Source organism: Crocodylus porosus, unplaced genomic scaffold, assembly GCF_001723895.1.
Source record: "Crocodylus porosus isolate Cpor-Errol unplaced genomic scaffold, CroPor_comp1, whole genome shotgun sequence".
Classification (NCBI taxonomy): domain Eukaryota; kingdom Metazoa; phylum Chordata; order Crocodylia; family Crocodylidae; genus Crocodylus; species Crocodylus porosus.
Genome location: NW_017728939.1, coordinates 3741675 through 3812714, shown reverse-complemented (window position 1 = coordinate 3812714; position 71040 = coordinate 3741675). Strand labels below are relative to the sequence as shown.

Below are 71040 nucleotides of genomic sequence, written 5' to 3'. Positions count from 1 at the left end.
ATACAGCAGAGCACAACTGAGTAATGGCAGACTCTTGAGATGGGATAAGATGCCTCACAAAGCAGAAAGTTCAAGGACTTAGGAGTGGGAGGAAAACAGAGTCCATCCAGGTGGAAAGAGGAGGTAGGGAGGAAAAAGGCTGATCTATATGAAGAGGTCTGTGCGTGGTGTAAACTTATAGCACCAACTATTTCATGCTAACTCCCCATGTGGACACTTAGCGTGCACTAAATGCACGGTAACTTGCTGCACTTTAAAAGTGAAATAAACTACCATGCACGAGAATTTCAAATGCTCAGCTAGTATGCTCTAAATTCATATCCAGCTTCTGCGCATTAACTTTCCCCGCCATGTAGACAAGCCCCAAGTCAGAGCTTGGGCTTTTCTACACAAAAACTGAAGTTGTTAAACCCCCTGTGTGGACACACATTTCTGTTTAAAACTGGTCATACTGGTTTAGCTTGCTTCCTGCAAACATACAACGGCAAATTAAACAAGCATAAGCCAGGTTTAAAATCAATGAAAGTGTTCACGTGCAAAATGGCACGAATCAGTTTAAAAATCACACCTTTAGCAACACCACTGCAACTCTGTAGATCAGAGCCTCATGTGAGAAGATAGAGAGGTTTTACAGCTAGGGGAAAAAAATGAAGAGAAAGAATCTGACCACAGCACTCTTCTTGGCATAAAACCAGGACACTCACTTCCCCCAGATATGTTTTGCTTTTAAACAAGGAGACTGAGCAAAGGGCCCCTTTATGAAGAAGATATAACAGAAGAGAGAATACTATATTTTGGAAGCATGTTTACTTATGTCAAGAGAAAAGATTTCTGAAGTCTGGATTTGGCTGGGCCAGTTCCAGAGTCTGAAGATGGTGGTTGAGCTACAGAGGGTTTAGGCAATGTTTTGTTTGGTGCCTGACCTCTAGCCCAAACCATAAAACATTCAGAAAATATTCACAAACACCTAAAGAATTTAGGAGAACATTTCAAAAGGGACCAGTGCCCACACATCACCTATGTGCTTCTGAAAACCCACACAGACAATATACCATATTTTTAATATAACAGACGCACAGCCTAAAGCCAACAGAACAGCAAAAAAAAAAAAAAAAAAAAAGCACTGTGGATAGCAATGATCCCACATGCTGAGCATTTAAAATAGAAAATTCAGTCCTGAGTTCTGATTTTGCTAAGTCATAAGCAAAACTAGTTGGATTATTCCTTTTCCCTTGCTGCATTGGCCCTCTTCCCTTTAACAGAAAAAAAGTTTCAGAGTTGAGAGATAGCATATTTTCCCATTTTCATAGCATATAAAGTAGGAGAGAGGAAACATATAGGAAAACTTACTTGGAAACGCCTGATTGGTCCAAGACAACTTTACCACCTCTACATGATGGGTAAACTTTAACAAAAAACTCATATAGCATGCCATCATCCACATCAGGGGTCAAATCTCCCACAAAAAGCGAGTATTCTGGACTGAAGACAAAGAATACATTTTAGGAACGGTGGTAAAACCAACAGAATGTTATAAAGCCAGGTGTCTGGCAATATTCGAAATTATACCCAGAGGTACAAACAAAAACTTTAAAAGTTTTCAACTGGGATGTCTAAGAGAGTATTTTCAAATGTTTATTTTTACTGGTCTCTGCTGTTATTATTTTTCCACTCAGTTGGAGCAGCAAAACCAGACTGCTCAATTTCACTTTTTATTTGTGGATAATTCACTCTCTCTCCAATTCTAATAAATTGGTTCCTGTCATTGTGTTTGGGTTTCTAGTACGACAAGAGAACATTCCAAACATATCTATTTTCATTGCATTTATTTTTATTTATTTAACTTCTGTTCATGTTTGTTTTATAACTGAACTCTTCTACAAAACTAAGTGAATTAAAAATACTTTGATAACTATGCTCTGTACACAGTGTTTTAGATTCTCAGAGGATCCCTATCCACTTGTGGACAGCTTATTTCTAGATGTGTTAATTTCCAATTTATTAACTCTTAATTGTAAGGTATCAATTACAGGCCCTGGTGCTATGAATATTACACACATGTAATCCCATTGAAGTCAGGGGTACTATACATGCTTAAAGTTAAGAACCTGCTCTCAGGTGCAGTGTCATATTTTAAATCCTAGAATTCTTAAAGTGTTTGGCAGATCACATTTGCATGGAAATAGGATGCCCTGTCTTTCTTTCCCCTGCTACTGCATAGGTGGGTTGTCAGATTTAGAATAGGAATAGTTTAAAGGTTATGGAGACAGCCCACAAAAGGCACAGGACTGATCTTCAAAGTCTCCTCCTGTCTCCGCCATTAATTCACTGTATGGCACTGTGAAGAACTAGACACATTTATGACATTACATAAATTATATAGATTTATATATGTGAACTACTTTGTGATCCATGTATACTGTATCCTTAGCCTTTCCACTATATTTTATTACACACTACAGCAACCTCCTTTCTTAGTTATGGGTTTCAGTTGCTTAGCGTTACTAGCCAGAGAGCTGCCTATGCTATTTTGCTCAGTGTTGATCTGGTCCAGCAAAGCTTCATACTCAGATCTGCACTCTCTGAATCCTCTTTGCAAGGGAGATGGCAAACATACTTTAAACATGCAAATGTTATATTTCAGTAATGATCACTTACCTGTTATCAGGTTGTTTTCCATATGTTGCATAATTCAGTTTAAATCGTTTTGCCTGCAACAAGGAGAAGGATAAAACAACAATGTGAAAACCACACAGGTTCACATTAAAAAATGTTTAGAAACTCAATTAGAAAAAATGCCAGTAAGTAAGGCTCATTTTGTACCTTTTTCTAATAATGTAAAATGGTCAACACAAGCAGGTCAGCAGCTTAAAGCATCTGGGATCAAATCCTCAGCTGGTGTGAACTGACATCAATAGACCTATGACAATTTACATCAATTAAGGATCTTTCCCTTGGACAGGAAGTTTTGCTTGCTACATCGTAAGATTAGGACTACTTATTATTTTAATAAAGATACTAAAAAGCTAGCAAAGCCCTGGTGACACATCAGGGTCATCCATCTTCCCATCTCCAGAGAGATTAGGAAAATGGAAGTGGCAAAAACAAATATTAAATGACATTTTCAATTGTTGTGGGATCATTTTTTCAGTAGAATAATAGTACATAAACTTTGAGATTTGTAATTGATAGGAAAATTAACCACGCAGAGGGTGACACGTTGGAAATCAAAACAAGTCCTCAAACATAACAACACTGCCAGGTACTTTATACACTGAATCACTACATTCCATGTTTCAGATTCAGATGAAGCTTAGGCAGAATTTAGATGCCCAAAATTCTCAGTCCTCAAAATCCCCTCAGGAGGCACCTAAACTTAAGAGGTACTCTACTTTAAAGTTCTCCATGCACTGGGAGCTGGGCCTCTACGCATACCCAGAACTGCTCCAGTCTTGAGCAGCTTATTACCCAGCTCATACTGAAGCCCTATCAGGATTCAGAAACTAGGTGATATTCTGTACAACTCCCTGCGAACAACCTAGTTGTTTTCCTACCAAATGTAGTGGTGGCTGCCACTCTCTTTTGCACAAGACAGGAGAGGTGCTTCTCATATATCATTGGATAGAAGACAGTGGGAGATGCAGGTTGGAGTCTTTCCTCAGCCCAAAGGCATTCAAATCCATATTCTTATTTCCCAGGAAAGTGCCTAAACTTCTAGACTAGAGGTTATTCTGAGTGAGGGATGTGGCACACCCAACTCTCCTATTGATGCTGTGCTGTGCAGTGCAGAATTCAAGATTCAGCAGGTCAGAGAGAAAGCACAAAAGGGAACATGACTCTCTAGGCCCAGCGGTCCGGAAAAGGGAAGTCCTGGATTTTGGTCTGTGCCGCCAGGCCTGTTTCTATATTGAACATTAAAACAATCCTAGGAACACAAAGCAGAACCCAGGGCTTCCCCCATCCCAGCTGACTGCCCTAATTACTAGCCTGGAGATCCATGCTCCCTCTTGTGCTCTCTTGCTGGCCAAATTAACCTTGAATTTTTTGTTGCACAATGGCACCTACCCCTACCTGTGGCCATCTCAAGATTCCAGATTCCATTCCTGAACCTAACCCTTCATTGCAATGGTTTGAATTAAAAAAAAATATAATGAAAATATTTCCATTTACACAGAGGAAGAGAGGCAGGCAGAGTCCTTTTGATTTCTGTACAGATTCAGTCGCAGACATAACTAATCCTCAGAGAAGGGCAGAACTGGAGACAAGCCCCTGTCCTCAGTGTTTCCTATGGGCTAGTTTTAGGTGGCTGCAAAATGAGTCTAATGACTTTAGGCAGCATCTTGTTCAGCGTACTGGACATTTTGGAGCTAACTCCCCTTGTGTTCTGTATAGAAAGCAAATATACATAATACAGGTTTGGAATTCCAACTGGGAGCCAAGCATCTTACTCGGAGGTACCAAGGTTTTTACTTGGATCTAGCTTGTGTGCAGTTTTGGTAAGCACATCCAGTTCAGATGGATCCGGATACCTTCTGTTTACTAGGACTTAAGAATGAAGCCAAGTTTAAATCTTCTTTGGCAAACCAAAGTAACCCAAACCTATTGAATCCTTAGTTCCATTTCAATCACAGAGATACCAGGGCAGTGCTACGCACAGACTATGATTGACAGGTTACATGGGGAACCAAAGCAGGCATATGCAGACTGCTTTTTTCCTTGTTGCTGCCTTCACCTGCCACATGCTACACTGCAAAGGATCAGAAACAATGCAATAAAACTGTTGCATTAGTGTACGGTATGTAAATTGTACCCCTCTATTCACCTTGAAAGTGTCTTAAATAATTAATGCAATTCTTCTATAGAATTTTATCAGAAAATTGTTAGCAATATTATACCCAGTAGACCCCTAAGAAAACAAAAACTTCCACTTAGCTGATTATTCATCAATACCTTGGTTCCTAATCACTGTTCACTGCAGAACCCCCCTTTCTTCATCCTGTCCCAATCTCTCTCCCTTACTAGTTAGTTAGTTTACTTACTGGTGTGGCACCAGGAAGTGGCTTTCCATTGATTTTGTGTAAACACTTCTCTGCAGTAGCCAGATCTGCAAATTCCACAAAACAATAGCCCGCAGGAATTCTGACCATGGAGAAAAAGAAAGAGAAAGTTTTAAAAATTTGCCTAAGTGCAAGACTTATAATCAGGGGGTGAGTTATTTGCTGCAGTTGTCATTTTGACATCAAAACTAAGTTTTTTAGATGTAAATTTCAGCTTTCACAGAGGAGCTACTAAATAGCAAATGCTTTCCAGTGAAGGACCCTTTCATGCATCACACAAGCTCATATCAGCTGTGTTCTGGTACACAGCCAGTAGCAGGGGAAAAATCCTAGACTTTGCATCAATCCCATCAAAAAAGAAGTCTTTTTCTCCCCAAAATGACTATACTTTTTGGTTAAGTAAACACACATTTCTCCAGTGGAATCCAATCATTGTCGTGTTGAGCCCAGATTATTTGCAAGTTAACTGACACCTAATTTTATTTTCAATTTGTGGACTACATTCTGCTTATTCTAAGAAAGTTCAGAAGTGCCATGTAAGGCTCTGGTTTGAAGCAGAATTCTTTGCTTTAGATTTCCAATTCTTACTATCACTGGTATAACTTCACTGGTAGTATCATGAGAGTAGATTGCTGGCATTCCCCATTGGCATCCGATGTCTTCATCCTGCACTGGGCAACATACGGGTTGACCAAAACTCCCCTCGGGGTATAACCTTGTTAGCAGAGGCAACCCTAACAGGGTGCGGGGCTTGGGGCAAATTAGCCTGTGCAGGGCCTGGACATAAAGCAGCCGGTGGTGGGGAGGAGTGGGGGAGACGAGCAGCCAGATGCGAAGCTGGCAGTGGTGGCGGCACAGAGTCACCAGCACTAGGCGGGCCCTGCAGGAGGGGCCGTGGTCACTTTGCCTGGCTCTGCAGGACCCCCCCCCAAATGCAGGGCCCAGGGTGGGCCCAATTCGCCCCCCCCTCCCTGGACAGCACTGACAGTTAGGAAAGCACAGTAGATAAAACAACGGCAGCTGCCTCCTTGGCTATTAGGAATGTAGGTGCCCTGTTGTTTGGAAGTGGAGGAGAAGAGACAGGGCAAAAAGTCTAGCGCAGAAAGGGCCAAAAAGATTCCTGCAGGGTTTTTTTTAAACAAGCGGTGCAATTGAAAACTAGCAACATGTCCTCAAGCGACTGGGAAGCGCACACGAACGCTTACCCTGTCAATCGATTGCGAATGATTTTCACACTCAGCACAAGCTCTCCCATGGTGGCGAAGGCTCTCGAAACAAAGTTCTCGTCCATGTACGGCTCCAGCTGTGAGGAGGAGGCAAAAGTTAGGGCAGGGAAACGCAGAGCTCCAAAATCGCAGCGGAGTCGGGCTGGCGAGTTCAACACTGCATCGTCCCTACCCAAGCCGTCCCCAGGCAAAACGCGACTCGAGCCTGCCATCGCCCCTGCCCTGAGCCCGCACCTGCCATCCAACGTGCTGAAGGGATGCGGGGCAGACGGCAGGGAGAAGGCGACCCCCACAGCCGCGGGGCACAACCCCTTCCTGACCCCAATCCCTGCGTAGAGGGCGCAGACCCCCCGGCTTTAAGGGCCAGCAGGACTCCCCGTGCCTCTGCGCGAGGCTGACCCCAACCCCCGGCCAGCCCCAGCCCCCCTGCCGGAGCGGCCTCGCGCCGGGGCCCCGGGTGAAGACAGGGACCCCGGCAGGGCCCGGCCGCCCGCCCGCCGCGCACTCACGTCACCCATCCAGAGGCTGGCGGCCATGCTGCTCCCGCGGCCCGGCCGGACGCAGCAGAGCCCCCGCCGCTGCCCGCGCCGCCCACAGCGCCCCCTGCGGCGCGGAGGAGCAACAGCCGCCGCGGCCTGGCGAGGAGCCCGGGGGGCCGTGGGCACGGGGACAAGCGGGGTCTTTGTGCCCGAAAGCTTGCAGTGAAAGACTTTTTTTTTTGTGGCAAACATCTGGTTGGTCTCAGGAAAGATGTCGTCTCTACGAGAAGACATACAGAAAACTAGAAGTCTTGGTTCCAAAATGATACCTTTTATTAGACTAATCACAGGTGTCATTTTGGAACCAAGAGGTCTAGTTTTTTGTCTGCCTTTTTGTCTCAGACCAACACGGTCTGATTGTTTTTTGCAGAAACCTGGCTGGTCTCATAAAAGATGTCATCTCTGCTACGAGTCCTGATTGCCTTTTCCTCTAGACCAATGCGGCTACAACCTGGATACCTGACACATGGAAGATACCCGATTTTAGCTGATTTTTTAAAATGAAATCTTCATATTTTCCCAGGCAGGAAGCAACTGTGACCCCCTGAAACCTGAGATCCTTTGTTTCAAGGTAATTTGCATCATCACCGATCCTCACCAGGCTCCTGACCAGCCCTGACCTGCCTGCCCAGAGGAGTTTTCCATCTATTGACTCCTCTGTGAAATCCTATGAAATACAAACTTTCATTTCTACCCAGGAGGACTTTTACAAACTTTTCTCTGATGCCTGATGAAGGGTGTTTGTGCCCAAAAGCTTGCAACTAAAGGCATTTTTTTTTAAATCCGGTTGGTGTCATAAAAGATATCTCTACTACAAGTCCTAATTGCCGTCTTCTCTAAACCAATACGGCCAGAACCGGGACTCTAGGACACTTGGGCACTTCCCTTTCTCGGATCAGCCCAGTGCATCTAGAAGTGGAAGATGAAGACAAAAGGGAGGGACCCTTGGAGCTGAAGCAACCCTGATACAGAGGTATCACTGCCATCCCTGTGGCCTGGACCTGTTACACGTGTCTGTTCCCTCCACGTGTCTCCTCCAGTAAATTCAAAAACCTCCATTTTGGCACCCTTCCCCTCCGACCAGTTTGAGCAGCTGCCAGAAATCTGACCTGCTGTCTGGGTTCCTGAAACCCAACTCCTATTGTGACCCGCCCTGCGTGCAAATCGCATAATGTAAAGTTTTCATGTCTACCTTGATCAGGTCTCACAGGATCCTCAGTATGAAGTCTTCTCTTCCCATCCCATCTGGCATCTTTCCTGGGTGCAGGTATCCATGCTTCACCTGAAACCTCACTGGGTAGCTTCTTTTCGCCACCGTGTTGTTCTTTTGGCTCCTGGCCCCCTGGTCTGGGTCTCCTGGAATTGGGGTCCTCAACTCTCCCCGCCACGTAAATGCAGGGGCAGGTCAAGGCTTGTTCCCTGAACTGATAAGACCAGGAGTTATGCTTGATCTTAGCCTTAGAAAAAAAAGCCCAGAAGAATGTCGACTGTGGATGTGTCCCCTAGTGATGGCAGCAAGGCCATGTGGGAATGAGTCTTCCACAAGAACCTGCAGAAAGTATCCAGGGACCTGAACTGGCAGATCACCCACTGGGCACTCCTCATGTGGGCACTGAGAAACGAAGAGGGGTAGAATGGTCCCCTGAGCTGCCCCAGCAAACCTGCCAATGGAAGGTGGAAACAATCATCCACCTCCTCCAGCACTGCCCATATGCTAAGGAGGTGTGGAGTAGAGTCATCTTATTCTTCCTGATGGTGGTTAGGGTCAAGACCCTGACCAGGAAGGCGGCACTGTTTGGACACCTAACCAAGCAGCAAAGTACCATGACAGCTCTCTTTGACCAGTTCATCCTGCTTCACAAATGCCCTGTGCAAGACCAGGAACCTGCTCATGTACAAACACACGGACCTCGGTTGAGGACTTTGTCAAAATTGGGCTAAGATGCAGTTGTACTACAAAAAGTCAGTGGAAGACAATGGGGAGGAGATGGCAGAAATCATATGGGAGAGAAGAGACTGGCACAGACTGTTCAAGAACAGGCTTCCCAGAGAAGATGGTGGCAATGATGATGAGGAGGAAGACAAAGAAGATGAGGACAATGATGGTGAGAGGGTGAGTGACAAGGACGATGAAGAAGAAGAGGACAACGACAATGCAGACTAAGGATTGGGGAGGGAACAGAAGATCGGGGTGGGGTGGAAGGGGAAGGAGGAGGTAGAGGGCATGAGTGTAATGGGTAGAAGATACGGTGACGGACATGCAGGTGTGTAGGTGTGGCTATTGTAACGGGGCTTTGACGGTGTAACAGGCTAGTGTAATTGTTGAGGAAAGATGATGGTGCTGCGTAGGCGGGAGCATGGGTGCATGGTGTAGTTATTGTAATGGGAATGAGAATGGTACAACTTCAGAGGTGAGGTTTGGACTGTCAAGTGAACCGTTGACATGTTGGGAGAGGTGTGTGTGTAAATAAATATTTCTGAAAAAAAGAAAAAAGAAAATTAGATATATCGACATTGAAAACCAAAAGCACCAGGAAGAGCAGCTGGCATTTGGGTGACTGGCTGCCAGTAGCTGCAAGACTGCCAGAAGCAAGCGCTGCGACCTATGTGGAGAGATGGGACACGTCTTTAAAGAGTGGCTCCAAGCCTACTGAAACAGCCATGAAAACCAAAGGAGGAGGAGCAGCCACAGAAACCACCCCCCACACACCTCCCTGCCCCTTCCCCCCGGCAGTAACAGAAGAAAAGGAGGCAAAAAACAACCTTGAAAGGGAGGAACAGAAGGAGAAAACGCCTCATATTTTCAACTGCTGTTTCTAGCTGTGTGCACGTGTAACGTCTTGTGTGTCAGCTGGAGGTTCCCAGTGCTCCACTGCCTGCATTGTTTCTTCTGACTCCTTTCCTTTTCCTCTCACCTTCTTGGCTAACTTTGGAAAATGTTGCTTCAGCCATCAGAGAGCCATCCCTGTTGCCTGCAGCATTCGACAGTTGTGGGCTATTTTTCAAAGCTGCTACTTCTGTCAGAACTTGTGGAATCCCTGTCCAAGTTCCCACTCTCTTTTTTTAAGCTCATATGGACCACCTTCTCCATTACCCAGCTTGTCCATCATTCACTGAACTCCAGGGGAACTGTAAGGGAGGGAGAAAGGGATTCCCTAGCTTGTGATTCTCTGCCATCACAGCTAGGGACCCTAGGAGAGGGCAGTTTGCCACTTGGTTGGGGTCACTCGTGTTGTCTGGGGTTATCAGTGATGTCATTGCTGTTGTCCTTGTTGGGCGCTATTGATGTGCTGCTACTGTTAAAATCTCAGGAACCGCGGTGCCAGCAAAGCTGCAACCAGGAGATCCCAACACCGATCTTGTCTTAAAGAACAATCACAGGCTCAGTTCCAGCAGGAGATCTGGCCAGGTGTATTGTCTACAAGCTGTGGGAGCCTGGAACCTGGCTCCCCAAGAAACCTGGAATGGGAAACACTGGGCAACCATCCCTGTGCACTGGGGTCCTGGTCACTGGACACTGAGTGCTCCTCTGAGCCCTCAGACCTATGGGGCAGCCTCTCCAGCACCAGCGAGAGAAGCAATCTAGTAGGGCTATGTGAAATTTTGCCGGCAGTTTTGTTTTGATGCTGTTTCGACTCATTTCCAAGCTCCTCAACAGCTGACAGCCTTCATGGCCGCAGCAGGGGCTACCATCCCTGCAAGCTGTCACCCCGCTGCGCCTTAACACGTGCAGTGTCACCCATGTCACAAGTCTTGCTTGTCCGCAGTTTGAGGTGCAGTTTCCCCCAAGCCTCTGCACCGGTCTCCTTGAAACTTGGCAGGCTTCGTCGCCTCAGCAGGGGCTAGCACGCCTGCAGTTTTGACCACACTGTGGCTTAACATGTACATGTGACATGAGTTTTCTGCTTTCAAGACTTTGAGGTGCAGTTTCCCTGAAACCCCTTCACCTATCTCCTTGAAACGTGACAGGCTTTATGCCCTCAGAAGGGGCTACTATTCCTGCAAGTTTCATCCAAATCAGGCCAGAAATGACAGTTATAGGCTGTATTAAACTCCTCAATTATAGCCTGCGGGCGAAACATCGAAACAGCAAAACAGTTTTGACGAAACAAAATGGAGCAGCGGTTTAGAGTCGAAATGAAATGCCGTTCCGTCGAAACGCAAGTCGAAACGGAACGGCACCATTTCACACAGCCCTGCTATCCAGGTGCTCGGTACACGGGGCATGCCACACTCCCCCTCTACACTGTGCCTACTCCATGCCACTCTGTCCTCCCCAGCTGCCAGCACCGGATGTCCGGTTACACCAACTGCCCCAGCACACTCATCTTTGCGCAGCGAGTGTGCACTTCTAGCAGGGCTGCTGCTCCAGCCACTTTGCTGGCACCACTGTCATTCCTACAGAGGCGTAGGAAGCAATGCCACCCCTTACTAGGTCATGCCACTTTTCCTTGGTGCTTGGGGATGGTTTCCTGGTGTTTCCTATTCCTGGGTTTCTTGGGGAGCCGGATCCCGGGCTCCCACACAAGCACAGGCCTGGCACATTTTGGCCCAACAAGCATGGCATTTATACCTGTGACAAGGCAGTTGGCTCAACACCATGCAGGCTGCCCCCAGGCTGCTTTCCAATTATTTTATACACTGATCAAAACAAATTACATATCTTGAACATCTAAAACTGTCCTGTACCGTGGGCTTGAGTCAGTCAGCAACACAAGTACTGACCGTAAGTGCTTTAATAAAACCTCTGTGGGAGCAGCATATATTGATCAATGCCCCGGTGAGGCCTACATGTCATTCCCCTTCCTCACTGCTACCAACCCCCCAGTGAAAAACCTCTTCACAGAAGTCCTTGTGTGAAGCCCCTTTTTACAATGCTCATGCAACACCAATATCATTGGAGCAAAAGGTGCTAGGGAATATAAGCCATTCTCCTTTCCCTCTGCTACTAACCCTCTCCCTCTTTTGTGAAAAACCTTCCTGTTGCATGAACCCTTGTGCACAGTCCCTTTTGGATGATGCCAATCCCATCAGAGTAGGAGGACTGTGTGCCATTCCCCTCCCCCTCTGCTACCCCCACTCAGGGAGCTGAGCTGCAGCTGGCTGAGGGGTAGGCACAGGGGATTGGGTATAATCAGGATGGGATGTGGCTTGCTCTGCGGTGGAGCTGGTACTGGGTAAAACAGGGCTCACCCCCTTGAATGGAGGTGTCCAGGCTCCCAACGCCACCCTGCTCCAACCCACCAGTCCTCACTCCCCTCCCAGAGCTGGGGGAGCCAGGCATCCAGGCTCTCAGCTCGCCCACCATGGCTTACAAGAACTAGAGGAATATGCCAGGGGGTTGTTCATCCAAGGAGGAACTGTCACGGTCTGCTGCATGATGTTTGGGTGGTGTAGCAGGGCACTAGGTTGCCCGCTACTGAATAGTAGTAAATAGGTTTAGCAGCCACCCATTAGGGCAGCAGGTGCCAGTTGCTATGGCAACTAATTGGGTCAGCTGACTGCCAGGGGGCAGGGCCTGGCCTTTATAAACAGAGGAGGCCAAAGCTAGGGTTAGTTCCTCTCTGGTGGCCTGAGGAGTAAGAGCTCTGCTATGGGGCCTGGCTGACTGATGATGGGGGAGAGACCCCTGACAGGAGTGTATGTTATAGCCAGGAGGCTTATTTTCTGTTTCGGCAGGTAGGCTTATGGTCTTGAGTTTCTGTTTGGGGTGTTTGAGTAACACCGGAGGACCAGGTGAGGCTGTAGGGGTGGAGGCCTTGAGGGAGCTCCCCGGTAGAAGGGGGGGAGTGCTGAGTACCACAGAGGGTGCTGTGTTTTGGGGGTGTCCTGACCCCAGCCCAGTGTGGGCAGCTTTGGGAAATGCTCAGTGTTGTACGTAGGCAGAAGCCCTAGTGGGGCATAGGCCTGAAGAAGCGGGTCTGGGAGCCAGGTGAGGCTAAGGCTGCCTGAGCCCCAATTCTGAGAAGCCCGAGTCGGGTGCAGGATCTGAAAAGGGATCTGGGGGCCAGGTGAAGCTAAGGCTGCCTGAGCCCCAACCTTGGGAAGCTCGAGTCGGGCATAGAGGGCCCCTGGGGGTGGGGGGTGTGAGCACAGGCGCAGGCCCTGGGGGAGGGGGAATAGAGGGCATCCAGTAGAGTCCCAGCATCGTAAGGTGGGCACCGTGCCACAGTGGGCAGGAAGGCAGCCTCTCAATAATATAAGATCAAGATGTGGCGGGTGAGATACAGGGTGCATTCAAGACCCGAGTTGGCATGGGTAAGGGAGGCTGTCCTGCCACAGGTGGGACTGGTCCCCAAACATAATACTGTATCAGCACCACTGCACACAGCCCCACTGCCACCATTGCCACCCTGACAAAGCAGTTTTAAGAGCAGCAAGTGCAAAACACTGGGTTTCTTGTTTCAAATCCTAGAGCCGGGGGGCTGGAAGGGACCCCCAGAAGGCACATCTAGTCCAACCCCTGCCTGAGGCAAGATCAGCCCTGTCCAAACCAGCCCAGATACATCCATCCTCTAACCTCTTTCTAAAGCTAGCATCACCCCTGCCAACCCCAGGCAGCACCTGCCCTGGGGAAAGCAACAGAGCCAGGGCTACCGTGTCCTGCTGCCAGGAGGGGTCAGAAGCACTTCAGAGAGCCGAGGCTGTACCCCTGTTGCAGGCAGAAGACAAACCCCGCCAGGCTGGGCCAGGTTGAGCAAGGAGGAAATCCCTTCCTCCCCACAACTGATCTGACCCTGAGTGGAGAAGCAAGACCCTCTAGCCAGGACTCTCCAAGGAGCATTGGCACAACCCAGTCCTCATCCCAGCTCCAGCCAATACCCAGTGCCTTTGAGGGAGGGGAAAACCCCTTGACACATGGAGCAGTAAGTGGGGGGCACCCACCAGGGTCAACATCCAGCAGCCTGGAAGAGCCGCAAAGCAGAGCACAGGCATTCTTCTTTCACATGACATTTTACGAGTGCAACGTTCATAGATTAATATCTAAATCTGATAACCATTTGACTGCTTCAGGGGTAGCTGCATGCATTGATTCTAGATCGCCATTAAGTGATCTGATTGGGCACTCGTTCACAATGTATACGCTGTCTGAAAGGCACTGTGATATACCAACATATTCTGGAAGTGACCTCTGCATCAATGTCTCAGTAGCCCTGGTGGTATCTGGGAGAAAGATGCATGATTATTCCTTGCTCCTCCCCACATAAGCCTGGCCAGAGAATCCAGGCACTGCTCTCACCCCCGCCCCCCTAAGACACGTGCCCTTCTCCCCTCCCACAGCTGTGAGGGAACCAGGCATCTGGCCTCCCACCTGCTCCCCCATCCCCATTGCTTATGAGCTTGCAGGATGGCGCCAAGGCTGAGTCCCACTGGGCACAGTCCAGTCCCTACCCCCAGCCTGGGCAGCAGCCAGCATCTAGCACCTGCATGGGTCCATGCTCCCCACGGGCCCATGGAGCAGCAATGGAGGGGGCAGCCTGGCAGAGCACAGGCACCAGGATGCCCAGGTCCCCCCTGCCCAGGGACTGTCATGCTCTAGAAGGTGGGCAACCTGCATCCCCATCTGGAGCTGGACTGTGGTCTGGGATGGGGGAAGATGCAGGATGACTGTGCCCACAGGAACCGGGATTGAGGACCTAGGTGTCCGGGCTCCCAGCCCCCCTTCTCCACCCCGCCCCTCCCGGAGAACCCAAGCCCCGGGGACTGCAGGATCACCAGGGCAGCTGGTGCGGTTGGGGCACCAGACACCCCCAGCAGCTTCTCCATTATGTCCTGCCCGGGTCCCTGCTGCCGGCCCAGGGGCTCCCCGCTCTGGGGCTCTTCTCTCTCTTCCAGCATTTCACCGCTTTCTACAGCATCCCAGCGGCCCAGCATACAAAATGCGCATGTGCAGCTCACCCCTTGCTCCACCCGTGGAGCTGTGCCCCACCTTCCAGTTTGGAAAAGGTGGTGGGTAGGGGGTGAGGAGCACCAGCAGCCTAGCACCCCACATTCCTGACCTGCAGCCCCTGGCTCCGCAGCCCTGCCGGTGCCCCCACTCCTGACCCACAGCCCCTTGCCCCCACAAGCTCTTCACTCCTGACCTGCAGCCCCTTACCCCTCCCTGGCCTGCTGATGCCCCTCAGTCCTAACCCAGATTTCACTGATTTCATAGACATTAGGGCTGGAAGGGACCTCCTGCGATCATCCAGTCCAGCCCTCTGCCATAGGCAGGCAGTCTGCTAGGGTCAAATGATCCCAGCAAGATAAGCATCTGAATGCCTTTTGAAAGAGTCTAGAGTGAGTGCTTGCACCACCTCTGCGGGGAGTCTGTTCCAGACCTTGTACACTCTGACTGTAAAGAAGTTTTCCCTTATGTCCAGTCTAAATTGGCTTTCCAGAAGTTTGTGACCATTAGACCTTGTTACCCCTTGGGGAGCCCTGGTGAACAACTGTTCTCCCAGATCTTGGTGCACTCCCCTTATATACTTATAGGCTGCCACCAAGTCCCCCCGAGCCTTCTCTTCTCCAGACTGAAGAGTCCCATGCCCCTCGGCCTCTCCTCGTAAGGCTTGCTCTCCTGGCCTTTAGTCATGTGGGTGGGTCTCCTCTGAAATTTCTCAAGCTTATGCGTGTCCTTCCTGAATTGGGGGGTCCAAAACTGGATGCAGTACTCCAGCAGCGACCTCACTAAGGCTGAGTAAAGTGGGAGGATGACGTCCCTGGTTTTGCTTGAGATGCACTGGTGGATGCATGACAGAGTTTGGTTTGCCTTGCCAGCTACGGCATTGCATTGGTGACTCATGTTCATCTTGTGGTCAATCGAGCCCACCAAGTCTCTTTCAATCATGGTGCCAGCGGGTGTAGCAGTGCCGAGCCTATAAGTATAATGCTGGTTCTTCCCCCGAAGGTGGAGCACCAAGCATTTCTCTGCATTAAATGACGTCAGGTTTTGATCCACCCACCTTGTGAGCCTATCCAGATCAGCCTGTTTCCCCAGTCTATCTTTCAGTGTGACCACCTTTCCCTATAATTTAGTGTCATCTGTGAACTTTGCCAGTCTGCATCTTATGCTCAAATCCAGATAATTTATGAAGATGTTGAAGAGTATTGGCCCAAGCAGTGAGCCTTGAGGGATACAACCAGTTACCTTGCATCAAGTTGGTTTGCTCCCATCAACCAATACTCTTTGGGTCTGACCTCGGAGCCAGTTCCACAGTCATCAAACCATGAGATGGTTGAGGGCCACAGTCTGCGGCTGCCCCTTGTCAGGCAGGAATAGGAGTGTTTGGGGAGGGCACGTGAAGATGCACACAGGCTGTTCCCTGGTGGACAGAGCTCTCCAGCCCTGTGTTTACAGTAGGGCTCCTTGCAGTGAGCATCTGTATAACGAGATCTCCAGTGCCCAGAGAAGTTCATGGGCCTCAGGAAAGAGTGGTGCTGGCTGACTGGGTCACAGACTGGAATGTATAAAAGCCATTCCTGTGTTTCAAAGGGTGATGTAACACTAAACCTGTTAATTCACTGCTAATCATCATGCAAGCAGGGCTAGACTAGCCTTGAGAATTTAGATACATAAATGTCAGGACTGGGTTGTGCTGTCTCTCGCGGGCAGACTTAGGCTAGTTAATGAATCCAGGCTTGCAAAGAACATCGAGGCAGTCTCGACAGCACTTTCAGTCCATTTTGTCCTGCATCCTGACCCTGGAACGGCTGTGCGCTGGCCCCCATGGACACACTAAAGGGGAGCTCCATCAGTTCCAGCAGCACTTGCAGTTCTGGTCCCCTTGGGTTTGTTATGTGCCACCCAGCTGAGTCCACTATGGCTGCTCCAGGTGCTGTCCTGAGATTTGGGTACAGGCTTCCAGCCTCCCTGGGGAAAGAATGGGTCTTTTTGCATCAGTCAGCATCTCTAGTGCCTGCCTGCAGGCTGACCTGGCAGGGTCATGCCTGTCGCGCTGTGGGCATTCACTAGGTGGCAGGGTCAGCCCGAAAGAGGAAGGACAGGAGGAGCTTATGGGGAAGCTGTTCTTGGAAAGGGCAGGCCTGCAGGATCCAGGATGTGGCAGGCAGTCCTCTGCTAGATGCTCGGCTTCTCTACAAGCAGACTTCCACTCCCCTCGTCTCAAGGACCCCCTGACTCACCACCTTTCCCCAGGGCAGCTGGGATTTTCACTCCCTTGACCTCCTGCTGGAACAGATGGAGCTGAAGTGCAGCTTAGACCCACCAGCTGGTATGTCTGTAGGGCTTTTAGCCAGGCAGACAGTGACCAGTCAGATTCGCCAAATTTTCATGTGCCTAGGCTAATACTGGCATGTTTGGCTAGAATCTGAACCAGGTTGGACTCCCACAGCTGCTAAATTAATATATCTTGAAAGCTCTGGTTACCTGAGCTAGAAGGGGACAGGTGCTCAGCATAGGTTAGAGCCAAGCTATGGGCCCTCCTGATTGAGCTAACACCTGAGGCATCTCCAAATTGAAAAGGCGGCATCTCTGAAGGGTAATCTAGGTACAGAGAACAGTGCAGCGCCTGTGCACAGCAGAGCGGGGAGTGCCTTGGTACAGGGACTTTTTATAAGCAGGACTGAACTGTAGGCCCAGTACCCTAGGTACTACTGGTCATTAGAAATCTTTTATGCAGGCCAAATTCATCTTAGCCACTTATTTTCTGCCTCCATAGGGTTTCCTTGCAGATGCCACTACACATAGGATTCTTCACTTTCTGTCTTGAACTGTTGCATAAATATTACTGCACCCTGTTAAACAGCCGTCCTGTCTCCCCTCATGGGCAGCTTCCTTTTGTGGGAAGTGAAATGAGCCATTGGCCCACCGGATGGCATTGAAAGAACTTTCTCATAAGGAGGGTAGTAAAACACTGGAACAGGTTACCTAGAGAGGCTGCCAACAGGGCCAGATTAACCCTTTAGTGAGTATTCAGCAGACCAACTCAGGGGCCCCTACTTAATACTGTATACTTACATTACTTTTTTCACTCAATAATTATAATATGTAAAATAAGCACAACTGGGCCCCTTCTTCATTTAGGGCCCTAGGCATATGCTTAGTCTGCCTATGTGTCAATTCACCCCTGGTGGTGGACTTTTTATCCCCGGAAGTTTTTAAGACCTGGCAAGACAAAGCCTTGGCTGGGATGATCTAGTTGGGGATGTTCCTGCTTTTAGCAGGGCGTTTGGACTAAATGACCTCCTGAGGTCCCTGCCAACCCTAATTTTTTGTGAGCGCTGTGTGCTCCGTTGGAGAAAGGAGCAAGGAGGTGGAGCAGGGAGACTGATATAAATTCCCTTTGATGTTCCCTCCACTAGTATCTTTTTTTTTCTCTCCCACTCCTGTCCCTGCAGGTGATGCTATGGTTGATGCCTTTCTGCTGCTGCTCTGAATGTTTGTCCCCCTGGTCTTCCTCCAAGCTGTGGTGGGGCCCACATGGCACAGGGGCTCTGTCCCCACTACCCTTCCCACACACCACAGTACCTACAATGGCTGCTCCTGGCTGCAGCTGGAGGAACAGAGCCTCTGCCACACTGATTTCCCTTCCACCCCCCCAAGTTTTCAGGCATGGGTCTCACAGGCCAGGCTGGGTCCATGCGGCAGAGAGGCTCCATTTGCCTCCCACACCCACAGTTCCTGAGCAGACAAGCACTAGCTGAGGCTAGCAGGCTGCCCAGTGAGGGGCCCCTAGGATACAGGGGAAATGTGGCTTACCTTAACTCAGGATGGCATGTAGTACAGACATTCAATAAAGTGCTCTGATGTAAACAGCTTTAGTCTGATAACACATCCAGCCAGGGTTAATTTAGAATGGGATCTACCTTCTTAAAAATGCTCTATGTGCTGTGAATGCCTGTTCAGTTATGAATGCCTGTTTGATTATGGCTTTAGAGCACTTTCTGCGCGCTTAGCATGCATTAAGTATGTGGTGGACTTGCTGGCGGCAGCCTGGTACGCCAGTTTTGGAGAGGTTTAAAGTGATTGGTGGAGAATTTCCCCCTCCCCACCAGTCAGGTGATGGAAGGGGAGAGGCTTGCCCCGCCCCTACTCAGGGGTGAGGTGAAGAGATGGGCCAGAGAGGGGACTACCTCCGCCTCACTCCGATTGGTCCATTTTCAATCTGGGATAGAGCCTCCAAAGGGGGTACAAATACAGTGCCTGGCACACGGGCAGCTTCAGTGACGGACAGTGAAGAGGGCTAAGAAGAGCTGGCGGAGCTGATCAGCGGGGTGGAGCGGTTGCCCCAGAAGTGCCTGGAAAACGCCTTGCCGGATGGGGAGTGGCACGTGGCTGTGTCTCCAGCAGAGACAACACAAGCAGGTTGAGGGACCTGGGGCAAATCAGCCTGTGCAGGGCCCCGCCCTGGATGCAAGGAAGCTGGCGGTGGATTTGGTGAGGGGGGAGAGCTGAGCAGCCGGACACGCTGGATTCGCCGGGCGGTGGATTTGGTGGCGGGGTGGGGGAGGTGCCAAGCAACTGTATGTGAAGCTAGCGGCGGTTCAGTCACCCCGGCTGCTTTGCCCAGCTCCATGGGGCTCCCCGAACTGCCGGTGCCTGGGGTGGTCACCTCAATTCCTGCCCCCCATGGATGGCCCTGGTCTCCAGCCCGGCTGTGAGGGAGTACAGCCACGGTGCACAGAGGGTCCGGGAGCTTGCAGCAGCTTGGGTCTCCAACCCCTGCATGAGGCAGAGTACCCGGTGGGTGGATTGGTGCATGGAGGGTCTGGGCACAGCCCGAGACCATAGTGCTGCACATGGCAGCTCAGGTTTCCACCCCCTGAATGAGGCAGGGGCTGTCAGTGCATAGGACAGTGCACAGGGCCAAGAGTGGGCCAAAGGCTGCTGGCTCCCTATGAGCCTTTTCTGGATTTCAGGCTGGGTATTGAAAAATTATTAAACGGCAATAGTTAAATTATCAGGGTTTATCTCTGTTAAACGAGTTAGTTTTCCATGCTGAACTGGACAGGTCTTGTCAGACCTTCATGTTGGCTTTGTTTAAAGCACCAGCAGATTTAAACCAGGCCAGAAACAGCCCTAAGGAGGGTTCACGGGCTAAGGCCCCACCTGCCTTCAAAATGAACTAGAAGTCAAATGGGGATTTCAGCCTCTGGACGGCTCTCACGGTTGGAGTTGGACAGGCTCTGAGACCTCCTGTGACCTCTGTGAGATGTGCAGAGAGAAACTCCAGACTCAGTACTGGCCAGGGAAGCTCTCTTGTGGCCTGCCTGTGGGTCATGAGGATCCCAGACCGAAACTTGGCTCTGATAGAGAGCAGGATACACAGGCATGTATGCACACACAATGCAGCCTCTGGAGGAAAATTTGTTCTTTGTTTCCCCCCACTCCCCTCCAGGGGGTGATGAACTCTTTATTGAATTCAGAAGGCCATTGTTGGAAGTTTTCAGTGCTGTCTTCATGTCTGAGAGGGAGGAATGAGTTAAAAGAAAGTTTGAGTGTTTGAGTCTTGTGTCATACAAGTTTACCAGGAAGCATGCCAGCTGTATAGCAAGCAACTTTTTTCTGTGAAAGTATGTATATGGACCCAGTCCTTTTTGTTTTCTCTGCTGTTGAGTTTATGCCTAGCACATGATTGACTCTCCCCCTTGCCAAGTGTCAGAACTAAGAATGTACTTGTCTTGTAACTTCCCTAACCTTATGAGAGGTGGTGATTGTCATGTAGAGCAATACTCGTATCAGGGAGTGAGTCTCACATGGCCGAGCTGGATCTGAACAACTTGTATTTCCCAGGAAGAGCACCCTTGCCCCTAAGCAGAGCAGGTCCACCTGGTGCTCTGCACCTGACGAATTCACCAAAGCCCATTCTGGAGTGCGTGGGGCAGACGTTTCCTTACTCATCTTTTTGCCCCCTCATGCAGTGCGATACATCAGTGCTTTGTGGAGGTGGCTTGGGAGATCAGAGGTGTGGGTTCCTTTAGGAAATAACAAAAACCCCTTTCTAATTTCATAAAACATGGAAGAGCAAATGTGGCTTTCCCCTGAAACTGAGGTGAACTCATAGCCAGGCTTCCCTTCTGACATCTCAACTAGCCTTTATTGTGCTCTTGTGTGGTCACTTCAATCCAGCAATCCCTGAGCATGCCCTGCCCTTGCAGTGCCTTGTTGACTGGGAACTTTGCCAGTGTTTGAACCACCAGCACCACGGCCTGCAGCACCCCTGTGTTTCTCAAAGGAGTGGTTTTGAGAAACCACTCCGGTCAAAAAATGTTGCCTACCCCTGACCTAGAGTATGCTTTAGGATAGCCAGCTTGCTGTGGTAGTCACCGATATGAGTGTAGGACACAATACCTTCTCTCTTGGTATGAAGTGATATAGCTGCATCACCACTGCTTCATGCTTATGGGGGTGGCTAAATCCCCTACCAGAGAGTCAGGGTTTTATTGGTTCTTCTGGTGATATGGGACAAGCTTGTGACAACAAATTATCCCTAACAGCCCCCAGCTGACTGTGTCCACATATAACCAGCATTTCCAGCAGTCAGACCTTTCAGTGGAAATGGAGCAGGCCTTGTGACAGGAGCCCAGAGCCTGGACTAGCTGACGCTCAGCATGAAGGTGGCTGAGGCCCCACATCAGATTAATTGCCCCACCATAGAGAGGAAGCATCATCCAGCAGGGGGAGCATGGGCTAGGAGGCAGGCCCTTCTACGTGCCAAGTGTAGCGCTGTCGCTGAACCCTTGGACAATCTCTCAACTGCTCTGTGCCTCAATTTCTCCATCTGCAAAAAGAAGAGAACAATCTTCACGTGTTCCCAGGGGAAAGTGGAGCATTTATTATTTAGTTTGCAAAGAGCTTTGTAAATATGATGTCTGCTATCAATGCCAGCTGTGATTCAGATGGGTTAGACTATTCAGTACACATCATACAGTATCTCTAGTTCAGTATACAGCACCAGGCAATATCAGGTGTTACCCCAGTCCATCTGCCTAGTGGTCATCATCAGCCCATGGCTGGGTGCCACCTTTGCCCTGCATTCATTCGCACTGTTGGGGCAAATTCTGCTTTGGCTTGTTCTCCTCACTCTTCCACTGAAAGAAAAGAATGTGACCAAAAGAGGAGGCGCCGTGAATCTCCTAGATGTTTCTGTGTGTCCTTTTTTGTCCTCTTTGCAGAGAGCCTAGCATTGGCTTCCTCCCCCAGGGAAGAAGCTCCCAGCCAGCCTTGCATTTGTCTTCCTCTGAAAAGTGTCATACAGAGACCAAACTGTGCCAAGGGATGTCTCCAGCCCTGACGTGCCCACCATATGAGTAGTTAAAGATTTCCACCCTTACTTTTTCTGTTGTGGGATGTCTCTTACAAAGGCAATGGATCTTGTCTTGCAAAATAAACTCAATCTACCACACTTCAACCATCCCCCCCTTGCCACTCCATTACTTTTCAACAGAACAAGCCCATCTACCTCAGCCAGAAACTCCCCATCATTGTTCAAGGAGAATAATGGGATCCAGATTTCTGACTTCTGCTGTTAAATGCACTGGAAAAATAAGGCTTTTTATAGTGCATTTAATGATGGTTACCTCTTGGCATGGTCCATTCAGGAATGCAAAGCCAGCTGGCAACAATAAAGAGAAAGATTTTTTTAATCAGTATGAATTAATTTTGTTGGAAAGGAAGCATATTTTGTGACTGTATTTTGGCTTTCAGCTGAGGCTCTCCAGGCATCTAACAGGCTGGTGTTATCCTCCATTTTACATCTAGAGAAAATTGGGGCACAGAAAGATAATGTGGCTTGGCCAAGGCCAAATAGTATGTAATTGTCTGAGATGGGACTAATCCTGGCCTCCTGCTTTAGATGAAGACTGTCCAGCGTCTAGGTGGCTGGGGGCTGAATGCCCCATGGGCTGCGACCGTAGGGGCTGCATGCTTGTGCGCTGTACTGAAGAAGCCATGGGTCCCATGGATCTTATGGTGAGAGTCAAATTATCCTCACCCATTATTTGAAGTGATGAGTTTGAAGTGTAACATATTTGAATGTATCAGTTAAGGATCTGAGATGTTCTTTCATTTCTAGATGAGGCATCTCACAGGAAACTACAATGAACAGCCACAAGAGAAACATCTTGACATAAGAGGAAAAGTTGTACCACATAAATGGAACCTTTTGTGTGTTACACCAGTACAAATGTGGAGCAACTTAATTAAAATCAATGGAGAAACGTAGGTGTGAGAGTTAAAAAGAGCTTGCAAGTGCTCAGAAAACCCAGAAACAGGTCCCCTGAGTTTTCTTTCTCTGATGGGGGAAGCAGAAAACTAGTGCCTGCAGATGTGGAAAAATGATCTGCCCCCCTGAAGACACCCAATCTTCCCAGACAAGATGGGAAGCCCTGCTCCTTGCAGCTGTACTCCCAGCTTGTCCATAGAACAGAGAGGGCAAAAGGCAAAACTAAAGATCCACCAGCCCGAGCTTCCCACGTGCTCTCGGGATAAGTCAGTGCCCCCAAACAACAGGTGCTAGAAAACTGCTAGCTCTGACCTTTCCCTACGGTCCCTCCCAGGTTTGAACGATGCTAGACTGAGCTGTGTAGAACTGAACACAGGCTTTGCTTTCAGCTCAGCTTCCAGAAGGACAAGTGTTCCTGCCTTTCAGAGCCATCTTATGTACCACTAAGTGGTTTCTTTCATAGCCTCAGGGGAGAAATCAAGGGTTGAATGGCCCCTAGGAACTGAAGTCCCTTTGCAAGGAGACCTTCCAGAACAAGCCTGAAGCATAATGATGATACTGTGAGGAAGCTGCTCCAGCTGGTATAGATTCTACGTGGGATTTACTGTCTGATAATTTTAGTTTTTCCTTGGAATGACACCTGTTTCCATAGATTTAATAGATTTCATAGACAATACGGGCTGGAAGGGACCTCGCGAGATCATTGAGTCCAGCCCCCCTCCCATAGGCAGGAAGTCTGCTGGGGTCAGATGATCCCAGGAAGACAAATATCCACGTGTTTTTTGAAGGCGTTCAGAGTAGGTGCTTGCACCACCTCTGGGGGGGGCCTGTTCCAGACCCTGGACACATGGACTGTAAAGAAGTTTTTCCTTATGTCTAGTCTAAATCAACCTTCCAGAAGCCTTGTTATCACTTGGGGGGCCCTGGTGAACAACTGTTCTCCAAGATCCAGATGTACATCTTTATATACTTATAGGCTGTCACCATGTCCCCCCTGAGCCTTCTCTTCTCCAGGCTGAAGTGTCCCGTGTCCCTCTCCTCATAAGGCTTGCTCTCTTGGCCTTTGGTCATGTGGGTGGCTCTCCTTTGAAATTTCTCAAGCTTATGCATGTCCTTCCTGAACTGGGGGGTCCAAAACTGGATGCAGCACTCCAGCTGTGTCTTGACTAAGGCTGAGTAAAGCAGGAGGATGACGTTCCTGGTTTTGCTTGAGATGCATGGGTGGATGCATGACAGAGTTTGTTTGGCCTTGCCCGCTACAGCATTGCATTGCTGGCTCATGTTCATCTTGTAGTCAATCAAGACCCCCAAGTCTCTTAATCACGGTGCCAGTGAGTGTAGCAGTGCTGAACCTATAAGTATGATGCTGTTTTTCTCCTCCCAAGGTGGAGCACCCTGCACTTCTCTGTGTTGAATGCTATCAGGTTTTGGTCTGCCAACCTTGTGACCCTGTCCAGGTCAGCTTGTATCCCCAGTCTGTCCTCTAGACCACCTTCACCCATAGTTTAGTGTCGTCCGTGAACTTTGCCAGTCCACATCTGACGCCCAAATCCAGATAATTAATGAAGACGTTAAAGAGTACTGGCCCGAGTACTGAGTCCTGAGGGACACCACTGGCTGCCTTGTGTCATGTTGATTTGCTTCCGTCAACTAATCCTCTTTGGGTCTGACCCTGGAGCCAGTTCCCCAGCCATCACACTGTGCGATGGTCCAGGCTGCAGTTCCCCAGCTTAACCATGAGGAGATCAAGTCAAAGGCTTTCCTGAAATCCAGATATATGACATCAGCCTCACCTCCCTTGTCCAGGCAATAGAAAGAGATGAGGTTGGGTCCAGCAACAAAGCCACGTTGGCTGGCTCTCAGAAAGTTGCCTTCTGTCAGCCTGTTGTGGATGATCCTTTGATGATTTTCTCCAGGATCTTTCCAGGTATGAATGTCAGACTGTAATTCCCTGGGTCTTTTCTCCTTCCTTTCTTGAAGATTGGGACCAAGCTGGCTCTTTTCCAGTCTTCTGGTACCTCTCCTAAGTGCCACGAGTTCTCAAATATGTTTGCCATAGGGCGCGCTATGATGTCCACCAGCTCCTTCGGGACTCTCGGGTGCATTTTGTCTGGGCCCACAGGCTTATCGATGTCAAGTCTCTTGAAGTGTTTCCTCACTTGATCTACATAAATTATGTGCCCATCTCCTGCCCCCTGGATGTGTCCTGTCTGACAGGGTGACCCCCTTGGGCAGGTGGAAGACCAATGCAAAGTAATTATTTAGGAGATAGGCATTTTCCTGAGCGTGAGATGTTAGCTGCCCCATTTGATTTAGCAGGGGTCCAATGTTACCTTTGTTCGTTCTCTGACTTCCCCTGTATCTGAAGAAGGATTTTTTGTTGTCCTTGATTCCTGTGGCTAGCCTGAGTTCGGTTTCTGCCTTGGCTTTTCTGGTCTGTTCTCTACTAGTGCTGTTAAGTCCTCCTTGGTAATGACTCCTGTTTTCCATCTGGTATAGGCTTCTTTTTTTAATTTCAGGAAGTCTAAAAAGTTCCCTATTGAGCCAAGGGGGTTCCCCAGCCGGCTGACTGCATTTCCTGTGGGATGGAATGAACTTTCCTTGCACTTCGAGGATTACGCTCTTAAGGAACAACCATTCCCCATGGACTCCCCTTTCTGAGGAGCCATAGTCTCTAAGTGCCTGACTGACCAGTTTCCTGATTTTGTGATAGTCAGCCTTCCTGAAGTTGAGGATTTCTGTTTTACTTAGAGATTTGCCCACCCTGTGTTGGACAGAGAGTGATCAGTTCATGGTCGCTGTCACTGAGCTTCCTGTTGATCTTCAAATCACTCACCAGATCATCCCCTTTGGCCAGAACCAGTTTCAGCAGTGCCTCTCCCCTCTTATGGCGTGGTACATAAGATGAGCGGGATCCCCTATTTCATCCATCTCCAGCTCTGTCAATCCAGCACTTCTCTAGCACTAAGCTTTCACTTAAAAGTACTTTACTGGAGAATCTACTATCTGCTTTATACTATGATGCACATGGGATGGAAATGTGTCTTGAGTACTCATATCAGTAGTAGTGCAAAACCCTTGGGACTTCTCAAAATGGCTTTGGGATCCCTGGATCTGGACCCTCATTACTTCATGGGAAAATGTAGGCTTACTTTCAAGCTGGAACAATGCCCTTCATCCTCCACTTTGAATCTGTATTCACAAACAGAACTGTAAAGCAAGAGGCTGGTGTTCTCCTGATCTCTTGTCTTTGTGGAAAGGGATCCTGCTCTGGTTAAATGCAGCAAGCTTTGCACAGAGTGTGTCTACATGTGCAATTAATGCACCTGAATTTTCTGCGCAGAAAATTCAGGCACATTAAACTATGGCCCCCCATACATCCAAACATGCGCCTGTCAGGAACAAATTTGCTTCCAATGAGAACAGCTCAGTTCAGGGCAGCTCCTACCCTGCTCTGCCTCCCTGCAGCAGCCAGGAGGAGCTCAAGGCTCCCCAGGGTGCCAGCCCTAGGCTGGCAGGGGACATGGGGGATGATCCTGATGTTCATGTGGCTGAGAGAGCTGTCCTGGCTGCCTGGCAGCTGCCTCCCAGCCATGTGGAGATTGGGACCTGTCCCGATCTCCACATGGCTGCTTGGCAGTGGGGACAGCTATCTCAGCCACATGGAGATCGGGACATGTTGAAATGCATCCTGATCTCAACATGGCTGGGAGGCAGCATCCTGCAGAGCCAGGACAGCTGTCCCTGCCCCCTGTGGCCCCCTGCTGCCTAAACTGACTGGGAGCAATTTGCTCCTGGTCAGCATCTACATGAGTGCTTCAGCGCATTAGTTTAATACACTGATTTCTAGTACCTGTATCTACAGGTACTAGAAAATGGCATGTTAGACTAATCTACTGTGCAGTAATTGCTGCACATGTGTAGATGGTGGTGCTTTACTGTGCATTACATTAGTCTAATGTGCAATAAAGCATCTTGTGTAGAAGCACCCACAGGGTCCAGGCATGTCTAGGGAGGGGAGGGGGAAGAGAAAGGGTTCCAATGCATTGTGGGCAGATTATGGCTAGAGGCATGTTTCTTGAGCCTGTTGGACTTTCATCTGATTTGGTATAGCAATGTCTCTGTTCTGCAGGTTCAGAGTAAAATCTTTTATCTTATTTCAGAATCACTTTAAGCTGCTGACTCCGGGGAAATGGGAGGAATGGCCTCCTGCAAAGCCAGAGCTCACAACGTAGCCTGTGTAGGATGGAAGTCCCCCAGGTCCATGGCAAGGCAGTGTATACGTGCATGGGGGAGAGCACTCTGGCAGGCTGCTAGCTAGTTCAAATAAACAGAGGCTAAAAACAGCCTGTCCACAGCCCCTGGAGAAGCCCCGAGACAGATGTTGGCAGTGACTGCAGGGCCTTGTTGGGAATCCCATGGATAATCACTGACAGCAGGGAAACACATAGCATCATACTGGAGTGCAGAAAGGGCCCTCTTTGTTCACTTAATTCACAAGGAGATCTGTTTTATCAGTATCAATGAAGAAGCACTGTCTAATGCGAGTGAGCAGATCTGCAGTCTATTCTTGGCTCTGCTGCAGACTTTCTGTGTGGCCTCAAGCCAGTCACTCCCTTTCTCTGTACTTCAGTGTCCTCCAGAATAAAGCAGCCTTTGGATATGGACCCATTTCACCATTGTTTTTGTGGCTTAGTGCTCAATCTTTGCAAAGTGCCTGAAGGATGGAACATGCTATATATACAGTATCAATCAGCGCACAGTACTCATCTGCTGTCTACTTTGTTTCTCCAAAACTGTGAAAGGAGTGAGTAGCTCAGATTGAAAGGTCAGCATATTACATGGCAGGAATTTTACCAGAATCCCTGGTGAAAACTTCCAGGTGCCGTATGAGAGAGATGATAGAGGGAGAGAGAGACAGAAGTGTGTTCGCTGAGCATTATTAGAGGAGTGGCCATCAAGACAGGATGAGCTAGGTCTACCTTGCATCTGATGAAGGTTCAGAGGCTGTTCATCCTTTTTGCTGCGTCATAAATTTACTCTTTTGGCACGGTTTCTCAGTGGCTCAGAGTTGACTCTCAGTGACAGAGGCATGAAATGATCTTGACTAGAATAGCAGAAGTGCAATGGCCTTGTTTAGATGCAGTGACTTGGGTGTGCAAGGAGCACCACCTTGGATCTGTATTCACAAACAGAACTGTAAAGCAAGAAGCCGGTCTCCTCTATATAGATGAGGAGGTGTGGTGCCCTGAGACTGTGATGTTTTGGCAGAGCTCTGTTGAAAGAGCATCATGCTATGCTCAGTTCTGTACGTTGCTATCAATCAGTCAGTGGAGTGACATAAAATAAAAGCAAGTCTTGGATTTAAAAATTCCCCTCTCATATTGCCCAGCCTTTCAAATTCTCTATGGGGCAAGAGATTAAAGCATTTCAGGGGACCTTGGTCCAGGGAAAAGTGCTATCCCCTCCATATCTACAGTTGGACAATATCCTCCCTATTAGAAACAGCCAAATGATTGTCATGTGATAAAATCAAAATACTGCATAAAGTATAAATTCCTAAAAACTTGGGAATGTCAGTGAAGTGTGTTTAAGTGCATAGCCTTGGGACTGGAGAAAACTCTCTGTTGTTCCCATTTCAGTTATTTTTCCCATCTCTTTTAATTAAGTATTTACACAATTGTTCTCTTATTGGATTTGACTCGAATTTGGCAAAGATGTAACTTATTTTTCAAACCCTGAAAGATTTAAAACAGCAATGCTAAAAGCAGAATAAGTCATGAGAATTTTTATTAGATAACTTTTAATGCTAAGTTAGAATTCCTTATTCTCCTTAGAAACTTTAGCAAGGCTTTTGATATGGTCTCCCATTGTATTCTTGAGAGCAAGCTGAGGAAGTATGGGTTGGATGAATGGACTATATGGTGGCTAGAAAGCTGGCTGGACTGTTGGGTTCAGTAATCAATGGCTCAATATCTGGTTGGTGGGTAGTATCAAGTGGAGTGCCCCAGGGGTTGGTCTTGGGGCCAGTTTTGTTTAATATCTCCATTAACAATCCAGAAGATGGGATGGACTGCACCCTAGCAAGTTTGCAGATGACACCAACCTAGGGGGAATAGTAGATAGGTTGGAGGGTAGGGCTAGGATTCAGAGTGACCTTGACAAATTGGAGGATTGGGCTAAAAGAAATCTCATGAGATTCAACAAGGACAAGTGCAAGGTCCTGCACTTATGACAGAATAATCCCATGCACTGCTACAGACTTGGGACCAACTGGCTAAGCAGCAGCTCTGCAGAGAAGGACCTGGGGGTTACAGAGGACAATAAGCTGGATATGAGTCAGCAGTGCGCCCTTGTTACCAAGAAGGCTAACAGCATCCTGGGTTGCATTGGTAGGAGTGTTGCCAGCAGATCAAGGGAAGTGATTATTCCCCTCTGCTCTGCACTGGTGAGGCCACATCTAGAGTATTGCATCCATTTTTGGGCCTCCTACCATAGAAAAGATGTGGACAAGTTGGAGAGAGTCCAGTGGAGGACAATGAAAATGGTTTGGGGGCTGGTGCACATGACTTATGAGGAGAGGCTGAGGGAACTGGGCTTATTTAATTGGCAGAAGAGAAGACTGAGAAAGGGATTTGATAGCAGCCCTATAACTGAAGGGTGGTTACAAGGTGGATGGAGCTGGACTGTCCTCAGTGGTGGCAGATGACAGAACAAGGAGCAATGGACTCGAGTTGTAGCAAGGGAGGTTTAGGTTGGATATTAGGAAAAACTTTCTCACTAGGAGGGTGGTGAAGCACTGGAACAGGTTACCCAGAGAGGTGGTGGAATCTCCCTCTCTGGAGGTTTTTAAGACCCAGCTCAACAAAGCCCTGGCTTAAATGATCTAGTTGGGGATGGTCTTGCTTTGAGCAGGGGGTTGGACTAGATGTGACCTCCTGAGGTCCGTTCCAACCCTCATTTTCTATGATTCTATGATTTTGTAAAATTGGAGAATAACAAAGCACAGAGAGTAATACATCACCGTAAGAAAATGCAGGCTGTTGAGTAGTTCAAGCAGCATGCAGGTAAGAATGGAATCCAACAGGATCCCAAGAGGCACTTCACATCAGAGATCTCAGTCACAAAATAACACCCCTTTTACACCTGTCTATGATTACATAAGCTACTTGGTCTATCATAGTAAGACTAGTCATATGCATCAGTATTTATCACTGATAAAACAGAGACAAAGAAAATTTAAAAAGATCCCATCTTGCACCTTGGGCCACAAAAGAAGGGGGGAATATGCTTTGCTGAAACCTCTTCTCTGTTTTGTTTTTAATATTTATGAATGAAACCTCAAATCAGTCTTTGGCCTTCTCACATTGTAAAACCCTAACACTTTTTTCCGCAGTTTCATGCCTAGGCTTCTTATTCAGCCTAACTGTTCATCTCCACAAAACAATTTAGTTACAAACTAAAATTGAACTGAAAGCTTAATTTCTCTGAAAACTTTCTTAATGCTTGGACAGCAACACTTTCCCAGAGTGTGCTCTGAACCCAGTTTACTGCAAACAGTGCTGTGGTATTATTACTAGCTGCCAAACTTGAAAATGATGGGACAGAGTTGAGGTTTCTTATAGTTTTATGACTGCTCTTCAGAAGCCTTGAAAATTAGAAGAGCTAGTCAGGTTCACAGCTGGTAGCAGGATCCCTGAAAATGAGGGGTCCTGAAACTGCCCAGCATCCCTCATTTTCAAGGAATCCAACAGCAGCCATAAACCAGAGGAGCTTCCATCCTTTTCAATGCTTCTAGTAGATACCTTTTAACTAGTGCTTCCCCTTCACCACTTCTTCTGCAAATACATATGTACTTAAATGGAATAAAATCACACTACAAAATGTCCAGTGAGGCTGAAAGATGCTGTGCACTTTAGCAGTAGATGCACTTCCCAATCTACAGATAACTGGCGTTTGTTATAATGTAAGTAACAGACAAAGAAAATTGGGCCTAGCATTGTATTATGCACGGGGTTATAACTTGAAGGGCAGCTGGGTGCCCAAGGCAGCTGCTTTTTGTTTCCACCCTTCACAAGCTGATGCCCCAGCAGCTGCTCCAGTCTCCCTACCCTAGTTACACCCCTCTACATAAGGAAAGTACACTGTAACTCTCACTGACACTCAGGTGCTTACATGGCCCCCACTGCAGCTGAGCACTTAACAATTTTAGTGCATTTATCCTCAACCTTGTGAGGTGGAGCAGAGCCATTTCTCCCTTTGTTCAGTTAGGGAACTGAGGTACAGAAGGATTAAGTGCCTAACCCAGGGTCATGTACAGCATCTGTAGCAGAGCAGGGAATTCAGTCTAGGTCTCCCAAATCCCAGCTAATTTCCTAATCACTGGCCCACCCTCCTTGTGTTGCTTTGTCTATAGAGAGGGATGCAAAAGTAAGTGCAAATGGCACCTGTAGTACTTTCTGTATTCTTAGTTCCAGTTTCTCCTGGCACCACTATTAGCTTTTAACCTGCCTGGGCCTTTTCCTTTTCCTTTCTTTCCCCCTTTCCATGTCCTTGGGGGTTGGAGCCCAGAGGAGGGGTCCACCTTCCCCTTCAGATACAGGGGGATTTTGGAGGCTGACAGCACGGACTTGCAGGCATCACACCCCACGTGCAAGTGAAGTGGAAACCTTCCCTTTTCCCTCCAGCACACCCATCCTGACCCAAGTTGCATTCATGCAGCCTTACCCATGTTCTCCTGGTGGCTCATTTGTGGATCACTTTGTTCACTGCCTATGAAGGTGTTTTTGTTGAAAGTACATGTTTTGTGGTTCAAGAAGCCTGGAATAGACATGGCAAATATTTTGTGTGCGGAGTCACATAAAACACCTATGAATCAATGGGTGCCATGGAGCTTCCCATAGGGGGACACCTGGGGAAGGATGTTGGTGACAGGCATTGATTGTCAATGTAAGCAGTTCCGCAGATGGGCCCCAGCAGCTCCAATGAGCAGACGTCTGTGTCTTCCTTAGGCAGACTCTTTTCCCCTTTGGCTTCACTTTTCATGGTCTCCTGGGTATTTTTGTATTTTTACAAAAGCCTTAAGGGTTTTTTCTCCTTACTTCACCATCCTTGCTAGAAGCAATGTACCTTGTTGCAGCCCGCATCCTTCTGGCTAAAAGAACAGCCTTGCCTATAATTTCTATCAAACCCAATCACTGCTAGTTTAGAGGTGTCACTGCCGACTGGGGCCATGGCTGATCTCTTCCAGCAGTAGAAATCCAGAGGTGAAAGCAATGGAGTCACTGCTGTGTGAAACCAGGGTAAAACAAGAGGAGGATGAGATTGCAGGGCTGGCAGAAGTTATTTCATGGCATTTATTCTACACTCATTTGTTACCAGTGCAGCTCCATTGTCCTCAGGGGCCTTTCCTCTGATTTACAATATACTGGTGTGTGTTTAAAGGACTTTAGTCTAGTTATAATCACCAGGGATCCTGGCTTTCTCTGATAAAAAAAGCCAACATTCTCTGATTAAAAAAACACCTCAAACCCACATTTTTCTGTGATTAAGACAAAATGCCATATCAATCCAAATAATATATAGTGTTGTTTTGTTGCAATCATGGAAAAATATAGATTTTTTTGGATTTTTTTTATCAGAGAAAACCAGGATCCCTGATAATTGCATGCTTTAGTGAAAGAGAGCCAGGAACAGGAAACCCTGGGGCCAATTTTCAAAAGCAATGTAGTCATTTTAAGTCCTACATTTTGTCTGTGCTCAGTGTGAGGCACTTCCATGTGCTCGTGATTTTTTTCACAAGATGGCAGTCCAGCACTTTATATAAATCAGAGCCTTGTAAAGTATCGCAAAAATGGAGGCACCTAAAATTACTAGTTGCTTTTGAAAATGTAGGTTGTGGATCTAATCTGCCTTAAGAGCTATCACTGATTTGCCATGTAAGCATGAGCATGTTGCCTCACTGCTTTGTTTCCCCACCAGTGAAATGAGAAAAAGGATCATCTTAATTTGTTTTTGGTGCTTTGAGATCCTCAGGTAAAAGGAATATGATTGGGTTACGTTCCTGTGAAAGACTGATGCTTTCCTGTATGGAGCAGCCTGCAGTAATCAGCTACTTGGAGATGCACTAGGCACCTGCCGGAGAGGAATGTTAAATAGCTGGGGCTTTTCTCCAGGGAAAGGAATAACTGTGTTCTCAGACACCGGGTAAAGCTTCTTAAGAAACCCTGTGATGCTGTAAAACCTGCCAGAGGATCTCCTGATAATTACTTATCAGTTTCTTTGCTGGGGGGTGGGGTAGTGTGGGTGCTAAGGCACATGGTTGAGAGGTTGCAAGTTCAAGGCCATAGCAGAAGTGCTCACAGCATGGCCCGTCAGATTCCAACAGATCTGCAAATTCCACTAAATACCTTGTCACAAGGAAGGGAAGTTTATCTGACACTGTTTCTCCTTTGGTCCATGAATATTTTTAAACCCCCAAGTCTTGAAGATGTCCAACAGAATAACTGACTCTGGGGAAAATCCTTTTCTTCTCTGAGCTGTTACCTCAGGTTACCACATCCAAATGATTTGAGCAGCACAGATTGGCTCATAAGTTCTTGTAGATACATCTGAGCTATAGCTTGTTGTGGAATAAGGACTTTGTTTAAATAAACATCAAGTGACCCCCCCCCCACACACACCTGGATGCATGTGGATGCAACCTGGAGTCTGTGGGCATCCATGCACAGAGGTGTGCACAAACTCATGTGCACTTGCACATATGCTTTCTTTCCACAAAGGAGAGTCAGGGACTGGTTCTTTTTTCATTTACTGGTATGTTGTTTTTACAGCAAGCTAGCTCCAGAGATCAAAAGGAAGAGTAACTTCTCATTTAACTAGCCTGAGAACAGATCTATTTGATTAAAAAGGCCTGTGGGCCTAGCCCACTAAAAATACATGGGCCGCCACAGCTGGGCAGCCAAGGTCCTTAAAATCAACTAATTAAGGGGGACAATAAATGAAAAAACAGGAAGTGCACATGAAGGTCATAGGGCCAAAACAAGTGCTCCCTGGGGGGACACCAAGCAGAGCATGCCAGACAGGACCCACCGACACTCAAACTCTGTTAGAGTGCTGGCGGCTACTGCCCAGCGATGCTCCCCACAGAGACATGCGTGCAGAGCACCAAGGAAAAATGCGCCAACGTCCCTGGGAATAGCCCATAAACCTGAGAACCGTGTTGTCTCTTAGGTTAATTACAGAGTCAAAAAGCCCAAGGCAGAATTCATTCAGTCTTTGCAGCTTAGTCTAAGTGACAAAGATTGAACCAATAAGCAAATAAACAGACATTCACTTTTGATTCAGAAAATGCAGCCACATGCCTGCAGTGGCTCAAGCCAGAAGCTGAGGGGCAGGGGGGGCACTAGAGCACAGCTCTCTAGCATGTAGCCAGCATAGGCTGTGTGTTCACTTCCTCCTCCTACTGCCCCCAAGGTCTCTGGGATTTGCAGTCCAGACTCGCAGTAGCAGGACTCTGCAGTGTTGTTCATCAATTCCTCTTCCTGCTTCCAGGTGTCTTTGGGATTTGTAGTCCATAGTTGCAGCCAGCACTAAGTAAGCAGAGCAGGGCAGCTTGGGGAAGGGGTCTGCTGGGGGGGAGGGGGGCAGTAAGCCTGCCCTCACTACTCCAGCTATGGAGCAGAGGGGTGGGGCCAGCCCTACTCTCTGGAGCAGACAGCACAACGCAGCCCAGGGCTGCAAAATGCTGGAAGACTCTGATTTAACTTGAACCAGAAAGGGGTCCGGGACAGAAGTTTCATAAACTGGTTTGATCTAAATCAGTTAAGTCTGATACTACATTTGACCAAGTTTAGCTTAAACCAGTTTCAGCCATTTTGAAACTGGTTTATGTACACTGAACTTCTGTTCTGTTACAGGTTTAAACCAGTTTCTGATGACTTAAACCGGTTTATGTGTGACTTCTGTCTCTAGCCTTAGGGTTCCCTGCAGTCTTGACTAGACAAAGGGCTCTGCTGGGAACCATAGACAGTGGGGTATGCATGAGAGGAAACTCAGTGTACAAACCTCATTTTGAAAGATGTTGGCACTCCTTTGTCCATGAAGATTATAAATATTGTTCCCAGGACAAATGTTCTCCATGTCTGGGAGCTAATGAGCCAAACAGCTGCTCTGAGATTCTCCCACCTCTGACACCAGTAAACTCTAAGCCATGTGAAAAAGATTTTAACATGCCCAGACCATTCAAGTGTGTGTGTGTGTGTGTGTGTGTGTGTGAGAGAGAGAGAGAGATTTTTAATATGCCCAGATTTGTCTTTCTGTGTGTGTGAAATATTTTTAACATGCCCCGACATTTGTGTGTGTGTGTGTGTGTGTGTGTGTGTGTGTGTGTGTGTGTGTGTGTGTAAAAGAGTTTAACATGGCCATACATTTGTGTGTGTGTGTGTGTGTGTGTGTGTGTGTGTGTAAAAGAGTTTAACATGGCCATACATTTGTGTGTGTGTGTGTGTAGGTGGGTAGAGTATGAGGCGGAGATGGCAGGAGAACTCCCTTTCACATTTTGTACCTTCAAAAGAAACAGGACTTCACTCTTTATCTTTAACACCTGCAGCTTCCAGGACAAACAAAAATCATTTCACTTACCTGGGTGTAAATCTGGTGTGACCCAGGTGCCTTCAATGATCTACTCTGTATTTGCACTGGAGGAGTGCCACAAACTTGTCTCGTACGAAAGTATTCACATGTTTTTAAGGTTCCTCTCTGAAATTTGCCGAGAGGGTCAAATTTACATTGTGTTGCTCCAATGATCCAAGGTACGCCAAAGATATGATAAATTCGCTCTAACTGCCTGGCTAATCTGAGTTTAGCAACCTGTAGCATGCAGGTGAATCTGTTCCAAATGTTAAAGTTACAAACAAGCACAGCACTAAGACCTATTTGTATAATTGTATAGCTTTGCACATCATTTTATAAGCAGCACAAAACCTAAGACCAAATTCACTAGTAATGTAAGTAATAGGTTACATGTTAGGTATAAATTAGTCAGAAAATACATGACCTGCGACCATTAGGTATTTAGTGAGTGCATGAACAACTCATGCCCCCGGCGGCTGGAAAGGCACAGAGGCAGTGGGAGCGTGTTGGAAGCGGTGGGGGCGCAGTGGTGGTGAGCGGGGAGCTCCCGTACATGGTGGCGGCGGTGGGGGATGGGAGTGGTGAGTGCCAGCCAAGGGTCGGCGACCACCCACAGCCGCCGCCAGCAGCAGGGTGATGAGTGGAGGGTGCCTGCAGGCACCGCTGACAGTGTCGGTGGTGCTTTGTTGTAGGGGGTACATATGCACCCGCGTGTACCCCCCACGTGTCGCCCCTGAGTGGGCCAACCAGGTGTTACTTACACATCTGCAGGAAAAGCAGGTAGCACCGCAGGAAAGGTATGACATAAAGCAGTGGTTCTCAAACTTTTTTCTGCCAGGATTTCATAGACAATCAGGTTGGAAGGGACCCCAGAGGATCATCGAGTCCAGCCCCCTGCCCCAGGGGCAAGAAGTCAGCAGGGATCATAGGACCCCAGCAAGATAAGCAAAGGTTAGAAAGATCTCTGTCTGAAGGATCCATTTGTAAACATCAGTAGCCAGTCCTGGCCCACTGCCCCCTACCCCTACCCCCCTTGGTTGTGGAGCACGGGGAGGAGGGGGCCCGAGCAGCACTTCACAGGCTGGAACTCTGCCAGCCTGCAAGGGAAAAGCCATATTTTCCCACATTTTTCTCCTTTAAAGGAGAATCCATTTTAAAAGTTTGTTCACAACCCTTTTGATATATTCTTTTGGGACACGACCCATGGGTTGAGAAACCCTCGCATAAAGCACACCATGGGCTAGGTTAGCGTAGCACGAGGCACTGTGATCTGTGCAGAGCACTTGCAATCTCCTCCCCATGCCCTGGTTTGGGAAGGTTACAAGATATTTTCTGTAAGGCCTATTGATATGAAGCCATGCTTCCCCCAAACTGTAGCTAGCATTTAAACTGGTCTGGAGCACTTCATTTTAAATCTAGTTGATGCTATAGTACAGAGTAGGCTCCAGGAAGCCTGAAGCTTTATTATTGTTCTGGTTTCAAAACCACCATCTGGGGCTGGATTCTGATCTTGCCAACTCTTCTGGAAGTTTGGAATCACTCCAGTGACCCCATCTGAATGATGCCAGGGTTATGTTGGCATAACAGACCCTGTTCAGGTCAGTGGAACTGGTTCCAAGGGCAAGTTGTGGGAATCATGTGTTCATTGCTTCATTTTGATGCCTGGCTCATGCTGCCTTAAACCCAAATGGCTATACAGACAGAGTACTGCCAAGGCAAGGAGGTAACAGGACCTGTTCATTCATGCTTCCAGCAACTGCAAATCCTAATGAATAGGCAAAACTAGTGTAGAGCAGCAAGCAGTTCCGCTGTTGTATTGGGTCCAAAAAATGCCTGAGTTGCTTAAGTAATGACTTAGAGAAGTAGGTGTTTAAGGGCCCTTCTTGTGTGTGCATGTGCCTGTCTGGCATTACCCGTTTTAACAGTCTGTTTCTGGTAAATGCTATTTGGTCAATTTTCTTTTAGTTCTTATAGTCAGATTCTGATCTTTCTTTCACTGATGTGCATCTGGAGTTACACTGTCAAATAAATGTATTGACTGGATTTATCCTGGTGTGACAGAAGATAAAGCTCATTCTTTAAAATGCACTCATTCCTTTAGCATCTGGAGAACATTGTCCACTTATTTAAGAAAACCTCCAGCCATCCAGACATAACTGCCCTTTAGTATACTTGTCATGAGATGCTTTCTTGTGGAGTGGCAGTGTATGGGCAAAAAGAGGATCAAAGAACTGAGAAAGATGGGAAGAAGTCTGGCCCAACATTGTGAAAATAATTGAGCTTGATTTTTCTCTTCTCACTTGTTCTACCCTGCTGTAGGCTTCTTTGACTTCAGTGGAGTTACTCCTGATCTACCCCAACTGAGTAGAATAGAATCAGTCCCATTTTCTTGAGCAGCCTAAAATGTAACCCACAGCTGAGTGAAAATTCTCAGCGACTCTCAAGAATTGAGGCTTCTTCAGCCTATAAACAAAAAAAGAACTGGGTAGAGGGAACAAGTTGAGTAGTATAGCTTGTGCCTGAGTTTGGGGGATGAAGATGGGACTCTTATCTTCCTTGTTGCAGATACAGGAATAATTTGGCCAAGTTCACAGCAGTTGCACAGCAAAGAAACATACAGTCTGGTCAGGCATTGTTTGCAATGGACTAAGATTAACAGGCTTCAGATACCTGAAGGGTGATTATAGAGATGATGGAGACACACTTTCCTCTGTGGCCACAGGGGGCAGAACTAGAAGCTATGGCCTGAAGGTGCAACAGGGGAAATTTAAGATGGAGATTAGAAGGAATGTTCTGACTATGAGAGTGGTCAGGCATTGGAACAGGCTACCTAGAGAAGTTGTGGATTCTCCATTCCTGGAAACTTTCAAAAGCAGGTTAAACAGACACTTGGCTGGGATGGCTTAAATCAGGGATAATGCTGCCTTAAACAGGGGGCTAAACTAGATGACTTTGTAAGGTCCCTTTCAGCCCTACTTTCCTATAATCCTAAGATGCTGGAATAAAGGATCAGTTTGGGCAAATCCTTGTTTCACCCAAATGATCATCACGTGGGCTAAGTACAGACAGTCAAAAAGCCCAAGGCTAAATCAATTCAGTCTTTGCAGGTTAGTTTAAGTTGCAGAGATTAAACTGAGAAACAACTGGACAGACATTCACTTTTGATTCAGGAAATGCAGCCACATGCCTGCATTGGCTCAAGCCAGAAGCCAGGGGGGCATTACAGCACTGTTCTCTGGCACATAGCCAGCATGGGCTGTGTGTTCACTTCCTCTTCCTGCTGTCCCTGAGGTCACTGCAATTTGCAGTCCACAATCACAGCAGCAGGATTCTGCAGAGCTGCTCATCACTTCCTGTTCCTGCTTCCAGGTGCCTCTGGGATTTGTAGTCCACAGATGCAGCCAGCAGTAAGTTTTCAGCAGGGCAGGGCAGGGCAGGGCAGCTCTTTACTCAGGGGGGAAGGGAAATGTAATGCCCCTCCCTGGCCCCAGACCCCAGCTGGGGTTTACCTGTGGAGGCAGTCCCTGCCTCCTCCCCTTCTCTGCTGGAGAAGACAGTACAGCACAGCGCAGCCCAGGGCTGAAAAGCATGCTGGGATTCTGGGAGACTGTGATTTAACTTGAACAAGGAAGGAGTCTGGGACAGAAGTTTCATAAACCAGTTTGACCCAAATCAGTTAAGTCTGATACTACATTCAACCAGGTTTATCTTAAACCAGTTTCAGCCATTTTGAAACTGGTTTATGTGCACTCAACTTCTATTCTTTTGCAGGTTTAAACCAGTTTCTGATGACTTAAACCGGTTTATGTGTAACTTCTGTCCTTAGCCATGGAGTTCTACTCAGTAGGAAAAGGGCTTAGACCAGAGCCCTGGGTCTGAACTTTGGGTGAGATGAGAGTGGCATCAGACTAGGAGCTCAGAGTGGCATTCAGCCCCTTATCCCTGTACATCATGCCAAATTGAAACTTGGATCCAAACACTATCCTGTAGCTCTAAGTGTCAGGAGGAGTTTGAAATCTAAGTCTGCATCCAGGGTCAGACTTTCAGAGTCATTTAGGTGTCTAAGACACAGTTGGTATCCAGAGGGATTTTCAGGAGCGCTCAGGCAGGTGAGGTACCCAGCTCCCAGCGAAAGCTGAGGCTAGATCGTGAGCTAATATGGATTGATGTAGTTCAGTTGAGGTCAGTTGCTTGATGAAGTGTCTTATCCATTTCTATTCCTTAGATTTCTGCAGCTGCCATTGAGTATGCCTTATACAATCCACAGTCGGCAGTGATGGATGGAGCAAGAGACAAGAGTCATCCTACAACAAGATTTTCCAGGAGGAGGGGAGGAAATTCTATCAGAAGGTCAGTAACTTTGAGTGAGAAACAGGCAGCTTCTTTGCTTGGCTTCCCTTCCCCGAAACATTAGAGAAGCGGTGCTGTTTTAAAATGTCCATTTACTGGTAGCTTGTGTCTCACTGCACAGAGTTCACTGTCTGAACCCGTCAGTCAAATACAGTAAACCAGAAATACCTTCCCTCCTGCAAAGGAAAAGACACACACGTGCTCACACACACACTGCTTGCTTAAACTCAGCATGAACTCCAGGCCCAGCTGTAACCCATGATGTATGTGGAGTGAATATTTCCCTGCAAAGGATATGAAAGAATAGTACACATTTTGTACTGCTCTTCCTCTCCTCACATTCATGCCCTCCATCTCATTCACATGCTAGTAAGACCACATCATTTAACTGAGAGGCTCAGGAAATGGGCAGACGAGAACCTGATGATGTTTAACACCGAAAAATGCAAGGTTCTCCACCTTGGGAGAAAAAACCCGCAGCATGCTTATAGGCTCGGCAGTGCTACGCTGGCTAGCACTATGGATGAAAGGGACTTGGGGGTCATCATTGACCACAAGATGAACATGAGCCTGCAATGTGATGCTGTAGCTAGTAAAGTGAGCAAAACACTGGCTTGCATCCATAGATGCTTCTCAAGCAAATCCCAGGACATCATTCTCCCCCTGTACTCAGCCTTGGTGAGGCCGCAGCTGAAGTACTGCATCCAGTTTTGGGCTCCATAGTTCAAAAACGATGTGGAGAAACTTGAGAGAGTCCAGAGGAGAGCCATGCACATGATCAGAGGTCAGAAAAACAGACCATTATGATGACAGGCTGAGAGCCATGGGGCTCTTTAGCTTGGAAAAGCACAGGCTCGGGGTGATCTGGCGGCTGCCTCTAAGTTTATAAGGGGTGCGCACCAGGATCTGGGGGAACATATGTTCACCAGAGCGCCCCAAGGGATGACAAGAACAAACAGACACAAACATCTCCAAGACCGTTTCAGGCTGGACATAAGGAAGAATTTCTTTACTGTCTGAGCCCCCAAGGTCTGGAACAGCCTGCCATCGGAGGTGGTTCAAGCACCTACTTTGAACACCTTCAAGAGATGTTTGGATGTTTATCTTGCTGGGATCCTATGTCCCCTACTGACTTCCTGGCCCTGGGGTTGGGGGCTGGACTCAAAGATCTTCCAAGGTCCTTTCCAGCTCTAATGTCTATGTATGTCTAACTAAGTGTCTTTGGGTCAGATTCTGACTGCTACTGCATGATGCATCAAAAGGTCTCTCAAGGCCTTTTCACCCTTTGTCTAATAGAACTGGTTCATTCAGGACAAAATACTGAGACAGCATCAAACGAAACTGCTTTGCTGTAGCCTGCCCTGCTTCTGTTCAGTGGTTAAGCAGAGGCCCCATGGCCCTCAGTCTGATACCTCTCAACATCCAAAGGTATGCTTGATATGGCGGGTGTGATTTCTGAGACAGAAAAATCCTGGATGCTTCAGGGATAGATTCCAGGACCAGCAATTTCCTGTCTCTGAGAGAACAGTGTATTTTGAACCCCCTTCCCATGGATGAGGCCTCCAAAACAAGCAAGGCCTGATTCTGATCTCACATTGCTATAAATCAGGAGCGACTGCTTTCAAGTCGGTAGAGTTAACCCAAGACAAAGACCTGTTTTTTGCTCTTCACCTTGAATGAATTTATGGCTCAGCCCCATCCAAAAAATATCAGGTCCCCCCTCTGCAGCTCTGTCACCTCCTATTTAGACATGCATTACACATGCCCAACATCCCTGCCATAGGACCACAACAGGCACTGTACAGAAGGAGATGCATAGGAGATAAGAAATTCAAGGGGCAACCCAAAAGTCTGTGAACAGAAAGAAAGACACAAACTCTTTTGTTCTGCTTCCTTTAGAACCACCCTGAGCCCCAAGTCCCTTTGGAGTCATTGGCACACATCAGGGGCTGCCCCTTTTGTCTGATAAAGCACTTTGTGCCTTGACTTAGAAAAAGTAATAATCCCACAGTGGGGAAGAGGAAAAATAAAGGTTTCCTCAATTTCTGAATGAGCTGCAAAGACCTTTAGAATCAGCCAATTAAAATAATCCTTGGACAAAAATAGAAAGAGAATGCACTGTATTAAAAACAAAACAATTTACCCAAACCCATCCCTTTCCTTCCCTTGAGGCTCAGTATGGAAGTAGCAGCTTTTGAGCTCGAAACAGTTTTGGGTCGGGTTTCTATGGGAATTTTAAATGAACACCTTCAGTGAAGACCTCCCCACACTGGCTTTGGCTGAAGGCAGCAGCAGTGGACAAAATCAAGCTAAAAGGTATAGAGGGACCTCCCATAGAGGATTATTATTGCAGTCTACTGAAGGGCAGGAGTTAGAAAATAAAACCAAGCCAAGAAGCAGCTGGTACAAGCCTCCTGTTCAATCTGTGCAAACAAAGCAGAGAGTCATTAACCAAAATGTATGGACTTTGGGATTGGGGATGTGAACTTCTGCATCCAGGTCACTGTTTGAATTGCATGCTAGATCAGTAGGGATGTAAAGATCATTGACAACACAAAGAAACTGGACTGAATGTGCAGAGATAGCTCTGTTGGTTTCAGTGAGTGTGTGGATTCTCAGCACCTCTAGGGTGCCTGTTTAATTTTATGTGCAGGATCTCAGCTCCGACGTGCTGTAGTTACAGTGTGTTGGAGCAGACTTGATTAATGGGCCTAAAGATCAGGCCCATTGCTTGCTGTCTGTATCACACGGATTCACTTACTTCAGGGAAATCCCTCCAATCCAATCCACTCCACTCCACTCTTTAATTTGAAGAACAGCTCGTTGCTCATGGGAAGCCAGTCATCTGGTACCTAGGTCAGTTATACATTCCTTTTAAAGTTTCCACCTTGTGCTTTTCATAATGGTTGCCTTAAGAACCATTACAACAGTGTTACTTTAAATACCCTTCAACACCTTATAATATTTTTCTGTGGCTAATGGGATGAACATCTGCTGAGTGAACACCAAAGTGACAGGAAGGGGAGAAGTGATTGCTAATATTCTAGTGCATCACAAGAGTCCTCTAGGATCTGACCAGAAGGTCATATGGTAGGGACGGGATTGACAGAGTCACTTGCCACAGATTAGGCCTTCGTCCTCTACTGCCACAAACATCTGCTATTGGTTATACCAGCACAATCCTAAATTTGCTCTGACATCGCTCTTAGGGTCCCCATCTTTTAGAGAGTGGCCTCCATACATCTACATGGAAGCAAAGACTGCTGCGTATTGCTATCCTTCCACTCTCGTATTTCTTCCATCTAAAATATGAACCTGGCTGCTGTTCCCTGCTGTGAGGCCAGTTTTCTAAGACTCTTCCCTGAGCACCAGCTGGGACTCTGCCCAGAAAACCCTTCCCCAGGTTCCCTGAGATCTATATATGGTGAGATAACTAAGGCGCCTTCCAGAGTTAATCAGGGGCCATGATAGTCTTGCAGGGAGCCTCTTCACTGCCTCATTCCAGTAAAAGAACTGCAGCAAATGTGAATTGGGGGGGTGGGGGGGTAATAATTTTTTATGCCCCATCTTGTTTTCCCAGTGTCTTTAAGGGACAGCAAAGGAAATCAAGCCGACGCGTTAGCTCCAGAAGAATGTGAAAAGCTACAATGTAGTCTTTTTTTTTTCCCCTTCACCCAAAAAGATCATTTTTCCCCCTCTTCCCTCTCCCGACTTTGCAGAGGAGAATGAAGAGGAAGCGGGGGGCCAGCTACCCTGTTTTATCATATCCTGTGACCTGCGTTTAGCTGTTTTCTCTTTTGAAGACAATGGAGGGTCAACATCAAACACAGCAGAGCAGAAGCTTTATCACAGATGTCTTTTACACAGGAATGGAGAATATGAAACTATCCGAAATGCTGCTCGCTGCTTGATTGAAAAGAAATGACAGGAGTGAATCTGTTCAGCTGGTTAGTCCTTTCTTTGCTTGAAATATCCACAGCATATGGAGCTTTAATAGTTAATGCCAGAAGTAAGAACATTTCTGTGGTTTTGGAAACCTCTGAATGCCAAACACGCAGTTGCTACTTTGGTAGGAAGAACCTCTTTCTTTCTTATCCTCTGTAAACACATATAGTCAGGCTCTTTATCGTCAGTTCTCAATCAATTCTTGTGACTTCTGATCACCTTGGCTTTAAATCGTAATTTTTAAGGCACCCAATAACATTTGTTTACAGAGCCTCCTGACCTGAGAGATGGACCCGTCTCTGGCAGGGAGATATTTAATTTCCAGTCCAATGCACAAGGGAGAACATTGTGAAATGATTGCATAAAAAAAGCATTAGAGTATAAATGATCTGGTGCTATTTGCCTGGCAAGGAAGTTGAACCAGTTACAGCTTTTCTTACTTGATTCATGGCTCTTCTGCAGAGGTCAGATGAGAAAAAAGTAGATATTTAAACTACAGCAAAACAGATTTAGATCAAGTTTAAGTGGTGGGAGGTGAGGGGGATGCTAGCTATAAGAACAGGAAGACTTTGAACCATATTGCATAGAGAAGGTCTGAAATCACTCACAGGAAGTTTTCAAGAAGCTGGGAAGGCATTTGCCTCGGATGGTTTAAGAGCAGTGAATCCTGCATCTCTGCAGTGGGTTGAACTACATAGCCCTTGTGATCCCTTTCACAACCCTGAGATGCTGATTATTCTGATTATATATGACGTGATTGGAATAACAAAGACCTGATGGGACAGCTTGCATTACTGGGGTACTGTCATGGATGGGTACAAACTGCTCGGGAAGGACAGGCAGGGGAGAAAAGGAGTTGTTTTATGTGAAAGAGCCATATGATTGCCCAGAGGTACAGTATGAAACTGGAGATTACCCTTGTTGCTCTCCCCTCTGACCCAAGCTGACACCTTTGTGGTGCAAGTGCTGGAGAGGCCAACCAGGGGCCATGATCTTCTTGACTTGCTGCTCACAAACAGAGAAGAATTAATGGAGAATGTAGCAGTAGATGGCAACTTGGGTAGCAGTGACCACAAGATGATTGCATTCAGGATCCTGAGGAAAGGAAGGAAGGAGAGCAGCAGAGTATGGACCCTGGACTTCAGAAAAGCAGACTTTGACTTGCTCAGGGAACTGATGGGCAGGACCCAGAAGTGGACTGGAAGCGCTTCTGGTCCATGTCTGGGTCTGCTGCCGAGCACAGTGGGGAGCCCCCTGCGCTTCTGTAGGACACTCCATGCGCCCCAGCATCGCAGCATTCACAAGCCCCTGCTACCTAGAAGTATGCAGGAAAAACATTTAAAGGTGTGTCTGTGTCCAAATCTCCAAATCTTTCTGAACCTCTTTGAATTGATTTGGAGGGTTCTGATTTGATTCAGAGGAATTAAAGGGTCCTCTGATTCAATTTGGATTCAGAGATTTGGTCACCGAATTGGGACGAATCTCTACCAGATCGAATCAGGGACCAAAGCTTCGCACAGCCCTACCACCTGGCTAAGCGGCAGCTCTGCAGAAAAGCACCTGGGGGTTACAGTGGACAAGAAGCTGAATGAATATGAGCCACCAATGTGCTCTTGTTGCCAAGGAGACTAATGATATACTGGGCTGCACTGGTAGGAGCATTGCTAGCAGACTGAGAAGAGTGATTATCCCCATCTATTCAGCACTGTTGGGATCACATCTGGAATACTATGTCCAGTTTTGAGTTCCCCACTACAGAAAGGATGTAGACCAGGGGTTATCAAAGGGATAACTTGGGAAGGCCCTAGGGGTACGCAGGGGCGGGCGAGGATGGTGCGCGGCCTGCTAGCAGCAGGGCTGGGGTGGGGCGAGGGCAGTGGTGCCCCTCCGTGGGCCACACAGGCACTGCCTGCCTGGTCAGATGTGGGGGAATAATTTGGGGGAAGCTTGCACGTGGCAGGAGCTGCCATTGCCCTCCACCACCCTGTGCTGCTGCTCCGTGTTTGGCTGTGTGCTGTCACCCGCACTGCCCCTGGCTCTGCATCCAGCTGCTGGGGGTACAGGTATTAAAAAAGGTTGAAAACCCCTGATGTGGACAAATTGGAGAGAGTCCAGCGGAGGGCAGTGAAAATGGTTAGAGGGCTGGGGAACATGACTTCTGAGGAGAGGCTGAGGGAACTGGGCTTATTTAGTCTGGAGAAAAGAAGACTGAGAGGGGATTTGATAACAGTCTTCAACTATCTGAAGCGGGGGTTTGAAAGAGGATGGAGTTAGTCCGGGGTGGGCAAAATATGGCCTATGGGCCGGATCTGGCCAAAGTACAACTGGATCTGTCCCCTGTGGCCTCCTACATGTGGCTGAGCCCCACCCGCTCCCACTGGAGCAGCCTGCACAGCCAGCGGGCTGTTCTTGGTGCTGCTCTGTTCCCCTCGGCCCCGGTGGGAGCCACCCCGCTGAAGCTTTTCCCCTGCCAGAGCTCGACTCTTCTCAGTGGCAGGCAGGCGGGTGCGTGTTTGCAGAGCCAGCTTTAGGGGTGGGTGATACGGAAAAACATTTAGATTGCCGTGATTGCGGGGGTGCCATGCACACGCACACGTGCATGCACATGCACGTGCACCTGTACTTGCACCTGCATGCAGCACTCTCCCCCCACCCTGCTCCAGCCAATCCCTGCCCCAGGCAGGAGGAGCAGTGCCCAGCCCAGGCCACCCCCCACCTCCAGCCACTGCTTGGGAGGAGCTGGGCTGGAAAGCACGGACAGCTCTGCCCCAGCGCCAACTGTGCGTTGCACCCCTGCCCAACTGCTTCAGCCGCAGTGCTGACCTTGAGGGAGGGGCACCAAAATACAAGGTTGCCTAGGGGGCCATTTTCCCTAAGGTCAGCTCTGTTTGCTTGCTTGCATGTGTGCTTGCTTGTTTTTTGTTGTTGCTGTTGTTGCTATTGGGGTTTTTTCTTTTTTTTCTTATTGGGAGGGTATCTGCTTTGAATTTTACAAAACTACTGTGCCCCAGATCTCCCAAAATATTGAGGATTAAGGCTGCAATCCTGTACACACTTAAGCAAGTGTTTCACATTGCTCATATAAAGAGTTTAACTGAGTTTAGGCCTGGACTGCCCAGGCACTTAAAGTGTGTGTAGGAAAAAAATCACAGCATCAGAGGCTCAAATGATATTTTTTCAAGAAAACCCCCAAAATCTCTCTATTAGTAGCATAAAATCTTTAGTACTTTGTAGGAAATGTTATTCTGTGAATAGTTATTTAAATATCAGCACACTGACAAATTTGTGTGCTATTATATACACAGGGCACAACTTCTGAAAAGATAATTCTGAACTTCGATTTTCTCAGGCCTTGTGCAGCCTCCTCTGAAAGGGATTTTCAAAGGCATCTAAAGCCATTAGGTTCATAACTCCTGCTGATTTCATCCTGCTGGAGGATTTTGGATTAGTCAGAGTATTTCAGCTTTCTTGCCTTGTGGAAGCTCACTATTTCAAACACTAGCATTCACTTCAAATCCAGCACTATCTCTTTGCTTCTTCATTTTCTGTTTGAGTTTGTTTTGTTATAGTGGTGCTGTTAAAAAGGCTTGTCTTTTTTCAGTACCGATGAGTATTTTAAGTGTGATTTATTTAGTAGACAAAAACACAGTGTAAAACCTGGAATTCTAGCGACGAGGAAATTAATGAAAGAAGCAAGTAGAAAAACTAATCTTGTTTTACATTTTGAAGCTTCAAATGTAGAAAGCAATTAAAGAGCTAGCAACATTGTAAATAACAAATCTGTTTTAGTTTTATTAATTACTTTAAATTTTAAAAATTGACTTAAAAAAATCAAATTTAAGTATTTTGAATTTTGTATTCTCTGTGCCACTTACTAGCGTGGCTGGGAAGACCTTCAGAACAAGATTGTCCTGCTCTTTTTTATGTTCTTTAATTGGCAGTGAATAGTTAATAGACTTGACTTGGAAATTGCCATCATTCCTGTTCAGTTTGTATTTCTTTTAACCTATCTGCAGACTCAGGCATTGTTATACTTGGTTTGTCTTTTCAAGGTTACCTGTATACCCCAAGGAGTAGATATACACTGTTCTTTCCCACTGAAAGCTGAGGCACTGTGGTTTGTGATAACATCAAGCTGACAGAAGTGCTCACCTTCTGAGCTCTGACACGTGGGCCCAGCTTGGACTCTGCTTCTCGCTCGGTCTCTGACCCCTTCGTTTCCCCTTTTCTCTGTCCTCTTATGTTGGTCTGTTGGTGGACATGGCAGTGGTAGTGGTTCCATTTAGTTTAACTTCTGTCTAGTAAGCTCCCCCCAGTCTAAATGAGTGACTTCTTGGAGCAGGGTGTCCCAAAATGAGAGGATGCCCTGCTGGCATGGTATCAGGGACCCCCTCCCCAAATACGTAATGCATCCATTCCTCCCAGCCCTTTGGGACCAGATTTCCCCTTCACTTGGAGTATTAGCTGCAGTGATTTTCATTCAGGATTTTTTACTCAGAGTTGGAGGAGCAAAAGCTGAAAATGTTAGGATGACAAAAAAAATCCCATAGGACAAACCAGTCAGTAGAACGTGGGGCAGATAGATTCAGAGCTGCTTAGCAGCACCCTCTCGTGTCTGCCATCCTTTTGCTGCAAAAGCAATTAAGCATGACATACTTTTTCAGAGTAAGGAAGAATTATACCAATAGCAAAGTATACTGAGAAAAGCTGTTAGGATGCAACTGTTAACATCTGCGTGATTCTGTAGTGATACAGGTGTAGCAAAACTACTGTAACGTTTCTTTCAGCGTCAAAGGGCATTTTGGCCAGCTGGTATCCCTGAGCAATGGTTTTCAGCCTGTGGTCCGTGGACCCCTGGAGGGCTGCAGACTATGTCTAAGGCACAGGCAGGCAAAATGCGGCTTGCCAAACTCAGTAAGCAGCCCTCTGCCCAAAATAATTGCCTGGTCTAAGGGGTCCATGAAAGATGACTATGATCAATCAAAATCAGGTGAATACCCACACTTAGTTGAAAGGAATCTGCATCTCCATTCAAAATTTTCAAAGGAGTATGCACCTTCATTCAAAATATTTTAAGGAGCCACAAATGAAAAAGGTTGAAAACCCCTGCTATGGAAGCCTGCAGACCTAACAATTAGATTGTAACAGCTGATGCCTGCTCCCCTGTGGCAGCTCATTTGGCTTGCTGCCCTTGTTGTGCTCCTTGCTGTATCCTTTCCAAGGTTCATAGATACATAGATGTTAGGGGCTGGAAGGGACCTCACAAGATCACCAGGTCCACCCCCTTCCCCCTGCACTTGGGCAGGAAATGCTGCTGGGGTCAGATAACCCCAGCCAGGTGCACCTCCAGTCAATTTTTGAAGATCTTCAAAGTAGGTGATTGTACCACCTCGGGGGGGAGTCTGTTCTGGACCCTGGATACTCATATCGTAAATAAATGTTTCTCTGTGTCCAATCTGAAGCAGTCTTCTAGCAGTTTGTGTCTCTTGTTCTTTGCCTTCCCCTGAGGGACCTTGGTGAACAGGCGCTCTGTTCTTTGCCTTCCCCCGGGCCCTGACGTACATACACCCCTAATATACAGCCTATACACTGACAGGCTGCCACCAAGTCCCCTCTAAGTCTTCTCTTCTCCAGGCTGAACAGTCCCAAGTCTTTCAGTCACTCCTCGCATGGCCTGCTCTCCAGCCCGCTAATCACAAGTGTGGCCCTCCTTTGGACTCTCTCAAGCTTCTCCACATCCTTCTTGAAGAGCAGCGCCCAGAACTGGACGCAGTGCTCCAGCTGCAGCATCCCCGAAGCCGAGTAGAGCGGGATAACATCCTTAGTCTTGCCTGAGGTGCATCTGCAGATGCACGCCAGTGTTTTTATTTACTCTGCCAGCTACGGCATCACGCTGGTGGCTCATGTTCATCCTGTGGTCTATCACGACCCCCAGGTCTCTTTCAGTTGTGGTGCTGGCAAGCCTGTAAGTGTGTTGCAGATTATTTCTTCCCAGATGGAGCAGTTTACATTTCTCCATGCTAAATGCCATCAGGTTTTGATCTGCCCATCTTGCAAGCCTGTCCAGGTCAGCCTGTATCCCCAGCCTGTCCTCTAGCATGACTGCACTCCCCCATAATTTGGTGTCATCTGCACATTTTCCCAGTATGCTTTTAACACCCGTATTCAAATAATTGATGAATATGTTGAAAAACACTGGTCCGAGTACTGAACCCTGAGGGACACCGCTAGTCACCTTACACCATGTTGACTCAGTTTCTTACATGAGCTTTACATGAGGTCAGGGGTTAGCACTGTTTTTGGGCAGAGTGCCAAAAGCACCCACAACCTTGACTTGTAAGGTGTTGGCGTGCCAGAGGTGGACAGCAGGGAAACCGCAAAAGGCCCGATCCTTGTTGTGGCAACGCAGCCCCAAAACCTGCCCGGCTGTCTGCCCCAAGGCATGCATGCCAAGTAAAATGCCTTCACATGCCATGCTCTGGTACCTGTGCCAGGATTGCCTACCCCTGCATTAGGTTCAAATGGGACATGCCTCACATTCTTCACTATATTTTTTTAAGCTACAGGTTGCATAAAAAAAACAACAAGTATAAGCAGAGCATACCTCAGAGTAAGTAGGTTATGGAAACAGAACCAGTATTTTAGCTGGATTTAGCAGACTGCTGCTGGTACATCTTGTCCCGTTAGCTCCTGCCACAGCCCTGGAAAACATTAGAGCACGTGTCCAATTCCTAGGCATTACTGATCTCTGTGCAGTGCCTGAATTTTCTTTTTATGCAGCAAATGGGACAGTGTAGGTGATGCCTAAAACTGCAAACCAGATTCCATAAAGAGCCCCTGGAACATGACACCACTCTGAAGGCCAATCCAGCCTAGTAGACCCCAAGCAGCTGCTTTAGTTTCTGGTGTTGTGCTTTGGGCCACATCTGCAACTGATAAAAAACAGAGACACTCCATTGATGTCAGTGGAGTGACACCAATTGAGGATCAGGACCCTTGTATTTTCTCTCTCTATTTATGTACTTAAAGCCAGGGGTCTTTGGTGGCATGGGCACAAACGAAGAATTCCATTTTTTGCCTTTTCAGGTACATCTGCTGTATTAGGGTAGTGACTGGCTTAGTTGCTAACAGTGCCTCTTTATACAGTTACTCCTGACTTTCCAAGGGGAAGCTTTACTTTAGAGTGGAGGGACTTACACTGGTGCATGGTTGCACATCATGTGTCCACTCCATATTTATACCAGTGTAAAGGCAGCTTACATGAGTGTGAATGCATTGTGCATCTATACCCTTAGATGGGCCAGCTTCCTTAAATGAAGCTTCCTTAGTCTACCTTAAACACACACACCAGAACACTCCCTTCCTGCAATTTTCCTTCACAATAATTAAGCATACACAGAGGTGGAAAAATCAAGAAGTGGAAAATAATCAGAGCAGCAACCACTTCAGAAGTGAATACACTTGGCCGTTTATTCCCTGGACCTATTCACACTGTAGTCAATATTATGGGAGTTGAGTCCTAGGTGCACACACCCCTGGATGTCATGGTGATAGGAACTCCCATTTGAATTTTGCAGTCAGCACGAGTCTCAAAAAATGGAGACTATTACTTCTATCATAGTAATACCTTGAGGCCCAGTGCAGATACATAACAAAGATATTGGGGAAACAGGGACACAGTTCTCAAGGAATCTGTGCAAGTCACCAGAATTAAACTCAGGCACACAAGGCAGGGCCTTTTCCACAAGTATGTCTTGAAATATTTTATCTGTTTGTTGCTGACAGGAATTCAACTAATCTGTGGTGAGAACAATATAAAATAATAGTAATTGCTATGAAGATACAAGTTTTGCCAGACTTGGGGACTGTGCTAGCAGTATGAATAAAACTGTCAGAAGAGAGGAGAGAAAGAGATCCAGAGATGGCAGAGAGCAGTCTTTCAAAATCTGCACTCATTTAAGAACAATGGGCTCAAACTTGCAGTGTTGATTCAGGCCAGCTTCCTGAATCTGGCACATTATAAAAGTACAATTCTCTCATCTGTGTTAAAGGAGAGATCAGATCAGATTCTCTGAGTGATACTACCTGGCCTTAAAACTCTGGTTTTGGAGATAAGGAGCCAAAGCTCAGGGACAGACTTGCAAGTTCTCATCGCTCAAAATTGGGGTAAAAAATGTCAATGCCCACTTGTGCTGATCTCTCTTGAAAATTTGACTCCAAAAGTATTTGTTCCATATTGTCCACATCCTTGAAACAGCAACCACAGGTGTCTTAGTGAACAGGGCCTGTGTTGTCTCACTTTAGCCCTTTAAGGCCCTATGGTCTCTCTGCCGCAATGATATTTTATGCCCTTTGGTGAACATGTTGCTTCCCACTGAGCTTCTCAAATTAGTGGGATCTTTTTCTTCTTAGAAAAGTGAATGCATGCTCTTGTTGGAAAGCTCTGTGTATCTGAGCATTGGCTCTTTCTGCACTTGTCATGCCAAGAGTGGTTTCATTTGTTTATTTCTACCATAAGGACAGAAATAGGCACCCCACCCATCCCAAGCCCAAATCCCCTGATAGAATTTAGTTTTTCAATAACTCTTCAAATACAATGACTTACTCTTCCCAGCACAAAAATAAATACATCCTATCTTAGCTCACCCCACAGCCAGGGACAGACTCTCTGCTGCCCTTGTCTAAAAGGGTCACTGAAGCACATCCGAGAAGCTGTGGGTGGGGGGAAATCCTGGATTTGTCGAAGTCATTTGGCATTTCCCCACTGGTTTCAGTGAAGCCAGGATTTCATTCCTCAACTGTGGTGGACTGGTGGCTTCCCCTGCCCTTTCTATCCTTACGATAGCGGTCTGAGTCAGATGTATGGCAGTCTCTATTCACTGTTGTGTTCTTTATTTATCATTTTTGCCTACACACTTAAGGCACTAACACAGCAGCGCACCTGTAAAGTGGACAAATGACAGCTTCACCGCATCAGTTGGAGCAGTGGTGACTACACTGGAAATGTAGGTCATGACAATTAGCTGTGGGGCTGATATCAAAGAAAGTTTGGGAGCTGCTGAGTTAGAGCACAGGTGCTGCCCAACCACGCGGTCTTCTTAATCACAGAAGAATCGCATCTTTGTTAAGGTTTATTCTCATCAAGCCTTCTGCATCTCATCTGAGTTTATGGTCATGTATTTCATTAATCTTGTGAACACCACAGTTGATACATAGCTAGGGCTACTAATCCAAGCAGAAACTAGGAAGTGTTCACCTACGACCTAGGAAATGGCTGTAATTGGCACTGAATTTGGGCTGAATCTGAAGGCTGGGGAGAAGAGATGAGGGAAGGAAGTCTCTGCACTTCCGCTGTTCGTAAACTTCATCTCAGCTGAATGAAACACAGCATATTCAGAGTACCAGAATAGGTCAAATTCATTCTCAATGCAACTCCAAGGAGGCTGTTAAGGTTACTGCAGGGATGAATTAATCTGATGTCTCAAGGGTTTAATGCAACATTCTTCCTTTTCACCCTTCCAGTGGCCCTTCCTAAGACCTCCTCAATCTTGTTTATTTTTTATCTATACAAAGCCAAGAGTTAGATAGCCAAGCATCAACTTTTAAGAGGTGAAGGAAGTTGAGTGAATCGTGGGCTGGTAAAGCATGACCGCTTTGCAGAATGAAATCCTACACTCCCTCATCTGTGTGACTCACCCCTGACACAGAGGAACCCCCATGTAGGAGCTGAGCACAAAGATGGAAAAATACAGTGATGTTTTTGTTTTTACCAAACCTAACCAAACAGGCTTTTCTTTTTGCAAAACTGCAACTCTGGGTGGTCTGGCTCAGGTTCCCGTTTCCTCTGAGCATTCTGATAAATGGCTTTGGGTTTTTTCCCATTTTTGTCTCCCAGAGAGATGGACAAAACCTAGATGGCTTTTGTTTTGCTGGATTTTGTTTTGCTGCTGGTACACAGCTGGATTCTTCTTACCAAGATGCTGGCTTGACTTATTGCACCTAACTCTTCCAAAACTCGGGGTTAGTAGGAATCCAGATCTGTGTCTGGTTGTACATTTTGTGGCGTGAACCCATCTTATTTTATGTTCAACCCCCAAGTTAGATAGCCAGTTTTGTGTTGCATCCTACATTAAATGAGTTGGAATTCAACCTTTGTCATCAACTCATTCCTTGGCCTCAACTGAGACTGATGGCAGGATAGATATGCACCCTATAGACTGGAGTGGGCAATTATTTTGGCAAAGGGCCGCTTACTCAGTTTTGGCAAGCCATCGAGGGCCGCATGACAGGCAGCCCAGAGCAGATAAATATTACTTTTCTAAATTTTTTAGGGGCCCTGAAGGCCAGATAGAATGGCCCCTGGGCCGCATTTTGCCCCACCCCTGTTATAGACCAACAAGAAGGCCAGCTGGGAAAGTAGATTTTAAGCTGTCAAGACCTTTCCATGAGTGACTATCCTGAGATCTGCAAACAATTCACATGGACCCAGAAGAGCCATGCAGAAGGGGACAATCTTTGCAATGACTGATGACTGAGAGTGACTGCCATCTTAGCACAGCAGCCGAGTTCTCTGCTCTCTTTGGAGTTGCACCATCACGCTCTTGGTGGCCTCTTGTTCTTGTTGCTGAAAACAGAATTGCATTGAGAGAGACCACCTTAAGATACAGAATCAAAGGACACATTAATCTGTCTGCTTTTCACAGTCCACTTTTACAGCTGGTTTTGCGATTATATAAATTTCTTTCAGAAATAATTAATGAATAACAAATTTGGGAGAAGCCATTGACAGGACAGGGAGGATGAACTGCAGAAGAGTGTAACAGGGCAGATGAAATACTGGGTGTTCCTTGCTTCAGGGAGATTTTAAGCAGAGTTGACGTTTTTCTTCTTCACTCAGAGCAGCTCAGGCAAAAAGAAGAGACACAAATTGCCCCTAACTTGGGTGTTTCCTCTTTTGGATCATTCTGAGTCACTGAACCTTGATGTTCTTCTCAAGGCACTTGGCAAGCAAACTGCACACAAGGTCTAAATCGTCTGTTGTTTGTATCAGGTGTGGTTTCTATTTTCTGACTGTCCCAGGAATATTTCAGTCTGCTTTATGGAGCTCCCAAAGGCAAAAGACTTCAAATGGTCACTTGGCCTTTCTCCTTTAGTCCTGTTGCTAGAAGAGGGGAGATTAGTTTAGGCTTCTCTTCTGGTTCATTGCCTGCAAGAGGGAAGGTAGCCAGGAGATGGTGAGGGTATACAGAGGTCCAAGAAGTCATTTGCCTTACTTTTGTCTAAAGCTTGAAGTGCCACTGTTGGAATTCCCTGCTTCATGGTGCGTCCACACTACAGCTTTGACTTGCTCAGCTTGTAAGGGAAAAGTTGCCTTTGTTGCAGATTAGTTCTGGGATCTCGGTATCAAGCTGGGTTCTTTCATCTCCAGAAATCTGCCCCAAATGAGATGCAAGAGACTTGGACACTTCTGTGCCCTGAAGTAGTTTCTAAACTTGGGTTACTTACTGCTAGAGGGGCCCAAATAGAACTTGCTCATGCCGTCTAAGGAAAGGAAAGAAAGATAATATGCTGGTATTTCCCCAACAGCTGAATTAAGGTGATTTGTGGAGAAGTAGTATGTTAATTCAATATTTCTGGGTTTTATTGTTTGTTTGGGGGGGGTTGATGTGCATGAGCATGTTCTTGAAAAGGAACATGACCTCAGACTACTGACAAAGACTCCGCAGTGGGAATTTTACCTTGCAAGGATGTTTTATAGGGAAAACATGATTTTTTTTTTTTGCTGCATGTTGAAAACTTGCTCAATGCAACTCAACCATAGTGAGCTAATAATATTTTTATAATATCACGTACACTTCACAACACCCCTGATTGGCAGGTTAGTATTATTACCTCAGCTTCACAAATGGGGAAGCTGTCATAGTGTGGCTGGTTATTTATCAAGTTTGAGTCAGACGCTCGGTTAGAACTCAAGGTTTCTGGGCCCCGTGTCAAACCTAATAGGCCACGCTCCCTCCTAGCTAGTCCCTTCCACTAACAGACTGTGCTCCCTGTTTGTCCTAATTCATTAACCAGTAATTAAAATGTATAGAATGAAAAAGGCATACATGTCACAACTTCAAATGCTCAGAAAGATTGGGAATCCAGCATGTGTTATTTCCTGCATGTGAGAGAACATAAAAGCAGAGGTGCATGATAGATCGTTTGTACCCCAGCATCATTAACTGACAGTGTGAAATGTTCCTGTGAAACATGAACAGCAGATTTTCGGCAGCAGAACTGTAACAGCTTGCGGAGCTTCGGAAAAGGGTCGGTACCGATACCAAACGGGCAGCATTTGGCTTGAAACTGCTCTGGGGCACTCTGTATTTCTACCACCTTCGTACCTGAAATCCTTTGTGTCAAGGCAGAACCTGCTGTTTGTGGCATCAGAAGCACCTTCTACGGAAATGATTATGACTTTGCAGACCTTCGGGGGGAGGAAAACAGGAGGAAACATAAGTATTAAGCCGACATCCATTTTTATCAAGGGAGGAAAAGAGGTACAGCCTGAGAGACGTGGCCAGTCACATAGTGAGCTAGGGGGCAAGGAGTAAAATCCAGGGGTCTCTGTTTCAACCCGCCCCCACATTGGGGGCAAGAATAGAGCAGGAAGAGTTGAAGTGGCCACTTTGTGTATCCTCTGTTTTGTGGGGCTGTGGACCCCTGCCCCCTTCCTGGTGGAGTCTGGAATAGCCTCAGGGTGCTGCTTGTGTTCTACTTCCCCTGTCTTATCTATGGGTGTGATAGGTAGAGAATGGCCCTGGTGTGCTACAGGTTGCTTATGCCCCTGACAAGCACCCTATACTAAGGGCTGGGAGCAGGGCTGGTGTTAGAGGGCTCACTTCAGCTCTGCACTGTCCAGAGAAGCACCTGCACAGAGCACCGTCTCGAAAAAGGGAAGGTTTCATCCTTTTTATTCTGGCAAAGCAGCACAAAGGGGCCTCCACATCGTGAGAGTCCTGCTGTCGGCCTCCTGGCTCCCAGCCCTGTGCTTTTGTTACTGCTGCACATGCACTCTGGGTTAGTAAAAGTTCTGCTTTCCCCTTGAGGGACTAGAGAAAGAAGGAGAAGAAACACAGAGAGCAGGATAATAGCATGGGTCAAATTGTTCCGAATTTCAATATCGCGTTTTGCATAAAGCAACAGCATTAACTGTTGCCTGATAGATTAAATCAGTAAAGATAATGTTGTTTAAATCTTGGCTTCACTTTTCCATTTGAGAATTTAGCCTGATGAGATATGACTGCTAAGCAGCTCATGGAGCATTAAGGAGAACATTAGCTTTGAAGGGTGACAGTTATTTTCTCCATCAGATTCGTCTTCAGGTTGCCTTGTGTTATAACTTACAAGCATTATGGGTGAACTCATTGAGCTACAAAGCTCTGAATACGAATCCCAGACTTGACTAGCTGTGCGATAAGTCACAATATCTACATTCATTTTCCACTCTGTGCAATGGGGATAATCTTATTTGACTAGAGCTTGTGGGGATGGAGAAGGGACTATTTAGTGAATTGACTGTTTTGAAAAGAAATCCTTCCATATTGTTAGCAGGTCTGGTCTGGTCTCCAATTTGGTTTCCAATTTGTGTTGGTCTCCGATTGGTGTTGCATGTGTGTGTAACTGTTATTAAATAAAAACACAATGCAATACTGAACGCCAAGCCTTTTCAAAGTAGTGCAGAAATATTAACTCACACGTTTAAACTCACAGCACCGCTGGCTGGTAAGGAGCCCTCTTTCCAGCTTATTGTATTATCTTTGTGCTATTGTCTTTGTGTCTTCTATTACAAATAGAAGTGCTCAGGGTGAAAGGCAAAGTCATTCACCCAAGGACACACTGGGAGTGTGTACCTTTTATTTGTTCCTAGAAACCACTGTCTTGCCACCCACTCAGCCATTTCCCATCATTTTGAAGTGCTGCATGCTGCTACTTAAACACTGAGAAGTCAAGAGCTATGATGATTACAAACCATTCCCACCATCAGGGACTGAGATCACCCTCTTGTTATCCTGGTTCAGCTCCCAACCTTGCTTGCTTATTTTTCTCATCCTCTAATTCACTTGGAGTGCCTTGAACCAACCCCCATATTGTAAAGCCTGTACTTTTATACGGGTGCCTATCTGTTTCAGCAGTAGTCACACAAAAGACTACATAATGTGTGATCTCATCCTGCATTTATTTTATGCCACAAATTAAACACTGTAGGCAGCTATTGCCCCTGGAAGGTGAGTTTTGTCCTGTTACCTTCCGTTTCCTCATATCACAAGAGATCAGATCACCTTCCAGTCCCTACACCTTTCTGGCTTTCATTCTCCTGGGCCAGCAGGGTCTGAAAGCTTTGCTGTTGCACAGTGACTTCTGCTACCTAATTGCTTCTTGCAGAGTGAAACTTTCCAACTCTTCTCCTCGCCCTCCCCAAGATGCACATATTTTCAAGGAGAAAAATTAGCCTGACAAGCTTTGCTTATTTAAGTCTTCACCTCTTCTGGCCAAAAGGGAGGGGGGAGTGCAGAGGGAAGAATTAGATGATGATAATAATAACCTAGCAGAGTGTTTTGCCAGGATTTGATTTCTCCAAGTAATGTGACCAAAGTTGCAGGCTCCATCAGCAGCCCTGTAACCACCAGGGCCACAGGAATCTGCTAATATGCCCTGGAATTTGGACACTTTTTGTTGCACCATTTTGGGTTGCTTCCCAGGTTGTCACTCAAATGCAGGATACGCCTCTTCAGGAGGCTATTTAAAAAGGAGCTTGTGTGCAATGTTCTTTGGACAGAGAGAGGAGGGTTGGAAAGAGAGCGGGGGAGAGAGAGTTGTTAGTCACTAGCCGTCAGTCTGAAATCCATCCTCTCTCACTCAGGATGTCTGACAGCTTTGGGACAATAACCTGCACTCTGTTCCTCCTCCTTCTTGCACCTGACTGGGTATGTACTGGGCTACAGTAATGTTGCTTACAGGATGAGCTGTGCAGCTTGCTTTAAGGCATGCAGGATGCTTTAGGCAAAATTACCCGTGCAGTTGGGACCTGCTGTTGAAGGGTCCTAGGAAAAGGTTAGCAGTTCATTTGGTATTTCAGGTATGTAGGTAGAAAATGTTCAGAACAGCCTGATGCAAAGAAGGAGTGATATGCACAGTGCCAGGGCTGGACACAGGTACCGCCAAACCGGGCGGCTGCCTGGGGCTCAGACAGAAAGGGGACCTCAAAATGGTAATTTAAAAATTATTATCATAATCTTCAGCAAAGGGGGGCCCGATACTAAAAGTTCACCCGGGGCCACCAGGAGTCTAAGTACAGCGCTGCACAGTGCCCTCTGTCCAGAGCTCTCAAGGCATTTCGTAAACACAAATGAATTAAGCTCCTCATGCTTTTCTGATATAATTGTTATTCCTGTTTACAGGAAGGAGAATGGGGAGGCTGAGAGGTAAAACAGCTTGTCCCACTGCATTACCTACCAAGTATGTAGCGTTGCTCAGGAAGAAAACCCTCTTATTTTTGTCCTCTACCTCTAATCATAAGATAGCTTCTTGCCCTTTGAAACAGTGATTCTAAAGAAGAAATTGGTTTTCTTGCTGTTTGGGGCTTGCCTACCTATGTGTTAATACAAGACCTAGAACAGTAGCATGCTGATTCTGAGCCAAACTTTTAGGTGCTACCACACTTATAATAATAGCAATAGCATTATGATGATTTTGTTAGTATATGGCCTAAAAGCATGCAAAGCACCTTGTGAAGCAATCAAGATGCAAGGCCCATGCCTCCGGCAGCTTTGAATGTTATGGCTTGTTGAGCTGATGTATGCAAAATGCTTTAGGTGGATGAACTATATTTGTTGCTGGCATCACCCAGAATATGCCAACAGAGAAAATGTGTCTCTTTTCACTGAGTAAAGAACTCACTGGTATCAAGGGCTAGGCAGTTTTTATTCTTGAGGGAATCTCTTTTTTTGTTTTGTGCTTTGTTTGTGCAGCACCCTGCACAGGCACTCCTGAAGTACACACTATAGATCATTATGATTCACCGGATCATGGAAACACTTTTATAGATGTTTATCTCAAATTAGGGCATATTCCCAAACCGCTGCTGAATGCTTTGACAGCGGGGCTCCAGCTTCAACTGCGTTCTCATCTCTAGGAGAGGAGCAAGGATCTAGTTGTTAGAGCTGGGGAACAGGAGCCATGACTCCTACATCAGGAAGAGGCAGGTTGTTTAGTGGTTAAAGCAAAACAGGATTCCTACGGTTTGTTCTCAGCTTTGTCACTGACACCTATGACCTTGGGGAAACTAGTTTGTCTGTGCCTGAGTCCCCCTGTCTGTCAAATGGAAATAGTGATTCTCACGTATCGCACAAGGCTGTTATAAGGTGTATCAGTGTCTATAGGGTGCCTCGGAGAGGTGTGATGAAGGACAACATGGGTATTATCCACTGCAATTCAGCATTTGGATGATCACAGTTTGCCTGCTGTATCCGTATAATTTGTGTGAGACTATAGGAGCAAGGACCATATGTTACATCTATATTGCACCAGCTTCCAGCAGACCTTTCACTGAGCCTTACAGTTCTTTCCCCCAGCTTTTTCAGATGTGATCATGGTCCAAAGAGCATTATTTTTGTAAAGAATCCTTGCACCTGTTTGCTGCTTCCCATGGGCGAGATCTTGGTTGGGTACCTCCCCACTGACCATGCCACAGAGCCAATGCAGCTGCAGATATGGAGCTGTTGTCTCCTTGTGCATGCCCTCCCTGTGCCTTTACTGCTAGCAAAGGGTACATGGAGCAGAAAGAACATTACTCATATCTCTTTCTCCAGGTAGCTAGGTGCAGCCTGTGGTGGTAGCAGTTAAGAAAATCTTGTTTTGACTTGTAAACTAAGCAGATGGGACCTGGGAGTGAGGGATGGAGAATACATACAGAGCTGTGAGTCTTCCAAGTAGATTTTTGACTTCAGCTTAGTCAGTGCTTGCAACTCCCAGGAGTGACAGCTTTACGAGTGATGTTTGTGAGCTATGCATAAGCTGCTAGCAGAACTAGAAGCATGGGAGTCATCTTTCTTATTCTGATCCATAACATTGGCTCAGTTTTGCTGCCCGTGAAGTCCTTAGAAATTTGTCAGTGACTTCAACAGAAGCAGGATTAGGCCTGTAATGAAGATGAGGGGACCCCGTTCCTCTAAAGATGAAATCAAAGTGAACTTCAGGAGGAGAGTCCCCAAATAGGGGGAGGAAGACAAAATGTCAGTTCTCAGGTTGGATTGCTAGGCTTCTTCTGCATGCAGGTCTGCAGCACGGCTTGTTGCAATTGTCCCACTTTGTTTTTGCAACACCTTTTCATTAAGGTGATTCACATGCTTTACAGAGGTGAACTGAGCACCGTTTTATTCACATTCTCCAAATGGGATAAGTGAGACACAGAGGTGATACAAGTGGCATCAGGGCGGAGAACAGCTCCACGGCGGAGCTAGAAACACTCAAGACTTTTCTGGCATCTGGGTCTTTATTCTTGGCACCAGGTATCAAAGATACTGTATCAGAAAAACATTACCCTGCTTCTGATCTCAGGTACCCACCCATTACTGGTTAAATAGCATGTCCCTTTGTCACTGGGAGCAGTTGCATGCATGAAAAAGAATAGGGGAAAGTGTAGTGTACTTTTATCTTCTTTTAATGCAATTTAGCAGTTGGAAAGAGATTTGACGTGCCAGCTCACAGCAAGTGGTCCCAAAAAAGACTGCAGCTTGCAAATATCTGTGCTACAGGCTGTAGAGGTTATATTACACAATACTCTGCACTAGAGAATTACACTGATTCTTTCTGAAGCGGGTGAGACCTTGGGAGGTCTTGCAGGTTAAGCTTCAGGCTGATTGCTGGCCTGTGCTGGCCTGTACTGATTGTTGCAGAAGTTAACAATAAAATTAAAAAAACCCAAACATTTGGCAACTCCTGCCCCCATGCAAGTTAAATTTAGAACTGTTGTTGGGAGCAACACTCAAAACAGTTGGAAGAGTTGTACTAGTGTTGATGGTGACAAAACAATACTCAGGGTGGTTGCTTCACAGCAGAAGCTGGGTCTGCTGTAGCAAGTGCAGAAATGGGTCCAGCATATGAACTTGATTGCTTTGTTACTTTACATTGGTACGGGATCTCAAAACAGTTGTTGAGCTCACACTGACAAGCAGACTACAGGCAAGGGTCAGTTTGCTGCAATGGCAGCCACTTCATAGGTGCTGAAGAATGCAAAGCAGAGAAGCAGTAGGATGGAGAAAGATCCACACACAATCTTTACTGTTAATTTTTCCAGCTGGATGGTTTCTAAAAATAACTTGTACTTTTTCTGATTCATTTGCCTTCCAGGTAGAATCACAGGTATGTTCCTACCCATGCCAGTGCCCCTCCCAGCCACTGCAGTGCCCTGCTGGTACCAGCCATGTGTTGGATGCCTGCGGTTGCTGCAAGGTGTGTGCCAGGCAGCTTGGTGAGCTGTGTTCCCTTCAGAAACCCTGTGATCATCACAAAGGACTCTACTGCGACTTCTCCAAAATCCACAGTGGCAGTGGGATATGCTTAGGTGAGCAGTTTGCACATGCATTCATCATGGAGCCACAGGTTCTGCAGATGACAGAAAAACCGCAGAGCTGTGTGAATCTCCTACAGGGGACAAACACAGCAGCAGACTTTTCTGATATGTTATCTGCCCTCTTCTTACTGGGTCTGTGTCATCCCTTTTAAACCAACCGATGGACTGAGAAGTGTGCAACTGAGTAGGTGACACAAGTCATAACCTCAGATGCATCCAAACCTCTCCTTAGTGGCATTTACATGTATCATTTAGCACTGCAGTATGTCAGTGCTGTATAGGGATTAAAACCACTGCAAGATCTGCCTAGGATAGTCCGTTCTTCCTCCCTCCAAAATTGTATTTCTGGGTCTAAGCTCAAATCTGAACTCTAGTTCTGGTTCAGCTGTGGTAGAAGTTATCGTGTGAGATTTGGGTCCATCTCATGTTTAAATAGTGCTTTCTGTTGAAGTGGGAGAGATTTTCAAAGATGAGAATGGGAGTTAGGGGCCAGATAATAATTGACTTTCAGTGGAAGCCAGTCATTTAGCTTGACTTGGTGTCTGTACTATCACTGTGGAAGATTCCCATCGCTGCAGTGACTCTGCAGTAATGGCAACATATTGGATATGTCTGGTAAAGAAATGTCACTTTTTAAATCAAGTCAGAATTCCCCAACCCATCATGGCAACAGCTGCATTTTACATGCACTTCGCCCACACAAACAAACTGATGCTCTTTTTGTGGTCACAAGATTAATAAAGGCCAAAAATCAAGAACAAAACAAAATGTATGGACTACCTAGGATTTGCAGGTGCTGAGTGATGTAAATGCAAACCTGTTTTCATCAGATTTCCCTCAAGACTTCTCCTTATCTTGCTGAATTTCAGTTTTTAATCCAAACTATTGCATCACCAGTGTTTGTTACAAGTGTTCTTCTTGGATACTTTTATCATAGAAGAGAAAGCATATTTACTCCCTCCCTAATCCTGCCTCCTATTGTCTTCGGGTTTTTTTGTAAAAAAAAAAAAAAAGTGAAGTGTTTTTGGTTCAAATATTCCAAAAAGTTCACCCTGCATAGACATGGAGGCTGGAAAATTTCTCTTATAGAAATCAAAGTTTTGGGAAGTTCTCAGCAATTGTAAATGGGATTTTGGAAATGGAAATGCTCAAGCAACCCTCGCTGTAGCTATCATTAGCATTTCAGCCATTGTACTTTGGAATTGCCCTGATGCAGGAGAGCTGGGGATTACTTGACATTACGCTGTTTTAACCGTGTCAGAAATACAGTGGTCCTCAAATTTGTTAGACCCAAGGCTACCCGCCCTCAGAAAAAGGGTTTTCTGCTTTCACTCATTTTTTTTAACCACAGAAAAGATAATAAAGCAATTCTTCTACTGCAAAGAACTCAGACAGGCGACAACAGGTCAGAATGTTTTTGACACTGAATTCTTATTTGAAATCTCTGGGTTTATCTTGTGAATTGTGTGTGTTGCACAAATGACAGTGCTAATATTGGGTGTTTTCCCACAGCAACCTTAAAAGAATCTCATAGCACCCCAGGGTGCCACCCAGATTGAGAATTGCTGGAATAACATATGCTATTTTTTTTAATTTGCAAGAGTTTGGCTGATTAGTTTGACATGCAAAAGCTAGTGTTATCTCCTCTTTGATCAATTTTATTTCCTTTGATCTATTTAATTTTCCTTATACCCCACTTAGGGGTGATTGTGTCCCAATGAGCATGCATGTGCAGGGGCGTGCGTTTCCTGTGGGACAAATAGCAGTGGCACATATTTATACCACTGCTATTTGTCCCTGGGCATGCCCCTGCACACGTGCTCCAGTGTGCAGTAAATTGACCTGGCTGGCATAGGGGAGGTTCTGGCCCCAGAGGCCTTACCTGGAGTCCTGGGGACCTCCTGGGGCAGCAGCGGTGTCAAGCTGACCGCTCAGAGCCTGGCCAGCAGCTAGAGTGTGGTTCTGGCTGACCAGGCTTTATTTATGGCAGTGCACACTGCTGCCATGTGCACCACACTGCCTTTTTAGTGGTGATTTTTTTTTACGCCAGGATCTCCCAGTGTTAAAAAACCCCCCAACCCTCTGTGTGCAAGCCAGCAGCATGGTGAAATGGGTTTGAGGTACTGCAAACTGTATGTGCGCACTCATCAGGATTCACCCTGGATGTCTTTACATGGCCTTCCCAGTTCTAATTACCTGAGCCGATGTCCAGATGTTGACTACTGAAAGATGCCACTAGATGTACTTGAAGTTTGCCATTTTCTTCTAACTGCTGGCTTGACTGCAGGACATAAATAAGCATAGCACCACTGGAAGAAGATCTAGTGAGAGCCTCTATTACTTGCAGAATTGACCTCAAGTTTGAATGTCTGCCACAAAGTACAGGCTAGAAGTAGAAATCCCTGGGGGGGATTCTGTAGCCTCTGTAATGCAAAAGGTCGGACCAAATGTTCACATTGATCCTTTCTGATCTTAAAAATGGATAAGTTAAAGTTCTCAAAAACCTCCTAGCGACTTCAATAAGGTCAGAATTTCAGCTGATGAATCTGTGAGCACCTGTTTGAAGGTATGAGGCATAATACCATTGACTCACCTAGTCATAACTATCTCTGTGGTGCCTCCCATTCTGTAATCTTGAGAGATAAGCCAGCAAAAGCAGTGAAGGAACAAGGGGGTGGCAGAGAGAGTGGTGGGAGAGGAAGATGAGATCAGCTACTGGATCTGGGACAGAAAGAAGAAGGGAGAGCTTGGGAGGCTGAAGAAAAGAAGGTCACAGGTGCCCACACGAGAGAGAACAGAGGTGTTTTCAGCAAGGACAAGAAAAGGAAAGGGAGGTTGTTAAAAATATCCAAGGCACAACTGTCAAGATTGGACACTAACCTGGGCAAGAAGGGAAGTGAAAGGTGAGAATTGCTACTTGTTCACATCCCCTGTGTGCCCCGTGCTCCACAAATCCCTGCGAGAGACCTCCTCCACCAGGTAGCTTAGACAACAGGGCAGATGCAGAAACCATCTGTGCCAGCGGGGCATTCACAGTCTGGGGTATTCTGTGTGGCAGAGTGCAAATGCCTTGTCACCTGGAGGTGATGTCTGGAGACAGGACTCGTGAATGGAGCAGAGCTCCATGGAGCTTGTAAATGAGAAGCCCTAACTCAATTTGCTTTGTTGCTTTAATTGGATCAGAGCAAGAAAATGAAGCCATTATAGAGAAGTGAAAGGGCATGACTGGCTAATTGGAATCTAAAGGCATAAGAAAATCCCTGCCTAGAGCACACTTTAGGGGGAACCTTTTAAGAAAACCAACTGATCTTAGTTTAGCAGCAGGGACCAAGAGGGTTTGAGTTGAAAGGAATAACAGGAGTGTTCAAACAATCTTGGGATGGCCATTTTACATCGAAAACGGGTGGTCTTCTTTTAGGTGGAAAAAGTGAAGACTTTGAAGCTTCTGAGTGCAGAAAGTTGCAAGTTAAGATACATTTTCCTTACTCTGGCTAGAATAGAGATGTTTGCAATCCTGAAAGCCTTGTGTTCCTCTCAAGAACAAGGTGGAATGAGCTTAGGAGAGCCTGAATGAGACCCTTAAAAGAGCACTGTGCAGCTCATACACTTTCTAAGATGAAGGTGTTTTATCTATGAAGCAAGGGAGGGGGGTAGCAAACATAGCTGATTTCTTGGTAAGTCCTTTAAAGCAGGCCAGGGCTTGCCATGTTGGTAATCATTTACCTGAAGCCTTCACAGATCTTTTTTTTGTTCAGAATCTGAAATTTGGAAAGAAGTTGCTGAGCAGAACTAACAAAAACAGGGTATTTCTGTCCTGTGGAGAATACTGAGAGTTTGAAATTTTGTTTCATCCCAAATCCAGGTGAAAAGTTGAAATCTCCCAACTTCTTTCCTGAAATATTCAAAAAATATTTTGTTCTGACGTTGTCAGAATACTTTGATAAGCTCACAGCATTTATTTGGACAATTATTCATATATTATATTATAAAAATGAAAAGAAAACATTTTGTCCTTATCAGAAGAAAACGTTTGAATACTTGCACATAAAGATGTCAGGAAAATCAATACGGTCTTCTGAAACATTTTAATTTAATTGAATCAACGTTTTCTGGTCCACTGGAAAAAATTTCTACCCATAGTTCTGCACTTTATATATACATGGGGCGCCAGCTGTAAACCAGGGTGAGTACAACTTTGACATCCCTGTTTTAGATGAATGCAGCAAAGAAAATGTACTGACTTCATGGTCATTTTCATGGAAGAAAATGGTCCTTTTATCTAGTTTAAGATATAAGGCTGTCTTGCTTTGTGGTGTACCACATAATAGGAAGGTCAGGCTTCTCTGTCTATTGATGTTGGCCCTTTTTGTTATCTGCGATTTATAAAGTAGATCTGAAAGATATTTTTCAAGGGGTGGCAGACCAGGGAGTAGATTTTCTTAATATCTTTAACTGAAAAGTAGCTAGTGTTAATAATGATGTACCTCAGCTTTGCAGAACATCCCTTTAGATGTCTTCAGTGTGGATTGGAAATGGCACAGCCCTTAAAAGAAGGGCTTGTACATTATTCTTTTAAAAGTGTGCTTTGCTCCTGTGCGTTTATAACGTCTTTGAGTTGAATTAGGTGTCAACAAAAATCTGTAGACAATGGAAGTTTTAAACAGGCAACAAGGGAGCGGGATATTTTTAGTGGAGTGGTCTTTGATGTCACAACTCTGCTAGCTTTCTGCTCACCCAGAGATTCTTGTAGGAAAACAGAAGGTAAGAGTTGAATGCCTAATGTAAAAGAGAAAAAAAATCCTTTAAGGAAGAAATTGTGGGAGTGAGGAGGAAAGGAATGCATCCTGGTGTTCTTCACAGATCATAGAGAAGCCACCAGGGGTGCAAAATCAATTAAAAAATGTATTTTCCCGTTCATAGTCACCTTTAAACGTGTGGGAAATTGATGACACATCAAAGAAGGTTGCCTTTTTGTCTCAAAGGACAAAAGCCTTTGGCTCCTGTATCATATCAGAAATTCATCTTGCACGTCAAAGACTTGGGGCGCTTTGAGACACTGGCTGTATGTAACCTGGACGGTTGCAAAGAGGTGGTTTTTCTTAGCAGCTTGCCCAGCTGAAGATGAGGTTTCTCTGGTGGATATATATAGATTTAAGGAAAAAAAATTGTGTCCCAAGTCAAATCAGCCAAATCAATTCCAAACCTGTGTGAATCATTCAAGTACCATATGTGGCCCTGCTACCGGCAAGTATCCTCCACCCCAGCCTGGGGCTTCAGATGCTTCCAAACCCTTTGGCAGGCATCCTGCGTGCAGGCCCAAGCCCGGAGGCTGGTGGATATCAGTGTTTGGCTTTAGCTCAGCAAAGAGGAGATGTGTAACAGGGAGTCAGAAGGCTCCTGTTACTTAAGAGGAAACTGCAGCAGGGTTAGCTGGCTCCTAGCTGGCATGAGAGCTGCCTTGGGGGAGGCAAACAGAACACTGCTGCCTTGCAAAGCGACATGACCCAGGATAAGGGGGAAGCCTGGTTGAATGGACAAGTAGCCATTGGTTACGTTTGGACCCAGACCAGATTAGTTGGTGATGTTGCCAGAGGGTTTATACCTTTTTTTATAATTTATACTGGTGGTTTGGGTTTGGGACTAGTAGGGGTGGCATGGAGGTCCCAGCTGTGCCTGTGGGCACCAGAGTGTCTGGAGCCCTGCCAGGGGCTGGGGGCTCGAGACACAGATGGGGCTTGAGCCTTATAGGGTTGCAGCCTAGAGAAGGACTGCAGCTGGGCACAACTCAAGACGATAGGGCCAGGGGCCGTGGTTAAGATAGGGCTAGGGGCCCAGACAAAGCTGAAGAAGGCTTGTTGCCCAGAGCCGGGTGGAGAGAGGGCCACGGGGCTGAAGGCTGAAGTAAGCCTCAATGAGGAAGCGATTGTGTGGTAACTTCTGCAAGGCTTGGGCATGGCTATAGGGGAGTTTCAGAGGCCGTGAATAGCCCTTAAGGTTGCAAGTACCCTGAGAGGCACAAGTGGGCCAGGAGGACCCACCAGGCGTAAAGTATGTAAAAGACCAGCAGGGTCCATGCGGGACCTGCTGGCTGTCAGAAGAACTGAGGGCTCACACTAGGACCCTTAGGTAGCCTCCCTTTCTGGCAGTCAGTAGTTACATCAAGGCATGGCAGAAGAGCAGGGCGAGTGTTGCGGGGCATCACGGCCAGTGCCAGAACCCAAACATTGCCACAGGCTGATGCTGACTTTCAGAAAGGCCTGAAAAGTACTGGGGAGAGCTCAGGCGGTTCAAGAAGCCAGATTCTAGACCTTGCTCGCTGCTGCCTTTTTAGATCCATCATTGAAAAAATGGCTCGGTTAGGGCCTGCCAAGCGCTTCCATAGCAACAGAGGTTTTTAATGTGATCAGAATGAATCGCATATGGAGAACTTACTCCTGTGAGACAACTCAGCAAGGGATCTGTCACCTGGCCCTCAGAGTTAGGGCAGGACCAAGCACCTCTGAACTGTGGGGTGCTTGGGATCTAAACTTGAACCCCTCCATACTGCCAGTGTATCTCAACTGTGCCGGGGGACCTAATCTCTGCGACAGAGAGCTTTATGTGATCTTCCTTCCTCCAAGGGTCTAGAAGGGCCAGAATAGCTCTGCACACAAGAAACATTCCTGAACTGTCAACCAGCTCCTTCATTACCCGTCGTTATCCCGTTAGCCTCCAGTCTCTTTTCCCTGGGCACCAACTCAGTGCTGTAGCTGTCAGTAGCGTAGTCATTTTCATATGGTACTAGTGCCCTCTGCTGTGCTCAGAAATAACAGATCCTCTCATCAGCATGTGTACTTCATTACACCATTCATTCAAAAGCATTTTACAGGCTTAGCCCTGACCTGGAGCTAGTAAATGCAGCTTGTCAGCAAGTGCAGCTTGCTCAGATCTGTGTGGATAACTGGGCATGAGAAATTATACTGGTGCATTCTTGAATTGCCTAGGGGAGGGAGCCTCTCATGTCTGGAAGGGGACTGACTCGGGTCTGCAAGTGGAGCTGTTCCTATCCAGTTAGGTGGGTTAAGACAGGGGTATGGTCGGTGCCTGGTGAACCTTGGGTCACCGTCAGCTCAATCCCTGCTCCTCATACAGGTACTCAAGGAAAGGACTGGAAATTGTCTGTTTGGGAGAGTCCGGCCTGGGGGAGGCCAGGCTGCACCCCCGGGGTCATATCTCCGGCTGAGGGAGGCTTCCGTTCACCTACTTTGCTCCTGCTAAAGTGCTTAGGTTGTTTGTTGTAACATAGCCCCTTGATGAAGAGGCCTGGCTTTCCAGCTGCTCACATCTCCCTGTCCTCTCTCCCTGCAGCTAATGAGGGAGCAACCTGTGACCTGCTGGGGAAGATCTATCACAACGGCGAGAGCTTCCAGCCCACCTGCAAGCTGCAGTGCATCTGCATGGACGGCGCCATCGGCTGCATCCCCCTGTGCTCAGATGACTTGCGGCTCCCCTCCCCAGACTGCCCCAACCCCCGCCGGGTGAAGCTTCTGAACAAGTGCTGCGAGGAGTGGATTTGCCAAGAGGGCAGCCAGGAGAACCGCTTTGAAACAGCCCTGGCAGGTGAGTGACAGGCAGGTGGGAGTAGGACCAGGGCCAGAGCAGCTGATTTCACTGTCAAGAGAGAGCAGTTAGCTGTGGACTAAAGAAGTGGGCTACAGCTTGAGGTTCAGATCCACAGGCGAGGGGATTCACAAGTGCAGCTGTGTGACGGGCCTGCTGCTGGGAGCAAATGATGCAGCCAATCAGTTGTGCACAAGGGGTGAGCCCTCTTCAGTCCCTCAGCATCAGGGAGCAGCCATGGCTTCCCTGAACAGAGCAGGTTTCATGCAAGGGTCCAGCTCCACAAGCAGGCTTGGAGCAAATGCTGCACAGAAAGGAAGTTTGGGGCTGGAAGGCAGAGACGGTGAACCCAGCTGAGACTGGAGGGGGCCTGGGACTGCAGAAGTGAATCAGCTGCTCATCTCGTCTGTCAGAGCTGAGAATGTTGGCAAGGCCGAGCTTGTGCGGTGTGTAAAAAGTATCAGTCTTGAAAGCAGCCAGGATGACTGCTAAGGAGTGGGTAAAAACTGAGGCACTACCCAGGTCTCTCACATTGAGCAGAGCTGCCAGAAGTAGGGAAAGGAAACCAAATGTTGCCTGCCCTGCTAGGCTTTTTCCTGAAAGGCTGAGCAACCTAATGGGGTCTTGCAGAGTCCCTCTCTGCTCCATCACTGGGGAGTGAGACTGCACCAGCCTGTGAGTGATCCCGTAGAGGCCCCCAAAGAATGAGGCACCATGCAGTGATGTCCCTTGTGTCTGGTGATGTACCTTGTCTCGTCCCAGGGCTCTGAACCCTCTCTTTAGTCTCCTTTGACCTGGCTCAGTTTTTAGGGAGAATTCAGCATACAAACCTGAGCTGAACAACCTCCAGGAGAACTGCCTGGTCCAGACAACCGAGTGGAGTGCCTGCTCCAGGACCTGTGGGATGGG

The 71040-nt window shown here is 46.9% G+C and overlaps 2 protein-coding genes and 1 long non-coding RNA gene across 3 annotated transcripts in view; 1 reads left to right on the top strand and 2 right to left on the bottom strand.

Annotated features, from left to right (window-relative positions):
• The window catches only part of TRNAU1AP (tRNA selenocysteine 1 associated protein 1), a 15151-nt gene extending 8286 nt beyond the window's left edge, over window positions 1–6865 (bottom strand). Inside the window, exons 1-5 of the mRNA XM_019547690.1 lie at window positions 6793–6865; window positions 6263–6360; window positions 5040–5139; window positions 2659–2711; window positions 1351–1482 (exon numbers count right to left, since the gene is read on the bottom strand). Coding sequence (XP_019403235.1) covers window positions 1351–1482; window positions 2659–2711; window positions 5040–5139; window positions 6263–6360; window positions 6793–6819 — 410 coding nt within the window. The 5' untranslated portion in view covers window positions 6820–6865. The remainder of the gene's footprint in view (window positions 1–1350; window positions 1483–2658; window positions 2712–5039; window positions 5140–6262; window positions 6361–6792) is intronic.
• Window positions 6866–16472: 9607 nt separating this feature from the next.
• On the bottom strand, window positions 16473–35889 carry LOC109318426. The gene is made up of 3 exons (XR_002103245.1): window positions 35631–35889; window positions 16948–17101; window positions 16473–16675 (listed from the first exon to the last, which is right to left on the bottom strand). It is a non-coding gene; the product is annotated as an uncharacterized LOC109318426 (long non-coding RNA).
• A 22716-nt stretch (window positions 35890–58605) lies between these two features.
• LOC109318425 (connective tissue growth factor-like) overlaps window positions 58606–71040 on the top strand; it is a 15438-nt gene continuing 3003 nt past the window's right edge. Inside the window, exons 1-4 of the mRNA XM_019547689.1 lie at window positions 58606–58885; window positions 62310–62523; window positions 69880–70131; window positions 70935–71040. The exon at window positions 70935–71040 is cut by the window's right edge and continues 106 nt beyond it. Coding sequence (XP_019403234.1) covers window positions 58823–58885; window positions 62310–62523; window positions 69880–70131; window positions 70935–71040 — 635 coding nt within the window. The 5' untranslated portion in view covers window positions 58606–58822. The remainder of the gene's footprint in view (window positions 58886–62309; window positions 62524–69879; window positions 70132–70934) is intronic.